Below are 63,431 nucleotides of genomic sequence, written 5' to 3' on the forward strand. Positions count from 1 at the left end.
TTTATGTCCAATTAGCTACTTTGGTTAGCGCGTGACGAAATGTCCAAAAGTTCCATAACAGTCAGTAGAAACATGTCAAACGATGTACTGAATCAATCTTTAGAATGTTGTTAACATACATCTTGAATAACGTTCCAACCGGAGAATTAGATTGACTTCAGATGAGCGGTGGAACGGAGGTCCTTCTCATGTGAATGCACATGTGAAAGCATGGTCAGCTCGTGGCAGTGATTACTCATTCCTGTCTCCTTCGACCCCCCTTCACATTAGAGTCACCAGACAAAGTTCTATTGACTGTTGACATCTAGTGGAAGCCGTAGGAAGTCATCAAACTCATCAATATCTCGCTGTAATTTCAATGAGAGCTTGGTTGAAAATCTGCCACCACCAAATTCAAACAGGGAGTGGAACTTCTCAGGTTTTTGCCTGCCATATGAGTTCTGTTATACTCACAGACATAATTCAAACAGTTTTAGAAACTTCAGAGTGTTTTCTATCCAATACTAATAATAATATGCATATATTAGCAACTATGACTGAGGAGCAGGCCGTTTACTCTGGGCACCTCTGTGCACCCTTCATCCAAGCTACTCAATACTGCCCCTGCAGCCACAAGAAGTTAATGTTTTAGGGACTCCTGAGAAAACCAGCAAACCAGGCTGTCGTCTTGTGAAACACTGGATGTAAAGAGTCTAGCTAGCTAAAGCATTTACTGCAAATTGAATGTACAATTGTGTTGGCATGCCTTGCTTACATTTGCCATGCAATGCAGCTGAAGTAACATAGCTAGCTAACTATTTATTTGCTTATTGTGTAGTGGAGAATAAAAAATAACTGTATGCCTATGGATGTGTAGCTAGCTACAGTATGTAGCCGATCTGTGTATGGACCCTAAAAATGTTGGTATGAATATTAGTTCAGAACCTATCTATGAACCTCAGCTATCATAGTTGCTGTATCAACTTCAAGTCTGAATGGCATTAATGAAGCCTATGGATAGAGTAGAATTTAAACTTTATTGTTCCAAGGATGCAAGTCCTATATACACGTACTGTAGTTATTACCACACATGAAATCCCCACATTGTAGCCTGTACATTTAATATATTCACTGATCATGTACTCTTCCTTGGTAAATAAAGGTGCGGTTCAGGTATGAATCTCTGAGACATTATTTTTCAGTCATATCAAACTCCATTATTTGAATGATGCCGTGTCTGCATGTATGTATTACAATTATACACTTCAACAGTGTTTACCACTCCTGCTCTTGGAACATCAATGATTACACATTGTAACTATGCAATATACTAGAAACATGATTGACTTGTAATTCATATATACAGAAAAAAACTATGGATATCTAACTCCCTTCATCTGCATTAATCTGAGGACACAGGATAGTATTTCAATGAGATACTTAATTTCAACCAGTGGAGAATGTGAAACGCTTTATTGAAAGAAGTTCATTATCCAGGTGTTATAAATACATAAATGCAGTATAATTATGATAATTGTAATATTATAAATACAAGTTCAATATGTACTTCAATGCACATATGGTGGGCATTATAAAACGAGGAAGAAAGACGAGGTGGGGAGAGAGGTGTAAGAAGAGGTAAGAACAGCGGCAGACAGCATATGATTCATGAAATACAGTGCTACCCAAATATTCTCTCAGTTCATCACAATTGCTATGTCTCCTAACTGGGCCCCCAGTTGGTACTTTCAATGTATTCAAATGCAGACAAAACCCAGAAAAAATAACATTGATATTAACTCATGCTGAAATCTCAGACCATCATTGCAAACCATTCCTACACTTCTCACTCTCCCTTCAGGTTTTGAGATATTTCCCCCAAGAAAGTGCTATAATATTACATATGACAGATTCTCCAGACAGCACTTCCACCTGCTAGTTTAACTTTCAGGTAACTCCCATATAAACCTGCACTGTATCTTCTATTTGCCTCAGGTTTTGGTCACTGGTCACGATAACAACACCCACCCGTAGCACTCGTTCCAGCAGGTATATCTCACTGGTCATCCCCAAAGCCAACACCTACTTTGGCCGCCTTTCCTTCCAGTTCTCTGCTGCCAATGACTGGAACGAATTGCAAAAATCGTTGAAGCTGGAGAATATCACTCACTAACTTTAAACATCAGCTATCCGAGCAGCTAACCGATCGCTGCAGCTGTACATATCCCATCTGTAAATAGCCCATCCAATCTACCTACCTCATCCCCATATTGTTTTATTTACTTTTCTGCTCTTTTGCACACCAGTATTTCTACTTGCACATCATCATCTGTACATCTATCACTCCAGTGTTAATTTGCTAAATTGTAATATTGCCTTACCTCCTCACGCCATTTGCACACACTGTATATAGACTTTCTTTTTCCTATTGTGTTATTGACGTTTGTACGCTTGTTTATTCCATATGTAACTCTGTGTTGTTTTTGTTGCACTGCTTTGCTTTATCTTGGCCAGGTCGCAGTTGTAAATGAGAACTTGTTCTCAACTAGCTTACCTGGTTAAATAAAGGTCATAAATGTACCTTGGCCTTTCTGCATTTTATATTACATATTTAGTATTTTCAACAAATACAAAATATGACGCAGCGACTACAATCGAAGATCCAGTTTATCATGGTGATATGAGCATTTATTTTATATTTCACAGTATCCAACATTGGTGCACCAGTTTACCTACTGTAAGATTGCTGCCAGCAATCAATTGTTATTTGTTGTGAATGGCGGCACTGGATGTCCCAATACATTGAATGAAGTGAGTCAAATCTGACTTGAACATTTCCCCAAAATTTTATCAAATGTGTTCATTGTTGGATTCTATCAATAATTTGCAGACCTCACCTTGCGGTCATGCTCATTCAGAGCAATATAATGTTGACCTCAGAGGCGTCATGCTTTCTTTGAATAAGGAAGCACTGCCCAAGTCTGACACATGATGGCACCGCAACCACAAGAGGTATAACAGGTACCCTAAAATAAGTAGAGAGAAGATTACTTTTATTGTCCAATTAATTGTACATAAGGTCCAACAGAAATTCCCCTTTGGCCTTTAAAAGCAGGAGTCTTCAAAAATTATTATGCTTCAATTCTTTTTTTGAGTTGTACAACAAGTAACATATGACAAGTAACCAACGACTTATCTACACAAATAAAAGATACCTGTCAGTGCCCTCTGTCATTACTGAACCTCGATATGTCGAGAACAGAATACTGCTAAGAGCACATCTCCCAAATATGGACAAGATATAGTTGGAGACTGAGAGGGTGGTAAGACTTTTGATGGGAGCCTGTGACTCAAAGGTGTGTTGACCTGATGATTAGCAGTGATTTATAGTCCATCCATTACAGTGGCAGATGGTGGCAAATGAAGGAGAGGCTCATGGGAGGTGGCATGTTTCTGTGCATGCTGGGACATTAGACTGGAGCAGACGGTTGAGGACCACAGGGTCACTGCACAGATTTACTAAGCGTTTGCACCAATAGGGGATAAAACAAGGCTATCGTTCACACCTACATTTTAATGTCTTATTCTTCCTCTTAACCTTTAGTTTAGTCTTTTATTCTGTCCTTAATGTTTAATTCCGTTTTGAAAAACAGGTGTAAATTTTGCACACGCCCTCCTTTCAGTCCCTGACTGGATAGATGACAGACAGGCGTGTGGTTGGTCCTCCTGGGAACCCTCTCACATGAAGGTCTCCCTGGTCATGGAGGTCTGCAGACACCTGCTCAATATGGATGTGATCATGACCAATGATGTGAATATGTATGTCTATGGTCATCCTGACTGAGGTATCCATCATACGCAGGAGATTGAGAGCTGTCAGAATAATATTATAATGATGAAAGGTGTGTCTGTGAATGACATGTACTTTCTAGTAGGCTTTGTGAGTCTTAACCTGAGGTAGAGGTGATTTGAGAGTTCCTCCAGATGTAATGACAATCTAAATAGTTTGGGATTTGTAAATGTTTATTTAATTGACTAAAAAATTGTAATCTGATTTTCAAGCAGCATGATTCCTGAGATTGTGACAGACTGTTGGGTCCTGACATTCGTTTTAGGGTCTAAAACAAATATGTCCGGCAGCTGCATCTTACAATATCTGCCACTGAAAAGTACCTATCACAGCAACTCCAAAGCATTCCAGAGATTCTCCAGCTCCTCTTGCACCAACATAACTCACAGAACATCTTCATCTGACACAGTTTAGGCTGAGCTATGCAACTTGCACCAACATAACTCACAGAAGATCTTCATCTGACACAGTTTAGGCTGAGCTATGCATCTTGCACCAACATAACTCACAGAAGATCTTCATCTGACACAGTTTAGGCTGAGCTATGCATCTGGTGAGGCCTGGTAAATCTCAGTACTTAGCATGAATGCCCTAGCATTTTAGTTACCCAGAGTTCATGTTCTAGGTTTCAGAGGCCGGGGTGAGATGCCAAGCTGAATGGAATCCGCATCAGGTCATGGGCAGGTAGTCATGAGGTCAGAGATGGGGGGGGGGGGGGGGGGGGGTGAATCTACTGGAGCTGGGTGGAGATTGGGATGTGAGGGATAGATAGCATGGTTCCGCTCAATGCTTGGGATGGAGCCATTGTTGGGTGCCAAGGTTGAAAAGAGACTCCGCAGTCCAATCAATGCATTTTATGCTCCCATGTGATTAATTTAACAACGTTTCGACCACTCAGGTCTTCATCAGGTCCAAGGGTCACATAACTCCATGTAGGGCCATAGAGTGGGACATTATGCCCCCTGTCCAGTGCATCTTTCTGTCAGTCACTGTGGGCCTGGAGATGGGGGCCGGAGGAATGTGAGAATAGTATGTGCAGAGAGTAATTTCTTATCTTATCCTTTGAAATGTTTGATTGGATGTTCTATATGGCATGTTTAGAGATACTTGTTGTCTATATCTGTTCTTTGGAACTCATGGGTTGTATCTGTAAGCTGCTTGAACAAAACCTCATTCTGCTTTGTCCTCCAGTTTCACTTAGAAAGGAACCATTCTACTCCTTCACCACTAGAGGGCATACCAGAGCTTCTCTATGGTGAAGTACCCTGGCTGTCTAGCTGGCACACAAACGAGCACTCAAATTGGCATAAATTGTTGAGTGAAATTAAACCATTTTCCCCTCTTCACACTCTCTCATCCTTTGTTTGTTTTTGCGCAAAAAAATGTTACCTGCAGAATTTAAAGGTGCGTGTGTTCTCTCAAGGGCCAAGCCATAAAAATGACCCTGAATGTTTTGCACCATTTCCGCCATAAACTGCAGCTGTCCGCTCAGTGTTAAGACATCTCTGTATGGCTGCCTGGCTGAAGGACTGAATATTTATGTTGTAAAGTTTGTTTGTAATATGTAGGGGAGAGTGGGGTATTTTTAGGCATTTTTTAAATTCAGAATCACTACGTCAAGGGAAATATAGTATTCTTTCTAACAAAGACCGATATATACACTGCTCAAAAAAATAAAGGGAACACTAAAATAACACATTCTAGATCTGAATGAATGAAATATTGTTATTAAATACTTTTTTCTTTACATAGTTGAATGTGCTGACAACAAAATCACACAAAAATGATCAATGGAAATCAAATTTATCAACCCATGGAGGTCTGGATTTGGAGTCACACTCAAAATTAAAGTGGAAAACCACACTACAGGCTGATCCAACTTTGATGTAATGTCCTTAAAACAAGTCAAAATGAGGCTCAGTAGTGTGTGTGGCCTCCACGTGCCTGTATGACCTCCCTACAACGCCTGGGCATGCTCCTGATGAGGTGGCGGATGGTCTCCTGAGGGATCTCCTCGCAGACCTGGACTAAAGCATCCGCCAAATCCTGGACAGTCTGTGGTGCAACGTGGCGTTGGTGGATGGAGCGAGACATGATGTCCCAGATGTGCTCAATTGGATTCAGGTCTGGGGAACGGGCGGGCCAGTCCATAGCATCAATGCCTTCCTCTTGCAAGAACTACTGACACACTCCAGCCACATGAGGTCTAGCATTGTCTTGCATTAGGAGGAACCCAGGGCCAACCGCACCAGCATATGGTCTCACAAGGGGTCTGAGGATCTCATCTCGGTACCTAATGGCAGTCAGGCTACCTCTGGCGAGCAATGGAGGGCTGTGCGGCCCCCCAAAGAAATGCCACCCCACACCATGACTGACCCACCACCAAACCGGTCATGCTGGAGGATGTTGCAGGCAGCAGAACGTTCTCCACGGCGTCTCCAGACTCTGTCACGTCTGTCACGTGCTCAGTGTGAACCTGCTTTCATCTGTGAAGAGCACAGGGCACCAGTGGCGAATTTGCCAATCTTGGTGTTCTCTGGCAAATGCCAAACGTCCTGCACGGTGTTGGGCTGTAAGCACAACCCCCACCTGTGGACGTCAGGTCCTCATACCACCCTCATGGAGTCTGTTTCTGACCGTTTGAGCAGACACATGCACATTTGTTGCCTGCTGGAGGTCATTTTGCAGGGCTCTGGCAGTACTCCTCCTTGCACAAAGGCGGAGGTAGCGGTCCTGCTGCTGGGTTGTTGCCCTCCTACGGCCTCCTCCACGTCTCCTGATGTACTGGCCTGTCTCCTGGTAGCGCCTCCATGCTCTGGACACTACGCTGACAGACACAGCAAACCTTCTTGCCACAGCTCGCATTGATGTGCCATCCTGGATGAGCTGCACTACCTGAGCCACTTGTGTGGGTTGTAGACTCCGTCTCATGCTACCACTAGAGTGAGAGCACCGCCAGCATTCAAAAGTGACCAAAACATCAGCCAGGAAGCATAGGAACTGAGAAGTGGTCTGTGGTCACCACCTGCAGAATCACTCCTTTATTGGGGGTGTATTGCTAATTGCCTATAATTTCCACCTTTTGTCTATTCCATTTGCACAACAGCATGTGAAATTTATTGTCAATCAGTGTTGCTTCCTAAGTGGACAGTTTGATTTCACAGAAGTGTGATTGACTTGGAGTTACATTGTGTTGTTTAAGTGTTCCCTTTATTTTTTTGAGCAGTGTATTTCGGGATGTTGTTTATCCCTGGAAATAATCAGAATTCATGTCATCATTACAGTTTTGAAAACAGCTTGTACAAGAAAAGTGGTCTCTTGGCACAACTTACCCTGGGCAGTGGCAATTTTAGCATGTAAATCTTAGTACGGACAAAAAAATAAAAAGGGGAATGCATGCCAGCAAAGCCACTACACAACACAACACTAAACAATACATTAATTGCACTATAACGGTGACAAACGGTGCACACAAACTGTTAGGGCCTAAATAAAGCTGTCCCAAAAGCAGTCCCAACATCTTAACACTGCTACATCTGGCTATCAGCGGAGCCTTGTCTGGCAGCGAAACAGTTCATTCAGCCTCATTTACTGCCTTTAAAAAAGACATAGCTGATATTGGCGCTGGACAAGCCGGTTGGGGAGTAGAAGCCGATGAGGCGTGAGAGCCTGATGGCCCAGCTGAAGCATGACGTGGGGTGGGCTCCTGCCGAGCCCACCTGGGCAAGAAAAACCTCTCGAGCCAACTAGGACGTGGAAGCCCGACGAGCTAGGTGAGGCACCTCTGGGTTCCATCGACAACGGCACGACGTCACCAACAAAAACCCAGGCCTCCCTGATGCTTCCAATTTTGGTGTCAGCATTCTGTAAGGATCAACGCTGGAGACAGGAAGCAGGTACAGGGAGAACATTTAATGAATAACGGACATAAAACAAGACAGGACAGGGGACAAATAAATGGCATCAATGCTGACACGGGGATGAAACAGAGGAAACAGACAGATAAAGTGGAGGCAATCAAATAATGATGGAGTTCAGGTGGGTCCAATGAGGCGCAGGTGCGTGTAACGAAGGTGACAGGTGTGCGTAATGATAGGCAGTCTGGAGCTCAAGGGAGAACGGGAGCAGGCGTGACAATGCCAGCAATAATGCCTTGCATTACGCCTGGGAAGAAAACACTTAAATTGTGGCCTTGTAGCTAATAATGGCGCCGGAGGGGATGACTACCATTTTACGGGCTCCTAACCAACTGAGCTATTTTATTGTTTTTTTTCCACTGTAACTCATTTTGTACATAATGTTGCTGCTACCGTCTCTTACGACCTAAAAGAGCTTCTGGACATCAGAACATCCAGAACAATTACTCACCTCAATCGTTTTCTTTAATGAGTGCAACATGAAGGATATATGTAACGCCCGTCTGAAGAAGTGGACCAAGGTGCAGCGTGGTACGTGTTCATGATACTTTATTTACTCAGAACACCCAAACCAAACAACAAAAGAATAACGAACGTCACGTTCTGAAGGCTTCTCAGAGCTAACAAAAAACAATATCCTACAACCTAAGGTGGCAAAACAGGCTGCCTAAGTATGATTTAACTAGGCAAGTCAGTTAAGAACAAATTCTTATTTTCAATGACGGCCTAAGAACAATGGGTAAACTGCCTTGTTCGGGGGCATAACGACAGATTTTTATCCTTGTCAGCTGTCTATTTACCACCACAAACCGATGCTGGCACTAAGACCGCACTCAACTAACTGTATAAGGCCATAAAAAAACTGCTTATCCAGAAGCGACGCTCCTAGTGGCCGGGGACTTTAATGCAGGCAAACTTAATTCCGTTTTACCTCATTTCTACCAGCATGTCACGTTCAACCAGAGGGAAAAAACTCTAGACTACCTTTACTCCACACACTCCACTCGCCTTCCATTTGGCAAATCTGACCACAATTTATTTTTTATTTTCTATTTAACCTTTATTTAACTAGGCAAGTCAGTTAAGAACAAATTCTTATTTACAATGACGGCCTTCCAGAAGGTAAAAGGCCTAAAAAATATAGTACAAAACACACATGACGACAAGAGACACCACTACACTACACGAAGAGAGACCTAAGACGACAAAATAGCATGACAACAACATATGAAAACACAGCATGGTACCAACACAACATGACAACAACATGGTAGCAACAGAACATGGCAGCAGCACAACATGGTAGCAGCACAAAACATGGTACAAATATTATTTGGCACAGACAACTGGGCAAGAAGGTAAAGACAACCATACATCATGCGAAGCCGCCACAACTGTCAGTAAGAGTCTCCGTGATTGAGTCTTTGAATGAAGAGATGGAGATAAATTGATCCAGTCATACCCAAGAAGACTCGAGGCTGTACTTTGCTTCAACAATGTCCTGAGTAAAAGGTCTGAATACTGATGTAAATGTGATATTTCAGTGTTTTATTTTTGATAAATTAGCAAAACATTCTAAAAACCTGTTTTCGCTTTGCATTATGGGGTATTGTGTGTATATTGATGAGGGGGAAAAAATATTTTATCAATTTTAGAATAACGTAACAAAATGTGGAAAAAGTCAAGGGGTCTGAATACTTTCCGAAGGCACTTTATCACCATTATAATATGTTAATAATGTAGGTATTCATCGGTTATAACATGTTAACACTACACTACTAAACTGCCTTCATATACCAGTTATAATATGTTAATAATGTAGGTATTCATCAGTTATAACATGTTAACACTACACTTCTAAACTGCCTTCATATACCAGTTATAATATGCTAATGTAGGTATTCATCAGTTATAACATGTTAACACTACACTACTAAACTGCCTTCGTATACCTGTTATAATATGTTAATAATGTAGGTATTCATCAGTTATAACATAAATTCTATCCTCCACGATAATTCTATCCTCCTGATTCCTGTTTACAAGCAAAAACTAAAGCAGGAAGTACCAGTGACTCACTCACTCAATACGAAAGTGGTCAGATGACTCGGATGCTACGCCACAGGACTGTTTTGCGAGCACAGACTGGAATATGTTTTGGGATTCCTCCAATGGCATTGAGGAGTATACCACCTCAGTCACTGGCTTCATCAATAAGTGCATCGACGACGTCATCCCCACAGTGACCTTACGTACATATCCCAAACAGAAGCCATGGATTACAAGCAACATCCTCACCGAGCTAAAGGCTAGAGCTGCCGCTTTGAAGGTGCGGGACACTAATCTGGACGCTTATAAGAAATTCAGCTATGCCCTCAGACGAACCATCAAACAGGTAAAGCGTCAATACAGGAATAAGATTGAATCCTACTACACCGGCTCTGACGCTCGTCGGATGTGGCAGGGCTTGAAAACTATTACGGACTACAAAGGGAAACCCAGCCATGAACTGCCCAGCGACGCAAGCCTACCAGACGAGCTAAATGCCTTTTATGCTCGCTTCGAAGCAAGCAACACTGAAGTATGCATGAGAGCACAAGCTGTTCCGGACAACTGTGTGATCACGCTCTCCGTAGCCGATGTGAGCAAGACCTTTAAACAGGTCAATATTCACAAAGCCGCAGGGCCAGATGTATGTCATTAGGTGAATGCACCAATTTGTAAGTCGCTCTGGATAAGAGCGTCTGCTAAATGACTTAAATGTAAATGTAAATGTATTACCAGGACGTTTACTCAAAGCATGTGCGGACCAACTGGCAAGTGTCTTCACTGACATTTTCAACCTCTCCCTGACTGAGTCTGTAATACCTACACATTTCAAACAGACCACCATAGTCCCTGTGCCAAAGAAAGCAAAGGTAACCTGCCTAAATGATTACCGCCCTGTATCACTCACGTTGGTAGCCATGAAGTGCTTTGAAAGGATGGTCATGGCTCACATCAACACCATCATGCCAGAAACCCTAGACCCACTCCAATTCACATACCGCCCCAACAGATCCACAGATAATGCAATCTCAATCGCACTCCACACTTCCCTTTCCCACCTGGACAAAAGGAACACCTATGTGAGAATGCTGTTCATTGACTACAGCTCAGCGTTCAACACCATAGTACCCACAAAGCTCATCACTAAGCTATGGACCCTGGGACTAAACATCTTCCTCTGCAACTGGATCCTGGACTTCCTGACGGGCCTCCCACAGGTGGTAAGGGTAGGCAACAACACATTTGCCACGCTGATCCTTAACACGGGGCCCCTCAGGGGTACGTGCTTAGTCCCCTCCTGTACTCCCTGTTCACCCACGACTGCATGGACAAGCACGACGCTAACACCATCAATAAGTTTGCTGACGGCATAACAGTGGTAGGCCTGGTCACCGACAACGATGAGACAGCCTACAGGGAGGAGGTCAGAGACCTGGCAGTGTGGTGCCAGGATAACAACCTCTCCCTCAATGTAAGCAAGACAAAGGAGCTGATCGTGGACTATAAGAAAAGGAAGGCCAAACGGGCCCCCGTTAACATCGACGGGGCTGTAGTGGAGAACATCGACGGGGCTGTAGTGGAGCGGGTCGAGAGATTCAAGTTCCTTGGTGTCCACATCACCAACGAACTATCATGGTCCAAACCCAGGATATCACTGGGGCCAAGCTTCCTTACATCCAGGACCTATACACCAGTCGGTTTCAGAGCCCAACAATTTTTCAAAGACTCCTGTCACCCAAGTCATAGACTGTTCTCTCTACTTCCGCACAGCAAGCGGTACCGGAGTGTCAAGTCTAGGACCAAAAGGCTCCTTAACAGCTTCTACACCCAAGTCATAAGACTGCTGAAAAATTTATCAAATGGCCACCCGGACTACATACATTGACACCCCCCCTTCCTTCACAGACTCCATAAAATGACAACCTCTTCCTAAATATTTGGTAACTTTGTGTATGGTTACCTAGAAACAAGGGGTGGCTCAACTAATCATTTGGCACGACTTACCCGACTCCCCCATAGCATTTGTATAGTAATTACTCACATTGCATTTTCCAAATCATGCTGTTTCCACCATTACCAAGTCCACTGTTCTCTCAGTTGTAAATCCCAATAAGGTCCAGGCCAGTTTCCCACAACCCTTCAGTCAGCCAGCACCACAACGCTCCTCAAATGCGCCTAAAATACATTACCTCATTGACCCTTCCCTCTCACCCTCCAATCCATTGTCCCCTCTTTGAATTATAACCTCTGGGTTACACATGGTGCTAGGTTCCCTGGCCCTGGCCCTGGCTGTAGCACAATGTGAGGCTTGTGATTTAATTCTAATGGTAAACTTAAAGATGGCTTCTTCTGAGAGAGAAGGGAGCTGAGCTGGGTGGATTTATGGGCCTTGTCCTGGCCGCCGGCCTCACTCTGATCTGCTTTTACTCCAACAACCCCTGACCCCCAGGGTCATTAGAATGCTCTCTGAATGGTCCCATTGGCCCACAGCCCATCTGACACTCACTACTTGTTTGTCAAATTAAATTACTATATTTAACAGGGACACGAGCCGCTTGGCTGGGCCAAGTCCAACCAAACACACATCTGTTTGAAATTGTGACTTGCAATTATTTCATTTCATGAGCAAGTTTTTTTGGTCCCCCCCTCTCTTTTGTTTGTTGTTGTTTATTTTTCAGTAAATGTCTCTCTGTCTCTGGATCGCTAATGGCTAAAACAAGTGGGGACTCTGGCTCCTGGAACTGTGCTTTCAAAAAGGCTTGTGGTATGGCTAGATGGAGAAAAATAGAAAACCACAGTGGGGTGTTTAATTCTGATACACAAAGGAGGCTTTTTTATATTCTATTCAGAGTGAGAGAGCAGGTTTTTCAGACAGTCAGTAAGTAAGTCCACAAAGCCTCTCAGAGCAGGAGTGCTGATCTAGGATCAGTTTAGCCTTTTATATCATGACGGATAAGTTTAAATGGAAAGATTTTAGATCAGCACTTCTACTCTGAGACTGTCGATACGGGCTCTGGTATGTATCGCTGCCAGATCACATAATCACTTCATCTTGTATCTCATATTTGTTGGCTGATTCAAACTATAGTATTAAGCCATAAGTGTGCATGTGTGTGCTGTGTACAGTACATGCTCTCTCTCTCTAACGGAACATTCCTCACATTCTTTCTGCCACACAGTTGGACCACGTCTGTAGGACAATCCTCCCAGTTAAGTTCTACCCCCATTTATTCCGCTTACAGCTGGCTCTAGAACAGAAACCGTTGCGTCCTCTGAGACCTTGTTCAAACAGTGTACTTAGGGAACAGATCAAGCCAGCCCAACTCTCTCCCAAGATCCTCTGGTTATCCAGTGATAAAGATGTCTTCCGCAGATCTCTTTAGCCAATGGTGGATATGGCAGAGGAGTGTGGTGGGTGGAGACATGTAATAAGACTAAGACATATGATATGTGCACATGGCTGGTAGATGAAGCGTCCAAGTATGTTAGACACAAGCACTAATGTAGAAATGTGGTGCAGCTTGCTGGGAGTCTATATTCTATTCTTGACACCCATAGATTAGGAAACATTTATTGAATCTTCCCCAGAATCAAACCAAGCTTCTTAGCCCTATAAACTATGACTGGCCTAATCTCTGGCCCTTGGAATCACGTTCCCTCTGCAACAACTGGCCTGACCATCAAACTGGCCTATGATTAGCGGATGAAATGCGTAGTATTAACAATCATGAGGGATTTATATATTTTTTTAAATATTGGTTGGTTGAAAATGTTCAGTTCATGTGTTTGATAACAAACTTATTCATATGCACAACATGATAAATATAAACTCAGCAAAAAAAGAAACGTCCCTTTTTCAGGACCCTGTCTTTCAAAGATAATTCGTAAAAATCCAAATAACTTCACAGATCTTCATTGTAAAGGGTTTAAACACTGTTTCCCATGCTTGTTCAATGAACCATAAACAATTAATGAACATGCACCCGTGGAACGGTCGTTAAGACACTAACAGCTTACAGACGGTAGGAAATTAAGGTCACAGTTATGAAACCACTAAAGGACACTAAAGAGGCCTTTCTACTGACGCTGAAAAACACAAAAAAAGATGCCCAGGGTCCCTGCTCATCTGCGTGAACGTGCCTCAGGCATGCTGCAAGGAGGCATGAGGACTGCAGATGTGGCCAGGGCAATAAATTGCAATGCCCGTACTGTAAGACGCCTAAGACAGCGCTACAGGGAGACAGGACGGACAGCTGATCACCCTCGCAGTGGCAGACCACCTGTAAGTGCTCTTCACTGACGAGTCGCGGTTTTGTCTCACCAGGGGTGATGGTCGAATTCGCGTTTATCGTCAAAGGAATGAGCGTTACACCGAGGCCTGTACTCTGGAGCGGGATTGATTTGGAGGTGGAGGGGCCGTCATGGTCTGGGGCGGTATCACAGCATCATCGGACTGAGCTTGTTGTCATTGCAGGCAATCTCAACGCTGTGCGTTACAGTGAAGACATCCACCTCCCTCATGTGGTACCCTTCCTGCAGGCTCATCCTGACATGACCCTCCAGCATGACAGTGCCACCAGCCATTCTGCTCGTTCTGTGCGTGATTTCCTGCAAGACAGGAATGTCAGTGTTCTGCCATGGCCAGCGAAGAGTCCGTATCGCAATACCATTGAGCACGTCTGGAACATGTTGGATAGGACGGGTCAAGGCTAGGGCCATTCCCCCAGAAATGTCCGGGAACTTGCAGGTGCCTTGGTGGAAGAGTGGGGTAACATCTCACAGCAAGAACTGGCAAATCTGGTGCAGTCCATGAGGTGGAGATGCATTACAGTACTTAATGCAGCTGGTGGCCACACCATATATTGACTGTTACTTTATATTTTGACCCCCCTCCCCTTTGTTCAGGGACACATTATTCAATTTATGTTAGTCACATGTCTGTGGAACTTGTTCAGTTTATGTCTCAGTTGTTGAATATTGTTATGTTCATACAAATATTTACACATGCTAAGTTTGCTGAAAATAAACACAGTTGACAGTGAGAGGACATTTCTTTTTTTGCTGAGTTTATGTTTTTTAAGAGGAGAATCAGTGAGGAAAGCTACACTGTTAGCCGCTTTTGTAATTTTATCAGTAACTTACTGTATTAATTAACAGTATAATACTGTATACAGTTGATTACCGTAAAATGCACAGTAAAATTCTGTACATTTGTTATACATCACACTGTAAGTCCTTTCTGTAATTTCATAGGTAAAACACTGTAGAATGCAAAGTAAAACACCGTAACTGTGTTTTACAGTATTAATAATGGTGCATTGTGGGAAAATGTTGTGGGCAGTGAAAGAGTCTCTGGATAATTTACATATTTTAATGTGTGCCTTGTAAGAGGCTATATTTGTTGCACCCCTGAGTGAGAATGCTGTACGCACACGGAATAAGGTAATATACTGTAATTTAAGCATTTTGCAAACCTTGTCCTGAAAGTCTACAGTAGTTTACTGGCCAATTGCTGCCCGTAATTTACTGTTATTCAGAATACAGGACCATACTGCGTTTTTGGAGCTCCAAAAACAATTTGAGGACTACTGTAGTGTGTGTATGGTGGTGTTCTCACTCATTAACATATTTAGAGGCATGTTTTGCAAGAGGCTTAATTTGTAAGAGCCTCTATTTGTTGCACCTGTTAGTGAGAGTGCTGTAACAATTTAAGTTATATGTGGTAGTAATTCCCTAACCATTTAATGTATATAGGGAACAGATCATGGTGGTTGTGGGTCTTAAACCTTTTAATGGTTGAATATTTACCCATGTCCATTTGATCTGTTTTGCCCTGTAATCACGGCCAGTTTGGAAGCCTTTGTTTAGGCCTCTAGAAGTGAAAGTGATATAAAATACCTAGTATTCATTAATATGCTGTAATATGTAAATACCTACAGCCAACCAACTTGCTCTAATCACTTGGAATTGCAGAGGTTAATAGCTGTGAAATCGGTGAGCGGCTGCTCATGTGGTTGTCACGAAGCTACACCCCTCCCACTCGTGTTAGAAGTTCAGAATGAGAAAGTGTGAGTAGGCTGGAATAGTCTATCGAAATAATGACACTCATGTTTAAAATCATTAAACTAAATAATTAGGATTTATGTCAGCCTAATTGAGGTGTAGAAGCTGTATGGGATTATTACTAATGTGACCCGGTCCATCCAATGGCAGTGTCCGCAATAGCCTACCGTACAGGGCTGCTTGTGCACTTGACAGTTCTAATGCAGTTCCACCTCCGACAGACATGCCAAAACAACCGCTTTGCTGATGTCGGCTACAGCTGATCTGATTGAATTGGGCCCTTACTCTATGGTACTGTGTTTCATTGTTCTGCCATCAAATTACATTATCTCAGTATTGTATTGGCACTAACAAGAGAGTCAGAGATACACTATATATACAAAAGTATGTGGACTCCCCAAATTAGTGGATTCGGCTATTTAAGCCACACCGTTGCTGACAGGTGTATAATATCGAGCACACATCCATGCAATCTCAATAGACAAACATTGGCAGTAGAATGTCCTCGGTTGCCACCTTTCAAACAAGTCAGTTTGTCAAATTTATGCCCTGCTAGAGCTTTTTTATTTTCATCACTCTTTGTTGCTGAGAATCTTCCTGCACAACAGGAAATGCAAACTTGTAGTGCGTTCAAGGTGTAAGTTTTAATGTCACGGGCACAAGTACAGTGAAATGCGTTTCAAAAGGCTTACGGCTTCTAAAGTTTGTGATTTCCACTTTAAAATGTCAGACTTGATTTGCCCTAATGAAAAATGAATCAACCCCCTACAAAGAAATGTCCATTAATTATAATCCACGTAATTCACATTTTCTGTTAGTGCAGGATTATTTTCATGCTGTAGCAAACTGGCTCAAATTAAGATCTTACATCTATCTGTACAACACTTTCAGTAACGGTTACAGAAACTTTTTACTTGCTTATGCAGTTTTTTTTTTAACAATCTTGGTTGAAGGCGCTGAATGCTAAGGACAAGCTAAAATACTAAATGACCAAAAATGTAAAAATGAAAACTTGCAAAGAACACTGGGTAATATGTTGCTGCATGGGCAATTCCAGTAATGCACTGTAAATCTTTTCAGTAACATTTATGATACCGTAAAATGGATAACTGTAAAATGGATTACCTTAGCTGTACTGTAAAATAAATTACAGTAACTTACTGGCTAACTGCTACCAATAAATTACTGTACATTTTACAGGAAATATTTTACAGTGTACTGTATAGCAGCTCACCTAATCTCCAGTAACAAGGATGTCTATCCAGGGGAATGAGCAGCCCCAGCCACAATGAGGGACAGAACTTCTACTAGTGATAATGCCAGTGTCAGTCCAGCTGTTTCTGCCTTGCACCCCCACCCAGGTTGATGTGATGTGTGAGAATGCTTTCCCACCTAAAATGGAGGGTTTTGACACACTGCTGGTGCTAAAAGCACAGATATTGGTGTGGGGTTTAGCACTGTTCTTAAATTACTCTAAAAAGGGCTAGTAAGTGTCTCCTCTTTCCATCCCTATGGGGAGAATGACTGAGGTGATTGTACATGTTTGTAATTTTGGGTTGGGGGGGGTCATTGGTCAGACACACGGTCTCTTCTAACCTTCTCTACAGCTCACTGAGCTCAAACTGATGGGTCCTCTCTGCTTTCACATGGAGCCTGCATGAACAGCAATAGACATGACGCATTAAGCAGCACAAGTCACCATTTAGATGCAATACTTATACTTATACCGTAGAAGGAAAATACCTCAAGAAATAAAAGAACCACAAAGAACAAATATTGCCTTGCTAATGCAGATGCAATTAATTAATTAATTAGTTATTACAGTGTTATTTCAGTGTCTTGGACATATGCTAAATAATATATTAAATAGTGATCAGTTTCAGTAATGCGTATTCATCAAAGCTTGTTTTATGTCTTTATGTCTTAATAAACTCCAAGTGCAGCAGAGTCACTTAGACAGATGGAGGGTTATTGAACAACAGATGCTGATTTGCATAGGAGCATATTGTGAATATTTACAGGTGGATAATACTGTGACACCTATGGTCCGGGTGCCACAGGGGCAGACCTCTTTAGCTTCAGTGAAAATGCGTGTGAGTAAAAATGTACTAATTAAAAAAAGATTTCTTTACATCATACAGCTGTTGAATATGTTTCTCCTTGCTCCCGAGTGGCACAGCGGTCTAAGGCACTGCATCTCAGTGCAAGAGGCGTCACTACAGTCCCTGGTTCAAATCCAGGCTGTATCACATCCGGCCGTGATTGGGAGTCCCATAGGGCGGTGCACAACTGGCCCAGCGTTGTCCGGTTTTGGCCGGGGTAGGCCGTCATTGTAAATAGAATTTGTCCTTAACTGACTTGGCTGGTTAAATGAAAACTCTCCAGTCACATCCTTTAATAACCCTCTAGAGTCAATTGACGCACCGGTGCGTCAATCTAAATTATATAACTAACTCAAAATCCATCAGTTTAAGCTAGAGATATCAGATTATTTTGCATTGTATGCCACCGCATCCGCCAGTGTCACACTTCCACATCTACAAGAGCTTGAGCTATGTTTGTCAGGCCATGAGACATCCAGAAAACCGGTCTTCTAACAAAAATGTCTTTAGTGTCCGAACGGATCGACCTACACAATGGTGTTCTGGGCAAATTATTCTCTGCCTGGTATAGCAACTGCTCGGCCCCAACCGCAAGGCACTACAGAGGGTAGTTCGAACGGCCCTGTACATCACTGGGGCCAAGCTTCCTGCAATCCAGGACCTCTATACCGGGCGGTGTCAGAGGAAGGCCCTAAACATTTTCAAAGACTCCAGCCACCCTAATCATAGACTGTTCTCTCTGCTACCGCATGGCAAGTGGTACCGGAGCGTCAAGTCTAGGTCCAAGAGGCTTCTAAACAGCTTCTACCCCCAAGCCATAAGAGTCCTGAACATCTAATCAAATGGCTACCCAGACTATTTGCATTGCCCCCCCATCTCCCCCTCTTTACACCACTGCTACTCTCTGTTGTTGTCATCTATGCATAGTCACTTCAATAACTCTACCTACATGTACATACTACCTTAACTAACTGGTGCCCCTGCACATTGATGCTGTACCGGTACCCCCCTGTATATAGTCTCGCTATTGTTGTTTTAGAGCTGCTCTTTAATTACTTGTTACTTTTATCTATTATTCTTGTCCGTATTTTTGAAACTGCATTATTGGTTGAGGGCTCGTAAGTAAGCGTTTCACTGTAAGGTCTACACCTGTTGTATGTGAATAATAACAATTGATTTGATTTGTCCTCCGTTTTGCTCTACGACCCCCACAAGGGTCAAGGGACTCGTCTGAAGGTAACCGGTACCAGAATAAAATAGAATGGAAGTACGAAGGTAGTGTTGTCTACCCCAAAAAAGTGGATTAAATATGTGTCAAAATATTTTTTTTTCTCCAGATGTTCATTTTATATCTCCTAGATTTAGAACAGACACTTCAAAACCTTTCTTATTATTTATTTTTTGACTGCACTTTTTGCCATTTATTAATGTGTTATTCAATGCGTTTCTATGGGCTTTAGTAGTAAAGACCAAAATCAATATTTTATCAAATAATTTTTTGAAATATATTTTTGGGATACCTAAATTCTAAATAAAATAGCTAAATGATCCATAGTGTGACCCCCCCCCCACAACGTTTTAGACTAAAGATATAAGGTACAGTATAATGAAAAGAAAAACATGAAACAGCAGTGGAATCTTTTGCCTAAGCTACAGAAGGTACTAGGCACCTCATCAGACAAATAACGAAAAAGGGCCTTCCTTGAGTTCCCTGTAAAATTATTGGTTGTGAGATGTTAGCATGGCTTACTCAGGAGGTGCTAAATGGTCCTGCTGGGGCTGGTTGTTGTTGGTACAGAGGCAGGTTTCCTGTGTGAGAAGGGGCAAGCAAAGCGAGAGGGCAGGCGGTGTAACGGCTTTCCTCCTCCTCTTCATCCGAAGAGGAGGAGCAGGGATTGAACCAAGATGCAACGTTGTGTGATGACATAATTTATTTACACAAGACGAAAAACGAACGATACTTGAATAATTAACAAAACAAATAAACGATGTAGACAGACCTGGACGACGAACTTACATGAAACACGAAGAACGCAATAACAGGAAAACTGACTACATAAAACGAACGAACAAACAAAACCGAAAACAGTCCCGTGTGGCGTAACATACAGACACTGACACAGGAGACAACCACCCACAAACAAACACTGTGAAACTACCTACCTTAATATGATTCTCAATCAGAGGAGATGAAAACCACCTGCCTCTAATTGAGAACCATATTAGGTACCCAAACCAACATAGAAACAGAAAACATAGACTGCCCACCCAAACTCACGTCCTGACCAACTAACACATACAAAACGAACAGAAAACAGGTCAGGAACGTGACAGGCGGGTGCTTTGTTGGACGGTTAAGCTAGTCAGCACTGCCAGGGTGCATCGCACCAGTTCTGGGTTCACATACTATTTACAATCATTGTGTGTGTGTGTGGTTGGTTTTAAAAAAACAAGGTGGGGGACATTTCGCTGGACCCCACAAGGATCAAGGCTATTTTAGGCTTAGGGGTTAGGTTTAGGGTTACGGTTGCAATCAGGGTTAGAGTTAGAATTAGGCTCAGGGGTTAGGTTTAGGTTTACAATTTGGGTTAGGGTTAGAATTAGGGTTTGGGTTAGAATTAAGGTTAGGAGTTACGGTTAAATTTAATCTTAGGGTTCGGGGTTAGGGAAAATAGGATTTTAATGCGACATTTTTTGGGGGTCCCCACAAGGATAGTAGAACAAACTTGTGTGTGTGTGTTAGAGCGAGTGCAAGTGGTTTGAAAGAAGGAGCCTCCAAGTGGTTTGAAAGAAGAAGCCTCCAAGTGGTTTGAATGAAGGAGCCTCCAAGTGGTTTGAAAGAAGAAGCCTCCAAGTGGTTTGAAAGAAGGAGCCTCTAAGTGGTTTGAAAGAAGAAGCCTCCAAGTGGTTTGAAAGAAGGAGCCTCTAAGTGGTTTGACAGAAGGAGCCTCCAAGTGGTTTGAAAGAAGGAGCCTCCAAGTGGTTTGAAAGAAGGAGCCTCCAAGTGGTTTGAAAGAAGGAGCCTCCAAGTGGTTTGAAAGAAGGAGCCTCCTAACTTTCACAAAAATAATACTCATCTATAAATCTGAAGAAAAAACCCACAAGGCCATGTAAAAATGGGGTTATGTTTGAGCTGTTTTGACTAGCAGTTCGCAAGATCCTCAGCTTTTCTTTTCTGTGGTGTCTTAGTTGTCTGCACATTTAGCTTGTTAAAGGGAATATCAATAGAAACATCTCAAGGCACCTCCGGCAATCGCAATCTAAAATGCCCTCGGAACAAACCCCCAGGCATCAAAGCCTCAGCTAGCTCAGCTATCTCTCTGACACGCAGTACAATTTTAATTACGTATAAGATTTCCACTCTGTACTACTAGGGCCTCTCCTAGAGGGGGGGGGGGGGGGGGGGTCAGTTTACAGATGTAGGATCTTAATGTGATCACCCTATATTGCAGCAGAACTTTAAAAATATTATTTCCACTTATCCCTTACGAAACATTTATTAACCCCTACAAAAATGTTCATGAATTATAATCATCATAATAATTCACATTTCTTGTTGTCTAAGGGGTTCTGTGTCATACTGTATATAACAAGTAACCACTTTTATTTCTCCAAGTACTTAAATTATATGATATACAGTATGTGCAGACTTTTTAAAATTGTCTGAATAGTTAGACACCACAAAAGCAAACTGGTCACACCAGATCTTGAGGTAGAAATCTAAAAAGAAAAGGATTCACAATGAAAGACAAAAATATCTCCAAATATACCCTACAGCCTTCATGTAATGGAGCTGTTTCCAGGAAATATACATTGGTTCATTCGCAACAATGTCACTGTGGTTCCAGACCACTTCCCCCAGTCAGTCTCTGTGTTAAAGGAGTTAAAGGAGACCCATTAATGATTTGCCTGGTGGACTATTGTGCCATTGTATAGACTATAGAGGGCTGTGTTTTGTTTAGGCTGGTTTATGCTGCATCATGACCTCTTCCTGTTTCCTGTACCATGCGACAGACAGGGAGATTCTGTGGGAATATATGATACCTGTGAGATGCTGGGGTCCCTTACTAAAATCAAATCAAATTTTATTTGTCACATGTGCCAAATACAACCTTACAGTGAAATGCTTACTTACAAGCCCTTAACCAATGCAGTTTTAAGAAAAAATAAGTGTTAAGAAAGTATTTACTAAATAAACTGAAGTAAACAATAAATACATTTTAAAAAATGTATAAAAAAAGAACATTGAAAAATAAAAAATAATTAAAGAGCAAAAATAAAATGACGAACGAGGCTATATACAGGGGTACCGGTACAGAGCCAATGTGCGGGGGCACTGGTTAGTTGAGGTAATTGAGGTAATATGTACATGTAGGTAGAGGTAAAGTGACTATGCATTGATAATAAACAGAGAGTAGCAGCAGTGTAAAAATGGGGGTGGGGGGGGGCCCATGAGGATCAGCGTGGCAGATGTGTTGTAACCTACCCTTACCACCTGGGGGCGGCCCGTCAGAAAGTCCAGGATCCAGTTGCAGAGGGAGGTGTTTAGTCCCAGGGTCCTTAGCTTAGTGATGAGCTTTGAGGGCATTATGGTGTTGAACGCTGAGCTGTAGTCAGTGAATAGCATTCTCACGTAGGTGTTCCATTTGTCCAGGTGGGAAAGGGCAGTGTGGAGTGCAATAGAGATTGCATCCTCTGTGGATCTGTTGGGGCGGTATGCAAATTGGAGTGGGTCTAGGGTTTCTGGGATATTGGGTTTGTGTTGAACCATGTCATACCTTTCAAAGCACTCCATGGCTACAGACGTGAATGCTACGGGTCTGTAGTCATTTAGGCAGGTTACCTTGGTGTTCTTGGGCAAAGGGACTATGGTGGTCTGCTTGAAACATGTTGGTATTACAGACTCGGTCAGGGACAGGTTGAAAATGTCAGTGAAGAGTACACGTCCTGGTAATTCGTCTGGCCATACGCCCTTGTGAATGTTGATCTGTTTAAAGGTCTTTCTCAGATCGGCTATGGAGAGCGTGATCACACAGTCGTCCGGAACAGCTGATGCTCTCATGCATGCTTCAGTGTTGCTTGCCTCGAAGCGTGCAAAGCAGTCATTTAGCTCGTCTGGTAGGCTCGTGTCACTGGGCAGCTCGCTGTTGTGCTTCCCTTTAAAGGCCGTAATAGTTTGCAAGCCCTGCCACATCCGACGAGCGTCGGAGCCTGTGTAGTAGGATACTATGGAACGCCGTTTGGGACGTTGTGTGTCAAAAAAGATACACGTCAAATAACACTATCTGACATGTCAAATAAGCTTGTTGACCAATCAGGAACTGAATGTGACTGCACGTCACATAATGATTTAACGCGTTCATACATTTTTTGCGTAGTTATTACACATTGATTACACTTGTATTTCATATGTCACAACGATTCATCGATACGTATGCTATGATGCTGGTAAAGTTGTCTCGCGCACCTACAGTGCTCGTCATAAAAAAAGCCAGCTAGCTGGTTGATGTAAACAATGTTGTTCCTCAAAAACATAGCAAAACGACATAATCTGTTTCAGTAGCTATAGTTAGCTAGCTAACTATATAGCTAGGTGTCATCATCTAAAATAACCTTCATTTATAAAACAGTTCTTATTTGATTAATGGTGGTTGGACCCATCTATGTGAAGCTAGCCACAATAAGGATTAGGCACAATACTGGACTTTGCGGTTAGCCTTCAAAATAAAAGTATGTAATTGACAGTGATACAAATTAATACAAATAGTAGAATTATCCCATAATTGAATAGGTCATTAGCGTTGTAGCTCTTATTGCGGGACTCTGAAACAACTGAATTGTGCCACATTTATTGTCAACCTACTATACTTCCTTTGGCCGCCTTTCCTTCCAGATCTCTGCTGCCAATGACTGGAACGAATTGCAAAAATCACTGAAGCTGAAGACTTATATCTCCCTCTCTAACTTTAAGCATCAGTTGTCAGAGCAGCTTACCGATCACTGTATCTGTACACAGCCAATCTGTAAATAGCACACCCAACTACCTCATCCCCATATCGTTATCTATTTTTTTGCTCTTTTGCACCCCAGTATCTCTACTTGCACATCTATCACTCCAGTGTTAATGCTAAATTGTAATTATTTCACCTCTATGGCCTATTTATTGCCTTACCTCCCTAATCTTCTACATTTGCACACACTGTACATCGATTTTTCTATTGTGTTATTGACTGTACGTTTGTTAATGTGTAACTCTGTGTTGTTGTTTTTGTCGCACTGCTTTGCTTTATCTTGGTCACGTCGCAGTTGTAAATGAGAACTTGTTCTCAACTGGCCTACCTGGTTAAATAAAGGTGAAAAAAAATGTGTATTGACCATAAAAAACAATACTGCGTGGATATTGGAAAAACAATACTGCGTGGATGTTTTGGAGTCTGATAACCCTGAGGAGGGCATTGGTAAAATATATATTGGGTATTGAGTAGACTGATACCCCATGTCATTGATCCCCAATCCTTAGGTAAAGCTGTACAGTGCAATATGAATGTCAATACACACAATAGGCTGACTGGGGAGGTGATTTCACACAGTCACAGTCCCGCAATAAGAGCTACAATGCTAATATTTGCATGAACTCTTCACAGTTGTTTTCTGCGGGTGTCACCGAGTAGACTGATGCCCCATTTCATTGCTTCACATTCCAACCTTGTTTAACATTATCTCGTCTAAATATGGCATGATTCCACCAATTGTAACCTTCTGCATCACTTTCAAAGAAGTACTTTTATTTTGAAGGCAAACCGAAAATTCCTCTATTGTGCCTAATCCTTATTGTGGCTAGCTTCACAACACATAACCCGATCCGGTCGAGCATCATTAGCCAGATGAAGCTAGCTGCCTGCTTATAACGTTAGCTTGTGGCAACAGGGTTAAGTAGTTGGCTAGCTATTTATTTTCATGAACTGAAGTTCAATTTCAATAGGTGAACAACCTGTGGCTACCTAGCAAATACTCACTCACAAGGATTCCTAAATAATTGCTAAGAATAATGAAAATGACTGCAGTTTATTCTGGTCATTGTTTTCAGGCTGGTTGTATTGGTACTAGCTAGGTACCAAGCTAAAGCTAGCTAGCTAGCTACCCCAGGTACCTAGCTAAAGCTAGCTAGCTACCCCAGAAGTAGAAGTCAAACAAATGTCTTATTACCAACGTGGTATTGTAAACACATTGTTCGTGGCCGGTGTGTGCTTAATTGCAGACTTTTTTGTACAGCTTTGACAGTGCTACTGATAGTAGTGGTGAAGCTTGGCAAGCACGTGCAAATTCAGCACACACAACATTCTATAATTGAATTGTGTTACTTGGCGTGTAAAATTAAAAGCTGATTTAACACGTCAAATTGTGTCATTTGACGCGTCAAATTGTGTTATTTGACGTGTATCTTTTTTGACACGCTAAGACCCAAACGGCGTTCCTTAGGATTCAATCTTAGTCCTGTATTGACGCTTTGCCTGTTTGATGGTTTGTCGGAGGGCATAGTGGGTTTTCCTATAAGTGTCCGGGTTAGAGTCCCACTCATTGAAATCGGCAGCTCTACCCTTTAGCTCAGTGCGGATGTTGCCTGTAATCCATGGCTTCTGGTTGGGGTATGTACGTACGGTCACTGTGGGGATGACGTCATCGATGCACTTATTGATAAAGCCAGTGACTGATGTGGTGTACTCCTCAATGCCATCAGAAGAATCCCGGAACATATTCCAGTCTGTGCTCGCAAAACAGTCCTGTACCTTAGCATGTGCGTCATCTGACCACTTCTGTATTGAGCGAGTCACTGGTACTTCCTGCTTTAGTTTTTGCTTGTAAGCAGGAATCAGGAGGATAGAGTTATGGTCAGATTTGCTAAATGGAGGACGAGGGAGTGCATTGTACGCATCTCTGTGTGTGGAGTAAAGGTGGTCTAGAGTTGTTTTTCCTCTGGATGCACATGTAACATGCTGGTAGAAATTAGGTCAAATGGATTTAAGTTTCCCTGCATTAAAGTCCCCAGGCCACTAGGAGCACCGCCTCTGGATGAGCATTTTCTGGTTTGCTTATGGCCTTATACAGCTCGTTGAGTACAGTCTTAGTGCCAACATCAGTTTGTGGTAAATAGACAGCCTAGAAAAATAAAGATAAATAGTGTGGTCTACAGATTATCATGAGATACTCTACCTCAGGCGAGCAAAATCTCGAGAATTCATTAATATTAGATTTCGTGCACCAGCTGTTATTGGCAAATAGACACAGACCACCACCACTAGTCTTTCCGGAGGCAGCTGCATCTTGCCGATGCACGGAAAACCCATCCAGCTGTATGTTATCCATGTCGTCTTTCAGCCATGATATTACAGTTTCTAATGTCCCGTTGGTAGGATAGTCTTGATCGGAGCTTATCCAGTTTATTATTTAATGATTGCACATTGGCTAATAGGACTGGTATTGTCACGACTTCCGCCGAGGTCGGTCCCTCTCCTTGTTCGGGCGGTGTTTGGCGGTCGACGTCACCGGTCTTCTAGCCATCGCCGATCCACCTTTCATTTTCCATTTGTTTGGTCTTGTCTTCCCACACACCTGGTTTCAACTCCATCATTACATGTTGTGTATTTAACCCTCTGTTCCCCCCATGTCCTTGTCCGGTATTGTTTATTTGTAGTGCTTGTGCATGTTATGCTGTTGTGTACCGGGTTTTGTTTACCCATTGATTTATTGTTCTGTTTACGGTGGTTTTGTTTATTAAACTGCGCCGTTGTAAATCAGTTTTTGCTCTCCTGCGCCTGACTTCACTGCCGCAAGTACGTACCCCCTATAGGTATAGGAGGGTTACCCACTCAACATCTGATTCTTACAAGGCACCCCAACCTACGACCCCTATATCTCCGTCTCCTCTTCACGCGAATGACGGGGATTTGGGCCTTGTCCGTTGTCTGAAGTAAATCCTTTGCGTCAGACTCGTTAAAGAAAGAATCTTTATCCAGTACGAGGTGAGTAATCGCTGTTCTGATATCCAGAAGCTTTTTTAGGTCATAAGAGATGGTGGCAGAAACAATATGTACAAAATAAGTTACAAATAATGTGAGAAAATACACACAATAGCACAATTGGTTAGGAGCCCGTAAAACAGCAGCCATCTCCTCCGGCGCCATTCGTAAGCCTGTGTTCAGCTGTTCAAACTGTAGTTTCAGTCTGTATTTGTAGGGCATAATTACAATGGTGAAGTTGTGAAAATAGGCACACAGCACAGCACAGCAGAAGTTTCCATCCCCGACAGAGAGGCCCAGTCCAATAAATTGCTTTATTACGATGATCTGCCCACTTGGGTCAAATGTCAAGATGTGACACTCTGTTGTTTATTAAAATAGCATAATATTATTTCACCCATTCACTCTCTCTCACAATGATTGAACAGCATCTTTTGATCTCCTGTCTTTTTCTGTGTACCATATAATTGTAATGTTAATGGGTGTGTGAAATTGCATGATTAGTGGTCTTGTGTAGATAGATATATAGATATATAGTCAACAGATCAGTAATTGATCATCATTCTCTTTCAACAACATGCAGTTTTTCTTGTGGTGGATTTATCTCTGTTATGTGTAGGTTATTTTCTGATGCCTTCACACAAACAATGATTCATTGTTTACAGCCGACTGGGTTTAGTTTAGCTGCTTGATTCCCCAATACCATTAGAAAGTGGAAGGATTTCGAGCGGATAAAAATGACTTACTACTAAATCAGTGGATGTTGAGTTGTCAGTGGATGAGGATAGGAAGAGATGTTTATTTAGTGGAAAGAACTTGGAAAGAAGAATCCTTTTGGATCAAATTTGTAAGGCCTCTGAGCCTAGCGTGAGTTGTGTCTGGTGGCATTGTTTTATCGTGCTACCTTCCCTTCTCTAAGCAGCTAACAGCTGCCTTGCCCTGCCCTCCCTCCCCTCTCTTGCTCCATCTCTCTCTCTCCAGCGGCCTAGTGTCAGCCATCTAGGCGACAGCTAAGTGGCGAGGGGGATGGATAGAGAGAGAGCAGGAGGGAGCACGAGTGAAACAGAGAGAGAGAGGGACAGAGAGAGTGAAAGCTCTCTCCCCTGAGACCTATTCTTATAAAACTGCATCTCAGTCTGGAACCACTGGAACCATGGGACCAAGCAGCATGGAGAACACACTGTGTAGATTCTAGAATGTGATGTCCTCGCTCTTTCTCCTTTCATTCTCTCTTTCTCTGAGCTTTGAGACGGGGCATGCAAAGCTAAGCCCAGCCCAGACTATCTCTGTGGACTCTCTCTTTGTCTCTCTATGGTAGTGTTTTGAGTCTTACATCTCACCTCGTTTGTGTTCTTGTCTAATTAGCTAGTGCCTTGTCCGTTAGTGATCATCTTGCCTCCCGTCCTAACCTCTTGTTCTCTTAACTCCCTTATTACCCCAGGCTATTTTTCTTCCATCCTCTCTCTGAGAGAATAAGGAATTCAAGTGGCAGATGAAATCAGTGGCAAACACATCAAAAGGATCCTCAGCAGAGTTCCGTTGCCTGTCAGAGTAAAATCATTTGTTCCCCTCTTTTTTACACTTTCTCCACGCGTCATCCTTTTTACAACCATTGTTCTTCCGCTCTCCTTATCTCTGTCTTCCTCTCTGCCCCTATTTCTCTCTCTTCCTTTCTTTCTTTGTTTCTCTTCCTCTTTCTCTCTCTCCACTGGTGTGTTTAATGTCTTTCCTGAAAACCATTTCCTCAGAGCCTGCCTGCCACTGTTCATTTTGGACAATATGCCTAACTTTAGAAACTGCTATGTATGCATTTTGTTTTTCTGGAAGAATCATTTTTAGCCTGGGTTTTCAGGTTGAATTTTATGCCTTTACCGACATTGTTAAAAAAAACTGAAAGAGCAACACAACTAAGAAGATTCACATTTAAAGATGTCTTCATTTGTTAAAGTAAATATGTATTGTGAAGTAATGGATGAAAGAGAAAAAGAAGGGATAAAAGATTTAAAAAAGTTTGCCCCATAGAGATCCTAAAACATGTTCTAATTCCTAATTCTATGATTTTCCCTAGATTATTTAATACAGATATAGGATCTTAATTTGAGCCAGTTTGCTGCAACAGGAAAATAATCCTGCAGCAACAGGAATTGTGAATTATTATGTAGGTTATAGTTAATGGACATCTTTGTAAGGGTTGATACATTTTTCATAAGGGAAAATCAAGTATGAAATTTCAAAGTGGAAATTACAAACCTCAGAAGCCTTTTCGAACTTTAAGAAGTGGAAAGTTGTCCTGCAACAGGGTGATCAAAATAAGATCCTACATCTGTAGTAACCTGTTATGTTCTTTTCTTCTATTCCTATTTTTCTAACCACCTCAACTTAATCTATGATAAAATCACCCCCCAAAACAAAAGGCATCCTTTGCAGCTAAACATCAAATATACTGTAGGTAGATGTTATTTTGCTAGCTGCAATTATGTATTTACAGTACCAGTCAAAAGTTTGGACACACCTACTCATTCAAGGGTTTTTCTTTATTTGTACTATTTTCGACATTGTAGAATAATAGTGAGGACATCAAAACTATGAAATAACACATATGGAATCATGTAGTAACCAAAAAAGTGTTAAACAAATCAAGATATATTTTATATTTTAGATCCTTCAAAGTAGCCACCCTTTGCCTTGATGACAGCTTTGCATACTCTTGGCATTCTCTCAACCAGATTCACCTGGAATGTTTTTCCAACAGTTTTGAAGGAGTTCCCACATATGCTGAGCACTTGTTGGCTGCTTTTCCTTCACTCTGTGGTTGAACTCATCCCAAACCACCTCAATTGGGTTGAAGTAGGGTGATTGTGGAGGCCAGGTCATCTGATGCAGCACTCCATCACTCTCCTTGGTCAAATAGCCCTTACACAGCCTGGAGGTGTGTTGGGTCATTGTCCTGTTGAAAAACAAATGATAGTCCCACTAAGCGCAAACCAGATGGAATGGCGTATCGCTGCAGAATGCTGTGGTAGCCATGTTGGTTAAGTATGCCTTGAATTCTAAATAAATCACAGACAGTGTCACCAGCAAAGCACCCCCACAACATCGCAGCTCCTCCTCCATGGTTCACCACACATGCGGAGATCATCCTTTCACTTACCCTCCGTCTCACAAAGACACGCCAGTGTCATCAGACCAAAGAACGTATTTCCACCGGTCTAATGTCCATTGCTCGTGTTTCTTGGCACAAGCAAGTCTCTTCTTCTTATTGGTGTTCTTTAGTAGTGGTTTCTTTGCAGCAATTCGACCATGAAGGAGTGAGTCATGCAGTCTCCTCTGAACAGTTGATGTTGAGATGTGTCTGTTGCTTGAACTCTGTGAAGCATTTATTTGGGCTGCATTTTCTGAGGCTGGTAACTCTAATGAATTTATCCTCTGCAGCAGAGGTAAGTCTGGGTCTTCTTTTCCTGTGGCGGTCCTCATGAGAGCCAGTTTTATCATAGCCCTGGATGGTTTTTGCAACTGCACTTGAAGAACATTTCAAAGTTCTTGAATAAATAAAGAAAGAAAATAAATAAAGAAAAAACATTGAATGAGTAGGTGTATCCAAACTTTTGACTGGTACTGTATATCAATCTGTATTGCTAAAGTATCGCGTAAGATCCGCAATAAAATGTCACGTTAATTTCCAGTTGAGCCGACGTCTCCGCAACAGCGGGAACATTGCCTCGCTCTATAGTTATTTGACATGAGGATGGTTTTCATGGTGTGTAGAATTCATTAGGGTGGGTGCTGAAGAGTTTAGATAACGACACTTTGCTTTCATGTGTCCCAGAGGGACGAGACCATGTGATTTCAAAGGAGACACAAAACAGAACTTTGGTTAAAAAAGAAAAAACGTGGATACTGTATTTGAAATGTACAAAAGCTATATACAACACACACACACACTCACTCTGAGCATAGCCAAATGAATGAGCAGTATACCTATACATACTATAAGGCTACTTTAACTCCAGGAAACAAACTAAATAAAAACTTAGGAGTTGCGGTTTATCATTGTCTTTGATATGATTCGTAATCAAAGTAATACGTTCCTTATTTGAATCTCCATATAGTCCATGTCTAGCTCAGAACTCAGGGAAGAGGGAGGGTAATGAATCCACTAATTAGTGTGTGATCATGTCCACAGAGAACACATGGAGTACTTGCATATTCCTTTAGAGATCTGATTCCTCCTAGACATTGTGAGGCATGGGGATCCGTGTGTGTCTTCACAGACTGACTGACACTGAGGCAGATCTCTGTCCTTTTCAATCATACAGTCAGTCTCACAAGGAGGAGGGTCCATAGAGGGTTAGACATTTTTTGGAGGGCACTTGGAGGATATTTTATACAGTATGACTGAAAGGGGCCATCTCCTGCTGTACGCTAGGGTTTGGTTTCCCGGATACAGATTAAGCCTAGTCCTGGACTAAAAATCATTTTCAATGGATAATCTCCACTGAGCATGGGTTTTAGTCCAGCACTAGGCTTAATCTTCGTCCGGGAAACCGGCCCTAAGAGCTTGGCAACGGAACCTCTTCCACTGCAAGCTCCTCTAGTATTTGATACACTGACAATTTTGCAGGTTTTCCTACTTACAAAGCATGTAGAGGTCTGTAATTTTTATCATAGGTACACTTCAACTGTGAGAGACGGAATCTAAAACAAAAATCCAGAAAATCACATTGTATGATTTTTAAGTAATTAATTTGCATTTTATTGCATGACATAAGTATTTGATACATCAGAAAAGCAGAACTGAATATTTGGTACAGAAACCTTAGTTTGCAATTACAGAGATCATACGTTTCCTGTAGTTCTTGACCAGGTTTGCACACACTGCAGCAGGGATTTTGGCCCACTCCTCCATACAGACCTTCTCCAGATCCTTCAGGTTTCGGGGCTGTCGCTGGGCAATACGGACTTTCGGCTCCCTCCAAAGATTTTCTATTGGGTTCAGGTCTGGAGACTGGCTAGGCCACTCCAGGACCTTGAGATGCTTCTTACGGAGCCACTCCTTAGTTGCCCTGGCTGTGTGTTTCAGGTCGTTGTCATGCTGGAAGACCCAGCCACGACCCATCTTCAATGCTCTTACTGAGGGAAGGAGGTTGTTGGTCAAGATCTCGCGATACATGGCCCCATCCATCCTCCCCTCAATACGGTGCAGTCGTCCTGTCCCCTTTGCAGAAAAGCATCCCCAAAGAATGATGTTTCCACCTCCATGCTTCACGGTTGGGATGGTGTTCTTGGGGTTGTACTCATCCTTCTATTCCTCCAAACACGGCGAGTGGAGTTTAGAGCAAAAAGCTCTATTTTTGTCTCATCAGACCACATGACCTTCTCCCATTCCTCCTCTGGATCATCCAGATGGTCATTGGCAAACTTCAGACGGGCCTGGACATGCGCTGGCTTGAGCAGGGGGACCTTGCGTGCGCTGCAGGATTTTAATCCATGACGGCGTAGTGTGTTACTAATGGTTTTCTTTGAGACTGTGGTCCCAGCTCTCTTCAGGTCATTGACCAGGTCCTGCCGTGTAGTTCTGGGCTGATCCCTCACATTCCTCATGATCATTGATGCCCCACGAGGTGAGATCTTGCATGGAGCCCCAGACCGAGGGTGATTGACCGTCATCTTGAACTTCTTCCATTTTCTAATAATTGTGCCAACAGTTGTTGCCTTCTCACCAAGCTGCTTGGCTATTGTCCTGTAGCCCATCCCAGCCTTGTACAGGTCTACAATTTATCCCTGATGTCCTTACACAGCTCTCTGGTCTTGGCCATTGTGGAGAGGTTGGAGTCTGTTTGATTGAGTGTGTGGACAGGTGTCTTTTATACAGGTAACGAGTTCAAACAGGTGCAGTTAATACAGGTAATGAGTGGAGAACAGGAGGGCTTCTTAAAGAAAAACTAACAGGTCTGTGAGAGCCGGAATTCTTACTGGTTGGTAGGTGATCAAATACTTATGTCATGCAATAAAATGCAAATTAATTACTTAAAAATCATACAATGTGATTTTCTGGATTTTTGTTTTAGATTCCGTCTCTCACAGTTGAAGTGTACCTATGATAAAAATGACAGACCTCTACATGCTTTGTAAGTAGGAAAACCTGCAAAATCGGCAGTGTATCAAATACTTGTTCTCCCCACTGTATGTACGTTTTATGAGTTCACATATTATTCAAACTTGATCTTTTTATCAAGGCACTTGGTGAACTGCTTTCAGTGCACTGCTTTTTAAAAGGTAACAAACATCAACAAATACTGAGCAATGGACACATTTGCCAATGTATTTTTATACCCTTGTCTATTTTTATTCGTAGATACAAAGTATGGCTTTTTAAAACAGTGATACAAATACCCCTAATGTCTTTACTACACTTACTTTATCTAACATAAACATTACTTAAAATGTACTTGAGCAAATATTACATATAACTGGATAAGCAAAGTCTCTATACAGGCCGGTGGAGATCGACATTCTCCTGATAAGTAACAATTTCCATAAGGTATTGTTACATATAATCAGAGCTTTTATAGTACATTTTTCCTGATGCTTTCTTGAAAGGGTCTGAATATACAAGGGGGCCGTCCCAATAATCTCTCCTTCCTCCTGAAGTGTGGACTACTCCCCACAAATTTAAAAGCATTGGAATGGTGTAGGCATGGGCCAGAGGGAGTTTCCATTCACCAATCATTTCCTTTGAAATTCATGAAAGGAAGTGAACACGTGAACACTTTGGGAGAAAAACTATTGGGATGCAGCCAAGGCATTAGCTCATCATGTTGAGGAACTTACTCTCCTCAGCCAGGGCGGTCAACATGGAGTTCATATCGCCGATGGCCATGTTACCGATCCCTGCTGGCACGGAGGCCAGGGTCACAGAGCTACGGGGGGTGGTGAGCCTGGAGGAGTTCTGGGACAGACTTGTGAGGAGCCCGGGGCTGAGGGTCCCCGACATCAGGCTGGAGTGGTCGCCATCATCCAACATGGCATCAAAGTCAATCTGGGCGTGCTCCACACCAGAGGAGTCCACGGTGCTGGTGACCTGGTTGACCCCTGAAGATGCCATGAAAACGGCAGTGCCTACCGGTGCCTGGGGTGTGCAGGGGGACATGGGGGAGTCGAAACTCAGGTTGTTGTTGGACTCGAACATGTGTATCTGGCCAGTGTATAACATTGGAGCGTTTGAGTTGGAGTTTCCCTTTTGTCCGACGTTATGTGCTGCGGTGCGGCCTGGCTTCTTTGGACTGGCCTCAGAGGTGTTGTGATTGAAGTCAGACTGAAGGAAACGGTTCTGCATCGTACTGCTGGATCTTACATGTTGTCTGGACATAGACTTGGTCTCCATGGGAAGCCTGGGCTGCATCCCATCTCTGGTCCCAGTATGGACGGCTTGCTGCTGAGGCGTACTACTGTAGTTCAGCTGCTCAACCTGATTCATGTGAGGGGGATAGCTTTCAACCTGAGTCCTTGATCTGTAGTTTTGAATATCTGGATTATGTGTTGCCATTACTCTGCCATTGGGCAGTGCCATGCCGTTGTAGTTGGGTCGTAGGCTGCCATTCCCAGATCCAGAGTTAGGGATGGGGACAATGTCTTGGCCGTATCCCTGCTGGGGACTCATCTGCTCAGTATAATTCATGCTGCATGGCTGCCTCTGTTGCTGTTGGACAGAGTTGATCCTTTGGGCGTTGCTTCTCTGGGTGTAGCCTTGTAGCTCCATGTTCTGGCTCATAGGCATCACCTGCTGGTTACTGTTACTACCCATACTACCCTGGAAAGGCCCACAGTTTTGTCTCTGCTGAACCACTGCCAGGTTGTTGTTTCTGAGGAGGTTCTGCTTGGTGACTCTTGAGGTGCCTGTGGCATCCACAGTCCCTGAGCTGACCTCATTCCACTGCACTGGCATGTTGTTTTTGTTGTTCATACTGGGTGAGGTTGGGTACTGCTGTTGCTGTGATCCAGAACCAGGGCTCATCTTGTAGGGCGTTAGGGGGGCCTGGCCTGACTCAGACAGGGGCATGTTGGTATCCACCATGGCCATCCTCCTTTGCCCATAGAACTGCTGCTGGGGCTGCTGGGAGGAGGTCATATTCCCTTGGTCCTGGAAGCCGTGTGATTGGCTGTTGGTGTAGTCGGCGGGGCCTGCTGATTGGTCGGCGCCAGTGTTCTGAGACCTGAGATACTGTACGACATCATCAGGCAGCACCATGTCCTCGTCCCCTGCATGGTCCAGCCCGTCCACAGCCATGGTCTCCATCACCACATTCTCTGAGATGCTGGGGGGCCGCGGGGCGAAAGAGTGGCGGTGCAGACTTCCGTCGGACCGTGTGTAGCCATGCATGGCCAGGCCCCGGCGATCAGTAGAGGGAGGAGGCATCATGGAGTTGGGGTTCATACTGTTCATGCTGTTGTAGCGCTGGACCCTCGGCAGGGACAGTGGGTCCAAGGTGGGTCTGCGGACGGGATCGCTGGCTCGCCGTGGCAGGTTCCCAGGGACCTCGTGGGGCATCATACTATGGTTACTGTAGCCAATGTCGCTGCAGCGTCTGGGCACTGCTCCAGCAGGGGGCTGGAACAGGTTGGAATGGGAGGAGCTCTCCCTCTCCTGGGAGTGGTCCCCGTACAGGGCCATCCTGGTCCTGAGGCTCATGCGCTCCATGTTGGGCAGAGGTGTGGGTGGAGCTCCCCCAGTTGCGGCAGCATACTTGGCCTTAAGATGGTAGTGCTGAGCCGGGGTGAGGCTGAGCAAACTAGGGATGTTTCCACCACCCCCTCCACACTGGCTGGCCTCGCTGGATCTCCGGGACAGGTCTGTGGAGATGGGGTCGTAGGAGTCGGCTGAGCTGATGTTGTTGTGGCGGTTGCTGAACTGCGAAGCTTCGGAAGACCGGCGGCTGGAGTAGCAGGGGGAGATGCCCGAGGAGCGGCGGCTGGTGTAGGCTGAACTGGCAGTGCTGGTGTTGCTGTACCGGCGGCCCTGCTCATTCAGCTGGTTTAGCATGGTCACCTCGCATGATGACAGGTCACCAAGACGCTGACTAGGGTAGGGCCCGGGTGGAGCGATCATATTGGAGTTCTCCAGAAGGGAACCTGAGGAACCAACAAGAGGAACCACATTAGAACATATAGAGCAAAACACCTTTCTTGGTTTCTGAGGCTGCTTCACAAATTCCTCCCAACTCCATCTCTCCGATTGTGGATGAACGCAAAAAAAAAAGTTTGTTATTTGGTAATTTGTACCCCTTTTTCTCCCCAATTTCGTGTTATCCAATTGGTAGTTACGGTCTTGTCAAATCAAATTGTCCCATTGCTGCAACTCCCATACGGACTTGGGAGAGGCGAAGGTCGAGAGCCATGCGTCCTCTGAAACACGCACTGCTTCTTGACACACTGCTCACTTAAGCCGGAAGCCAGTCGCACCAATGTGTCGGAGGAACCACCGTACAACTGGCGACCGTGTCAGCGTGCATGCGCCCGGCCCGCCACAGGAGTCACTAGAGCGCGATGGGACAAGGACATCCCTACCGGCCAAACCCTCACCTAACCCCGACAACCCTGTGCCAATTGTGTGCTGCCTCATGGCTCTCCTAGTCATGGCCGGCTGCGACACAGCCCAGGATCGATTCCGGATCTGTAGTGATGCCTCAAGCACTGTGATGCAGTGCTTTAGACCGCTGTGCCACTCGGGAGGCCCTAGCGAGTATTTGTAATAAGATAATATTTTTCTTCCTTGTCATCGTTTATTAAACTTTCAGCATTATGACAGTTTTTAACAACAGTTGTTATCAAAAACTCTATATAAAACTCTTACCAACAGCAGGAATAGGAGGCAGCTTGGTGTTGGTGTTCCGGATCTGTGGACCAGAGTTGGTCCAGGGACACGAGTCTCTCACATTCTTCAGCCTCTCCTTCTTGATGTTCTCCAGCTTGATGGTGACTCCTCCCCCTTTACGGAGCCCAAGCCCCACCCCTGCTGAGTTGCTGTGGGAGAGGGTGGAGGAGTCTACCATGGGAGGGTCATCCAGTGCACTCAGCTCCCCAAAGCTGCCCCCGCTGTGCAGGGCTATCTCTACTCCACTGTCATTGTTGTGGGCACTGCCAAGTGGCGATGGCTCACTGCTACATGACGAGTGACCGCCAGGGCTGGATTGATACGTCTGGAGAGGGGGACAGGATATATGGTTTATGTTAGACACCAGATCAAGCCTATCAAGGGCTTTTCATATTACTAAGTTGAACCAAGCTCTACTGAGTGGTTTTGTTCAGGTTGGCATGGTAGTGTGAAAAGGGTACCACAGTCAGACCAATTGCTCTTTACTAAGAACCTATTTTTGTTTCTTTTTGACCATTTTAATTTAAAAGGATCACAGTAAGGTACTTAATTCAGGGCATGGTCATTGTAAAAATATGCTTAAAGTATGTACAAGCTGGATGTAGAAGCCTAAGTGTTATTGTTTCTTAGTTTACTCCAATTAGGGGAGGGGTGGTAGGGTTTGCGGGAAATAATAAAGGAAATATAATTAAAAAAGATATGTATATATATATATATATATATATATATATGTGTATTTATGTGTATATATTTATATATATGTGGGTATGTATGTGTATGTATGTATATAAATATATTTACAAAAAAAATATGGGGGATTGGAAATGATGTAGACAATTACATTGATGGAAGCTACAATCTATCTGCAATATCTAAATATAATATAAAAATATATCAAAATAATAATAATAATATATATGCTTAAAGGCCTAGTGCAGTCAAAAACGGGATTGTTCTGTGTTTTCTATATATTTTCACACTATGAGTTTAGAATAATACTGTGAAATTGTGAAAAATATGTTAATGCACTTTTAGTGTAAGGCCTGAAATTTCAGCCTGATTTGGTGGGATTGAATTTTGGCTTGCCTGGTGACATCACCAGGCAGTCCATTTGTTATCAGACCAATAAGAAAGAGTTCCAAACCTCTCTGCCAATAACAGCTAGTTTTCAGTTTCCCCTCCCCACTCAGACCACTCCCAGACGGTCCTAGCAAAATTCTTGCTTGAGAAATTGCTCTTTGCTAAGAACCTATTTTTGTTTCTTTTTGACCATTTTAATTGAAAAGGATCACAGTAAGGTACTTACTTGTTACCCAGAAATGATTTGATATTGAGAAAAAAACAGCTGTATTGGTTAAAATATTAAATACTGGAATACAGTTGCACAATTCTGATTAATCAAGTATGTAAACTCTTTGCAAAACCACAAATTAAATAAATGATGTAGCCTAGCTATAGTTTCATAATCTTATTTATCATAGATGTGTTGGATTCATTTACAAAGGAAACAAGTATATTGTGGAGCGATGGAGGGATACTGTGAGTCTAATCCCAGTAAAGTGTTGATAGTGATGAATTCTGACACAGACTGAACTAGAAAGAGTCTTGATCACAGCTTGATTGCTGACACTATTTGTTCCACACACATGCTGAACAGTCCCATTCTTTGAATATTAATTTGATAATGACTTTTATCATGGCCCGACAGACATTACTGTCAGATCACGTAGGCCACAGAGGAATATAACTGAATAAACTGAATAAACTGTAGACAGTACAGTATAGACTTTTAAAACCAGAAGCGCTTGGAAAGTGCTTGGTGTAATCCTCTATTCTTTCATACATAAAGGAACAGAGTAGTGCAATTTGTACAGATGCAAAATTGACATGCAGTTAGAAAGCATTGAAATGAAAGAGAAAAAGTGGTGGTGCTTACCTCAGAGATGCCTGTCCGTTGGGGAAAGTGTTAAAGAAAGAGAAGCACATTCAAGTAGTGACCAGAGAGGTGAGATGGATTAGGAGAAGGGTAGACCATCAGCAGGTCAATTGTCCATCACAGTTAGCGTGAAAGGTGATGGGATAGATGGTGAAATGCCTGCATTTGAGTCACAAGACTCAAATATCATAGAATATGTATGAATGGTACTGATAGGATTTGCATTGATAGTTTTAAGTAGTTAGTAGTTGAGAGGATTTTGACAATAGTCAAAGTCAATGCTTTGTTAAACAATTAGTGGTGATGACACATTGGAATGTCACACCCAGTCTTACCATCGAGTTCTCGGTCTTGATTGACTTGACCTGCAGGCAGTCCTCCACTCCTCTAGTAATGCTGTTGGCCTCCATCTTTCCATCTATCCCTCTATCACTCTGTTTGGCATTTGCCTCGTTCTCTCCATTTCCCTTGGGAGGACCCCTGGGAGGCACATCGCCACGTTGTTTCTTGGTGACGTGGGCCTCTGGTCCGTGAACCGTCTTCACATGCTTCCTGAGAGAGCTGGGGTCTGTGTAGCGTTTAGTGCACCCAGGGATTTTACAGATGTAGGGTTTCTGGGAAAAATAATTAAAAATTATGTCTTATTACCTCATGCTTATGATTACTGATTTCATTGCCTTCTGAAAATGCAATATATAAAAACAAAATAAATGTTTATGCGCATTAGTTGATTTAAATAATGGCAGTGGGTAAATACTGTATGTAGATGTAGCTCAAAGTATGTCTTTGAGGTGATTGTCTATAAGAGCCGTACCTCATTGGAGTGTGTGCGGTTCTGGTGCTTGGCTCTGTCTGAGGCGTTGGAGAAGGCTTTGTTGCAGCCCTCATGTTCACAGACGTACGGCTTCTCCCCTGTGTGGGACCTCAGGTGGGTCTTCAGGTTCTCCAGGCGAGAGTAGGCCTTACAGCATCCTTCAAACTAGAGAGAGGGAGGCAAAGGTCAGTTAGACATAGCCGCAGAGACTCTTACATGTATCACACAAAAGTATTTGCTCTTAGAGAAAAATTACTATTACAAGTATTTAAGCTAAGTAAGAGACCATGGAGAGCTTTGTTGAAACAAAGCATCAAAGCTGTTCTGTGTTTAGCTTTGGTATGCTACAATAGGCTATGCATTGATTTGGTATTCCTTCAGAGCGGCATACTGTGCTGTGCACTGTGGGTAATTGACAGTTTGTGTGAGATGGGATCAAACTATATTCGCTCAAAAGTGGACATAAAAGACCTAAGATCCTCCCTTCAAAAACACAAGACTTGTTAGAGAGGGAGATAGCTGGGGGTGAATGAGATGCATGTGGGATTTAAAACTAAACTCTTTACACTTTAATAACTAATATCCTCCCCTCCTGTCAATCAGCCTTGTGAAGTCTCTAGTCAGAAGTATTTTAATGGACTGGACTCACAAGGCCTCATCAATGAGCTTTGAAGCTGAGGAAACTACACTCTGAATGTGATCATCATGAGTGGACTGCATGCTACAGATGAGGCCTTTAGGAATTCCCGGAAAACTCATCTAGATGGAGAGGAAGGATCACTACTGGTAAGAAATAGGCTCGGAGTGAAGAAATACAGTAAAGTTACGGTCAATAGTTATTACAGGGTGCAAAGCATAACCCTATCTAAAGGTAGGACTTGTGTAGAAATGTGTTTAATACAAGGAGAGATAGTTATGTGAGTAGCTTATCCATGACCTATAATAGAAGGCTCTGGACTTATTGAAATAATGTGTACATGCCCAGGTGCTAGTTGGGAGTTGGAGTTCTTACTGTGCATTTGTGTGGCTTCTCCCCAGTGTGTCTCCTCATGTGGACCACCAGCATGTACTGAGCTTTGAAGGGCTTCTGTTCTCTCGAGCACTCATCCCAACGGCACACAAACTCTTTCTTCTCACCATGGATGTGGTCGTTGTTGATGTGCTGAAGAGAGAACAGGGGAACATGGGGTTACATGGGAGTAAAACACAGCCGACACATCCATGTATCTCAACTTGTTTCAGGATATGATCTTCTCAATCAACTGTCAGACTGTCTTTAAAGCTGTCCCTTTCCTGCTCATTCGAGGTGGGATGGTGTGTGTGTGTGTGTGTGTGTGTGTGTGTGTGTGTGTGTGTGTGTGTGTGTGTGTGTGTGTGTGTGTGTGTGTGTGTGTGTGTGTGTGTGTGTGTGTGTGTGTGTGGAGAAGTGAGACGTTTAGTCAGCAAAGAGCTTGTGAGAGCAGGCCTCCCAAACATCCCTCTCTGAGATCCCGTCCTTTCCCCAAGCCAGACCACGAGTGACAACGCCAGCCATCATGGCTGACAGTTTGTCTACAATGTGAGTTGTAGACAAAGGGTTGTGAGTGTTTTGTCAGGTCCTGTGTCTCACACACACACAATGTTTTCTCAGGCCCTATATGCGTCAGAGGGAGGGGACTTCCTTTACTAACCGGAAGAGGAATTAGGATCAAGAATAATCCTGAGTTGTCTGACAGTCACACCTGAGATTTACACACATCTCCTCCTCTCTCTCCCTCAGATGCACATGCTTCAACAGCTGATTATGTTCTTTGAGGAACACGTTGCACCCCCCCCAAAGAATACGTTGCACCCCCCCACCCTCATTTTGCCCTCAGAATAACCTCAATTCGTCGGGTCATGGACTCTACAAAGTGTCGAAAGCGTTCTACAGGGACACTGGATCATGTTGACTCCAATGCCTCCCACAGTTGTCAAGTTCGCTGGATGTCCTTTAGGTGGTGGACCATTCTTGATACACACGGGAAACTGCTAAGTGTGAAAAACCCAGCAGCGTTGCAGTTCTCGACACAAACCGCTGCGCCTGGCACCTACTACCATACCCCGTTCAAAGGTACTTCAATATTTTGTCTTGCCCATTTACTCTCTGAATGGCTCTCACACACAATCCATGTCTCAATTATCTCAAGGCTTAAAAATCCTTGTTTAACCTGTCTCCTCCCCTTCATCTACACCAGGCCTGGGCAAAGGCCGGCCCGGGGGCCGTATTTGGCCCGCGAACCTGATTCAATACGGCCCGCGGAATCATGCTCAGATCACATAAAGAATTTACGATAGTAAAGTTTTGAAAAACATATTTGTCATTCAAATGAAAAGCCCAATGAATGCCTTTGTGTAATGATTCAACTCCCACCACTTGTGGGACATTTATTTTGAAGGCCGTATAAATAACAACTGCACGAGGACAGACAGTGACTGACAGGCTGACACACACGTCACAGTTACAGATAGTAGCTAGCTAGAAAATGCACAAAAATTAGTTTTTCAAAGATTTCAAAGAAAAGGAAAGTATACAATGAATGTAGTGTGTTCCAGCAAGAGTGGACATTGAAATATTTCTTTATTGAGGTATCAGGGAAAGCTGTGTGCTTAGTGTGCAAAGAGAGCATCACTGTCTTGAAAGACTACAACTTGTCCCAACACTTCCAGACGAAGCATGCAGAGAAATATAGGAATATGTCTTCTGAGTGCATCGAAAGAGTTGCTTTCTCAGTTGCAAAAGCAGCATGGACTTTTCACAAAACCGCATTCAGCAAACGACAGAATTGCGAGAGCTAGATATGTACTGTCCCACAAGATTGCTAAACAGAGCAAGCAATTCGCTGAGGGCAAATTCATTAAAGAATGTTTACATGACTCTGCAGCAATACTTTGCCCCGACAAGAAAGAGCTGTTTGAAAATGTTTCCCTGTCAAGACAATCAGTGACACGGCGTGTTGTGGACATTGCAGAGAATATGGAACAACAGTTGAAAGACAAGGTAAAGGATTTCACCTATTTCTCCTTGTACCTGGATGAGAGCAGTGATGCACGTGACATGGCACAGTTGTTGATGTTCTGACGAGGCATAACCTCAGACTTTGAAATTACAGAGGAGCTTGCTTCAGTGCAGTCAATGAAGAGCACAACCATAGGGAAAGATTTATTGGAGGAGGTTAATAAGTGTGAAGCAAAGCTGGGACTGAGTTTTGAAAAGTTATCCAGTGTGACCACCGATGGGTGCCCAAACTTGACAGGAAAAAACGTTGACCTTTTGAAAAGGACACAAGATCAAGTAGCTGAGCTGAGCCCAGATCAGAAATTATTTTCCTGCATTGCATTATTCATCAGGAGGTGCTCTGTAAATGTGTTTTGAAAATGAACCATGGTGTGGATACACCATGGTTCATTTTTATCACTAAAGTGGTAAACCTCATAAGAGCAAAATCTTTAAACCACAGGCAGTTTGTCTCACTGTTGGAAGAGACAGAGTTGGGTCATGCAGATCTCCCCTACCACACAAACGTGAGATGGCTGAGTTTGGGGAAGGTGCTTAAAAGGGTGTGGGGCCTGAAGTCGGAGATTGCTGAGTTTTTGCAAATGAAAGGAAAATGTGGATTTCACCTCAACTGCAAGAAAAAGAATGGTTGGCTGATTTTGACTTCACAGTGGACATCATGGCCCTCATGAATGAACTGAATTCCAAACTACGAGGAAGGGCCTTTTTGCACATCAGATGTACAGCCTTGTCAAAATTACTCCTCCTGACCCGCCAAGTAGAAGCCAACAATCTCACCCACCTTCCGACACTACTAGTCTGTTCCCTATCAGATGACCAGCGGGAGAAGTATACATCGCTGCTGCGTGCTTTGAACAGTGAGTTTTCTCATCGTTTTGAGGATTTCAAAGTGTTGGAAAATAACATGCTGTTGGTTTCCGCTCCTTTCACCTTCAATGTAGATAACGCTCCCACTGACCTGCAACTTGAGCTTATCGATCTTCAGTCTGATGCAGTGATTGGATAACTATTCAAAACAATGTCACTGACGAGGTTCTATGCATCTCTCGACGACAAAACTTTCCAAAGATTAGGAGTCATGCTCAGAAGATGTTTGCACTGTTTGGGTCAACCAATGTATGTGAACAGACATTTTCAGTGATGAAATATAACAAGTCAAGAAACACATCATCATCTCTTACTGACTCTCACCTCTCAGCAATCCTGCCCATAGTGACGTCAGAAACTATACCTGACTTCACTGCTCTAGTCAATGCCCATCAGAGACTTCACTCCTCACACTGATTGAGTAGTTTAAATGTAATGTTGAGCTCTCTCTTTCTTGTGTTTTTGTGCATACCCGTTAACAAGAGTTCTGTCCATGGTGCTGAATGCTGTCACGTTCTGACCATAGTTCTTTTGTGTTTTCGTTGTTTTAGTGTTGGTCAGGACGTGAGCTGAGTGGGCATTCTATGTTGTCTGTTTCTATGTGGGGTTTCTTGTTTGGCCTGATATGGTTCTCAATCAGAGACAGGTGTTTTGCGTTGTCTCTGATTGGGAACCATATTTAGGTAGCCTGTTTTGTGTTGGGGTTTTGTGGGTGGTTGTCTTCTGTCTTTGTGTCTATGCACCAGATAGGACTGTTTCGGTTTTTCACATTTGTTGTTTTGTAATTTTGTAGTGTTCACGTTTATCGTCTTTATTAAAACATGTTGAACACTAACCGCGCTGCGCTTTGGTCCTCTCCTTCGTCCACAGAAGAAAGTCGTTACAAATGCACAGTGTACTTTTCCCTCCGTGTAGTTCATTGCATGTTTAATAATGAAAATACCTTCCAAAAGGAGAACATGGATGTGGTTTATTTCTGTGCATGTTAAAAAAGTAAAATAAGTAGCATATCTGGACGTGATTTACAGTAGATATATCTGTCAAAACAGTCATACACATGATGTATAATCCTGTAATATGATTCTGGCCCGCAATAGCAAAAATATATTCTAATGTGACCCTCCATGGAAAATAATTGCCCAGGCCTGATCTACACTGATTGAAGTGGATTTAACAAGTGACATCAATAAGGGATCATAGCCTTCACCTCGATTCACCTGGTCAGTCTATGTCATGGAAAGAGCAGTTGTTCCTAATATTTTGTACACTGTGTATATGCATACGTTCTTTACTTGAGGATTTCAAAAACATGACAGTGATTGAACATAAATGTCTAGAGTTACATTCTATTGAGCTACAGAAAACTAACTAACAATGAAAAACACTGATTTCTTGTTTCGAGGGAACTGCCTGTCTTTCATAGAAGTGTGTGGTCAGGAGGTCAGGAATAGTCACTCTGTCATTCTGATGTATTGTCTAGGCACGCAATGCCACTTGGTAGGATTACCCTGTCTGGTGCCCCTCCATTTCGACTAAGCCCTTAATTACAGTATATCCTGTCCTTTAGGCCCAGACAACCCGAATACTCATGTTACACACACACACACACACACACACACACACACACACACACACACACACACACACACACACACACACACACACACACACACACACACACACACACACACACACACACACACACACACACACACACACACACACACACACACACACACACACACACACACACACACACACAACCACATGGAAAATATTCACATCCCCAGGTAAACCACTTCATTTCCTCTGAAGCCTGTACTATACCTTACTTATGTGGCCACTGTCACAAGCAAGAAGCAAATGGAGCAAGACTCCATCCCCTCTTCAAGTCGGTTACATCCCATATGCCACCCTATTCCATAAATAGTGCACTACTTTTGACCAGAGCCCTATAGGGAATAGAGTGCCATTTGGGATGCAGATGTATACCCACTGACTCGGTTAGCGGTTGAGGATCATTCCTACCCAGTTCTTTTTTAGAGAAGGAGGAGTGGATAAAGAAGTGTGTGGCCTGCAGAAGGATTACATTTTCAGCCATGTACTCTTCATTCCCGTTACATCTGCTCCTGCCACGCCCTCTACTTCTCATCCTGTGTCTCCCTAACCTGCCGCTACTCCCCCAGTGCTCTCTCCCTCTCTCTCTCTGTGTGGGTGTATCTGATTGTGTGTGTGGAGAAAGGTGTGCTGGAGTCAGAGCAGATCCCCACCAGCTGCAACCTGTTCCATAATCAAAACCTCTACAAATACTCAGCCCTGCCACTTCCACGTTGCCAGATCGTAGCCTTTGCTCAGTCAGTCTGCATTTCAAGCCGTTTGTTCCTGCATTGATCTTGTTATCCTGTGGTGCCTGTTTTCCCTAGCCTGACACTGCTCTTATCTCCGCTACAGTTCCGTCCGCTCTGACTCTGGTCCCTGTCTCCAGTCCCTCGTCTCATCAGTCCTGCTTCCCTGCCCTGGACCCCTGCTCTACTGCTTCCTTGGATTCCGCTCCGGACCTGCTTACCCTGCCCCTACTTCCCTTGCCTCAGCCGCAGCCTCAGTTCCTGGTTCCCTGCTACCCGCCAGAGCTCCCCCTGGCCTGCACCCCATCTCCCCCCGGTTTTCAATAAATACCTTGGTTACCTTATCCCTGTCTCTTCGTTTGAATCTGCACTTGGGTTCACCTGCTCCACCCCACGTAACAATACCATAGTGAAACCATAATATGAGGCTACAAAGGAAGGATTAGTTTGGGTAAATAGAACCTAGAAGCGCTATGCCATAATTTAGTATTTTTTCAAGGTGTGTGATTTCACTGGTGAGAACATTGTGTGAAACCTTGGATCTACAATACAGGGGCATGTGTACAGTAATGTAGATGAAGATATAAAGTCCTATCAAACTCTTAGCAGCAGACTCTCAGCTATTACATCTAAACCTACCGAGATATATAATTAGAAGTTACTGTAACAAGAGACTCATTCATAAATACATTATTTTATAACACTGTATTTACAATTGACATATACTGTTAGTATTTTCCTTCCTGGCTGCCTAACCCTTGTTCCAGAGAGTTGTGGTATGTTCTTTGCTTCACCTTGTCCATCCACACCCCACGCCCTACAATCTACACCCTACAATCCACACCCCACGCCCTACAATATACACCCTACAATCCACACCCCACGCCCTACAATCTACAATCCACACCCCACGCCCTACAATCTACACCCTACAATCCACACCCCATGCCCTACAATCTACACCCTACAATCCACACCCCACGCCCTACAATCCAGACCCCACGCCCTACAATCTACACCCCCCCGCCCTATAATCCACAACCCACGCCCTACAATCTACACCCCACACCCTACAATCCACACCCTACAATCCACACCGCACGTCCTACAATCTACACCCCCACGCCCTACAATCCACGCTCTACAATCCACACCCTACAATCCACACCCCACGCCCTACAATCCACAACCCACGCCCTACAATCCACACCCCACACCCTACAATCCACACCCTAGAATCCACACCCCACACCCTACAATCCACACCAGCAGGTCCTATCTCTGTTTTCTGTTCCCCTCAGCCCCTGACAGAGCAGCAGAGTAGGGGGATGGATGCTGGAACTAACTTGGTCTGGACTAGCCCTCTGTCAGGACAGAATGGGGTCGAGGGGCTGGGTGGAAGGAGGAGGGGGAGAAGTGAGAGGGTGGAGGAGGAGAGGTGGGTGAAAGGGGGAAAGATGGGGTAAAAGGGGTTCTTAGTTGGCTCTCCTCCTTGACTTGCCTTGTCAGAACAGTCTGGGACCAGGGTGCTGAGAGTGGAGGGAGAGGGTGGAAAGGGGGGAGAAAGGGGCTCCAAGGTGAATCCACTCCTGACCCGTAACACTGGGAGTTAGAGACTCCAGACCATTGCAGACTCAACTCAGAGACTCCCAGTCTGGGTACTGGGCTGACACATGCCCCTTGCCACCTGTCTGTCAGGTTGGGGAAACCCAATTGTTAATCACAGCCTATGGGAGTGGAGCAGCAGAAAAGGCTGCGTCGGGAGTTTAGTGGAGAAGAAAGGAATAACAGAGTTCAAAGGTCAGAGGTTAGAGCCAGGGGTTCGGGGTTACAGCTGCAGGGCCATTAGTGTACCTATGTCTCCTCAGTCACAATCAACAGGCTTCATTAACCCTGTGCGTGTCCACCACAGGAAAGGATCAACAGCTGTGACCCCCAACCCCTGGCTCTGACCTGGCACTGACTGGTTAAATCTTAAACTTGACGCACTGACTCTAACCCTGCACACTTCAAGGATGAGCAGAAGAGGCCGTTTTGAACTTTATTTTATTTTTTATTTTTTTAATTCAAGGTCTTTTGGACTTTTTCCTGTATCTGTATGCCTCTCTCTCTGTGCCTCTGTCTGTGTGACTCTCTCTGTGTGACTCTCTCTCTCTCTCTCTCTCTCTCTCTCTCTCAAAACATGGTTTCCATGGTTTCCATGTGTTTGATACCATTCTGTTCACTCCATTCCAGCCATTATCCTCCTCTCACCAGCCTCCTCTGATTGGCATCCCATGTCATTGTAATAGCGGAGAAGAGTTCATTTCTTGAAGAGTGTTGTCATACATACCTTAAGCTAGATGAAACAGTACTGAGAGTCAGAGGCATAATGCCCTCGAAGCCAGTGCTTGGAGGATATACTGGCACGGGTGTTGATAGGCCCGAGATGAAGTCGAGGGCTGGCAAACTGTGCCAATACATCCCCCAAACACCGGCTTCGAGGGCATTATCACTTTTATATTATCATTAAAAACATTATTTTGATGAATTTATTCATACTATTTCATCCTTGCACAAGATATAGTCCTTTTTTGCTAGCTAGCCGACTACGGCTAACTTACAGTCACGTTAAACAGTGCAGCCAGAATAATAGCAAAGTAGCTGCATTTGCGTTTGTTTAAGCTACTTTCTAGTGACATTTATTTGGATATATCCATATCGATGAGCTAATGATGCGCGATTTCACTTGGCATAGAAAATGCGCTCTCTCGTTAGGACACTGTTGTTCGGTGGAGCTAGCCAACAACACAGCTAACACAATCACTTCAAACTGAACCTGGAAAGACTGCAAACTTGCTGCACTTTGTTTCGTTTTGCCTGTTTTCTACTGACATTTATTTGTATACACTGTATATCCATAAAAATTATGTTGATCCATGATTTCGACTGGCTGAGAAAAGCTGCCTGCCTGTCTGTCTCATCCCAACTCCTGACCCCTACATGTTCATTACTATAGTACAGCTAGAGATCGAATACTGCAACATTGTTTCAATACTGAAACAATGTTGCAAATGATGGAGAGACAGACAGCAAGGTTAATACAAATCTCCACCGTTGAAAACGAAATGTTAGTCTAAAAGAAATGGGAGTTAATGTCTAGATGCTTTTTACAGTGGAGATCAAGTTTATAAATTGTCTGGCTGGATGGATTGCCAGGGAGATGGAACAGAGTAAATAGGCATTTCAACCTCATAGCTTTAGCCGGTGGTAACCTGTGGAATAGACACCGGCTGCAATGTGGTTTTAACCAATCAGCATCCACGATTAGACAGACCTGTTGTATAATTTCTAATAACTCACGTGAACGAGCTGGTCCTGGGTGTCGTACTCCTTGGTGCAGCCGTCCCAGTGACAGTTGGTCTCGTAGACAGCCTCTGGCTCCTGCTTCCACTCATCTTTATCCCGCTCCTCACTCAGGTCCAGGACATGCTCCTGTGGACCAGAGGACTCAGTCAGAGAGGGGTTCATGACTGTGTCTGACGTGCATGCATGCACACAGTATGTGTGTGTGTGTGTTGACAATAGCATATCGCTACCAACTATACTGTACTATTCTGCAATTGCTTATCTGCTTCTTGATGATCTAAGATTGCTTTTACACAACTCGCTGTAAAGATAAGAAAAAGCAACAACACAGTTCGTCTTATTGATCTAGTGTAAAAGGACCCGGTATATTATATTTCTGTATGCCATTTATAAAGATCAATTAAGTGAGAGGTCGTGGGGTCCCAAACCTGAGAGCACGGTGATATGGACCGGGGTCCCTCTGCTTCTATCTTGACCTTGTGCCTCTTGGTGATCATGGGCTTGACTGTGCTGCTCACCGCCGGGTCGCCACCAGCATTCTGCAGGAGAGAGAAGGAGTTAGACGTTAGAGAGACACAGGCTATACCAGCCTTCTGAAGGACATACTGAAGAGCGAGAGGTAGAGTTCAGATAGAGTGGTCCTTTGTGGCTCAGTTGGTAAGAGTGTCGAGTTCAATTCACACAGGGATTACATACAAAATGTCTGCTAAGTGGCCAAATAGAAGAAGGAGTCAGAGAGTTACGGTGCTCTGGTGCGAAGAGATGGAGGCAGCGTGAAGATAACCCAGAGTGGCTCTGGCTGACTGGCTCTGTTCTATGGCAACATGATGATGTGAGGGTTGGTTGGTTCCAGAGACAACCTGAGCCAGCCAAGCACCAGGCTCAGGGCACATAACTCGTATAGCGACCCACCACAGAGAAACAGTTTAGACTGCTTTATGAGAGTCAGCCAGGGGAAAAATGAAAAGAAATGATTACCCACACTGCAACGCTCAGAGCTTTGATCCTCCAACCAACTCTTAACACGACAGACAGACAGGCCTTTTAAAGCCTCAGTCACAGGCTCTGAGGAGGAGACACTCAGTGTGTGTGTGTGTGTGTGTTTAAGCATCATAAGAAAATATATGAAGGGAGGGTTCGGAGTCAGTGAGGAGGGGTCTCTCTAATCTCCAAATCTCACCCAGCAACTACACTACAGTACAGTACAGTACAGTACAGCGCTGACTGTGCTTCTGGGATCTCACTAACACTGACTTTTTTGGCTGGAAACCAGGGGAAATGTGGTTCTGTTCACTGTCAAGCTGAGGGGGAATTCAGCTCTCTCTGCCTGTGTGTGAGTGTGTGTGTGTGTGTGTGTGTGCGCATGTGTGTGTGCGCGCACATTAGTGTACTAAAATAGACATAGTGATGGAATATATGGGTGTCTGTGTGTGTCTGAGGGGGAGATGGTAAATGAGGGGGAAGTTTACATTCATAGGGACCATATTGTATACAATAAGTTGATAAAGGAGACAGAGGAAACACTTCTAAGAACTGAGACAGATAAAAACAGCTGCTAGTGGGAGGGAGTCATCCTCCAGCTGAAACATCTCTCACCAAAAACACTTGACAGTTTATGAGAATCTTGGGTTGGATTAATTTAGCATGACATCATTTTACCAATAACATAACTTGTACACAATGTACATATAATTCATGTTAGAGAGCTCTGGGTGTTCGTTAGGGCATCTTCACTTCATTTCAGTACATCTTGTGTTTTGTGTCAACTGAACATGACCCCAGATTCTGTGAGATGACAGATGTAGACTATTATTATATTACCCCTGTCTGTCTGTTTAGCAGGGATACAAACTTGTCACCTTTCAGTGAAATTCGCCGTTTTGAGTGTGTGTGTGTGTGTGCGGGGGGCTTTGGATCACTACTGGCTGTAAGCGAACGAGCGATGCGCGTTTGGAGCAGTACTGTCTGTATCCAAGGCTCAGCCAATCGTTTACATAACAACAGAAATCAGAGCAACAAGCGACTGAAGAGACAACCATCAGCGCGCGCTCTGGAAAGGCAGCTTGCCAGCTACAGCAGCGCGTCTCTGAACGATAACGAAGAGGTAACGTTAGATGAGAAGCCTGACCACGGTTATGAAGCGTACTTAATGAGCTGTAACCGAAAAACAACTGGCATTTGGAAAGTTTGAGGTGAGGGAGAAAGTGGTGGAACAAGTATTTGCATTGTTAAATATCTTGTTAGCTGGATTGAATTATCCGTAGCTAGCCAGAGAAATGTTTGAGCAATATTAGCCAACATATCTGATCAAATAATTGAGTTATGGTGTGAAAATTAGCTTGCTAATAAAGTCAGACAGCTAACGTTACAACATCAGATGAGCTAACATTAGTAACCTAACCAATTCTCTATAGTATTGTAGCGACCCGCACAGACAGCTGTGTGTTATGTGTTAGGCTATTAGTTGGTTGTGTTGTATTTCCCAGTATCCAGTGTTCGCGGGGTTCGAAATGCCAATCAACCTGCTATCTGCCAATCCCGGGAATGCCTGGAATGTTCTGATTCCGGGCATCCTGATGGTTGGCGGAGTGGCGTGGAGTGGGGTTGGGCAGGGGGATGGAGCATTGGAAGTTAATTAAGACCAGGTTTAGCCTTTGTTCTTTCTCTTACGTCTGGCCTTCACAAGAGAAGGTCACGGTTGTTTTATAGGGTATCCTTCATTTATTTGGCGTGGGCTACGGCCAAACAGTAGCCTGTGTGAAGTTGGGTTAATAAACCGTAAATTCGTAAACTCAATCCTCTGTCTGGACAATTGTTCCTTTATGATCCAGTTAGGTCATTACAGTATTAACTGGTAACGTATACGACTCCTTGCCGTTCCTCAAGTTATAACGCGTTAGTTGCTTACTGGACCCTGACATTCTGTGTGAAATGTTAACTAGTTAACTAGCTAACTAACTATGAGGCATTGCTTGTTAAACAAGTGGATTCAGGGATCAAGTGTAGCTGGAGCTGTGCCTGGTTTAAGCTGGATGCCACCATAGAGGTGAAAGGAACACCACACACTTTCCTGCTTTCACACTTTTGCTGGGACATTGTAGAACAGATGTCCACAGACAGAAAGTGTACAATGTAGTAATGTGCAGTGTAGCCCAAAGATATTGTTTTTGTTGTTTTGAATTTGACAGTAACACGTGTGAGTGAGGGGAGATTATAATTTGTTTTACTCAGTGAACGTTATTTTTGCACACAGTTTTGAATTTGACAGTAACACATGTGAGTGAGGGGAGATTATAATTTTTACTCAGTGAATGTTATTTTTGCACACATGCAGCCTTGTGCACTTGATCGATGTCAACTATAGTGGCCACTATAATAGAGCAAAAATGGAATGCCTGTTTCTTTCATTCTATTTCTACTTTAAGATGTTTTTTCCCCAAATGCAATATTTAGATGTGTGTGGTCACAAGCGTTCTATTATAAAGGCTGTCATGGCTAACTGCATTATTAGTGTATTGTTCTTTCTCAAGAGTGTAATTTGCCGTAGAGTCTAGGCAACAAATAACATTGGATTGCTTTTTATTTTAATTTTTTTTATAAATCTGTGAGTTAGGTTCACATTTACCACTTTTTATTTTACACACAGAGACTGATCATGTAGATCATATTCTTTGTTGTTTAATTAGTTAAAACCTGCATTCCCCCTAGCAGGGATTTTTTGCATGTTTCAGTACAACAACAAAAAAAGTCACCTTTTTGGGCCCTCAGCAGTTTGCATCCCTGGATTAGGAGACTCACCTGGTTGGACTCAGAGCTGGAGGTGTTGTGGGTTGTGTTGAGTGCGGAGGCTGCAATGGCGTGGGCATGCTGGCGGGCAGCGAAGGAGGGCGAGGGCTGGATGAGGGGAGGGGTATGGCCGAACGCACTCAGGCCTCTCTGTTGGTTGAACAGCTGCTGGTATGCCATGGGGTTGATGGAGTGGGGGAAGGTGAACGACGGACTGGGAGAGGAAAGGGAAGGACAGTTATTAGCGGATCCACTCCATTTACAATAGCAAGAGACAGACATAACTCCGCTATAGGCCTGGACATAAGGTTGAATGCTGTGGCGATTGAGTGAACGAGTGACTAGTGTATGTGGAGCCCTTCAATAGATGTATAGATATGTGAAAGTAATAAATACTCTAACATTTAAAGATGAGAAAAGTTAGAATACCTTGTAAGTTTTCTTTGAGTGAGTGACTGGTGTAATGCCTTGTGTGTGTGTGTGTGTGTGTGTGTGTGTGTGTGTGTGTGTGTGTGTGTGTGTGTGTGTGTGTGTGTGTGTGTGTGTGTGTGTGTGTGTGTGTGTGTGTGTGTGTGTGTGTGTGTGTGTGTGTGTGTGTGTGTGTGTGTGTGTGTGTGTGTGTGTGTGTGTGTGTGTGTGTGTGTGTGTGTGCGTGCGTATGTATGTATGTACAGTATGTGTGTGAATGCATGTGTGTATGTCCTGCACCTGATGCCGCTGACTGACAGGTGTCCGTAGGAGCTGCTGGCTGCAGAGCTGGAGCGTGAGTTGTTGATGTAAGCCACCAGAGAGTTGGGCGAGGTACGGATCATGGTCTGCAGGTCGATGCTGGCGTCTGAGAGAGGGGAGATGGACAGGGCTCGCTTCCTGTTCAGCCTGGGGGTCAGTCTGGGGCTGGAGAACCTGGACACTGCAGAGAATGAACACAATCAATCAATCAAATGTATTTGATAACTGTTTAACTGTTGTCACTAGTCATCATCTGTTTTTAGATGAAAGCAGCACAAATATTTTCTCCAGAGGCGTTCTAGTAGAGGTCATTGTGCTGCTAGTCTGGTCTAGACTACAGTACAGTCCCCCCTCAGTCTGTTAATGTCTGTGCTCCAAATGGCACCCTATTCCCTATATAGTGCACTGCTTTTGACTGGGCTCTGGCATAGGGCTCTGGTCAAAAGTGGTGCACTGTATAGGGAATAAGGTGCCATTTGGGACGCGGACTATCTCTCTCCAGCATCTCTCTCATACAACCCTCCTTCTCCCCTTAAAGTTCACATCCTCTTATGCATAATTAATCACTTGCAATCATTTTCTGTAATTATCGTGATAAGAATCTCACCGAGTCAGTTGCATTTCAGCAAGTTAAATAGAGGCAATTTAAACACATTTATTTGAGAATACCATTAAAAGAATGAGGCATAGCTACAAAGGGCAGAAGTCAACCTAGAGAGTTGTGGAGGGCTTTTCCTAAGCTGTTTTTGGAGCATGAACATTACAGTAAAATAAAACACGTTTTGCCCATGAACTGTTGTTTTGTACTTTGTGGTAACTTTAACCCTTTTATCACTAATTCCCTCAGGTGGTGTTTGATACTAACCCTTATTCTCTATAAGAATGCATGTAGACATACTAAAACCACGTAGTTCTGTGTACGTCATTTTGACTCCTGTGTTCCAGTGGCAATGGGTGACAGCTACTGTAGGGAGAGATGGAAAGAGACAGAGGAGGTGATAGGGGGGAGTGGCTAAGGAATACAGGGTAAGGGTAGAGGGGAGTGGCTACCGGGAATACAGGGTAAGGGTAGAGGGGAGTGGCTAACTGAATACAGGGTAAGGGTAGAGGGGAGTGGCTAACGGAATACAGAGTAAGGGTAGAGGGGAGTGGCTAACGGAATACAGGGTAAGGGTAGAGGGGAGTGGCTAACGGGAATACAGGGTAAGGGTAGAGGGGAGTGGCTAACGGAATACAGAGTAAGGGTAGAGGGGAGTGGCTAACGGAATACAGGGTAAGGGTAGAGGGGAGTGGCTAACGGGAATACAGGGTAAGGGTAGAGGGGAGTGGCTAACGGAATACAGGGTAAGGGTAGAGGGGAGTGGCTAACGGAATACAGGGTAAGGGTAGAGGGGAGTGGCTAACGGAATACAGGGTAAGGGTAGAGGGGAGTGGCTAACGGAATACAGGGTAAGGGTAGAGGGGAGTGGCTAACGGAATACAGGGTAAGGGTAGAGGGGAGTGGCTAACGGAATACAGGGTAAGGGTAGAGGGGAGTGTTGGCCAGCTGCTGTGGGTCAACAGGTGCTGAGCATTAGCCCTGGTGTGAGGGGACAGGACACAGACCAGGGCAGAGGACTGAGGGTAGTACTCATCTGGAGGGTTATTAGGCCTAACAGGGGGCATCATCAGAGGTGCTGGCAACAGGAAGTTCTTAATAGCTCTCATCCCACCTCGCCAAAACACGTGCCCCGTCACACACAGACACGTACACACACACCAGCCGCCAACATGTCAAACACACCACTGTCAACCTGCTTTATTGGGTAAATTAGTGATCCTTCCTGTATGGATGGCCGTATGGATCCAGAGACCACTATACTATTCCAAACCTACGGCCATAAAAACTGTAGTCTTATACATGGTGTGTTTGTGTGTAAAAACTTAAGTCTTACGTTTTCAAACTATTACGTTATAAAAGGCATATGTGAATAAAGAGCTGCAGGATAGAAGGACTCTGGCTGCTCTATGAAAACTAACTGTAGAGATGTAAGAGATATTTATGAAAGAGTTGGCAAAAACAACAAACGGTCCATAGGAATGTTCCTCTATGAAGCTAATAAATAAATGTGTCATGTATCATTAGGCGTGTTGAGAAAGAGGGGGGTTTGTCTCAGGGGAGAGGGGGAAGAGAGGGAGTAGAGGGGAGAGGGTTGATACCCGAATACAGCGGCGGGTTTATAGTTCTCTAGAAAAGTTTGGGGTGGATTTACATTGAGTCTAATGGCTCTTTCTCTCTGCCTGGGACTGGGCTGGCCCATTGTGGAGCCGCTTGTGTGTGTGTGCGTGTGTGCGCGCGCGGTGCAGCGGTCCTATTAATCTCTGCTTACCACAGAACTGAACCTCAGGGGAGATGCTTATTAATGTGCCACTTAATAAATCAGGAAACCAAACAGGGTACAACTCGCAGCCTGGCAAGGCTGGCGCCTGCCTCACCCCCTTGGCACCTATCCCAAAAGACTGCCTCATACCTCCTACCCTCCAACCCCCATTACCCAGACATGGTCTCACCCCCTTTCCAAAAGACATACCTACAACCTCCCCCAAACCCCACCCCTATGCCCCTAAACAAACTGTAGTCATAAGCCCCAAACCCAAACCCACCACCACACACCCCTACCCTCAGACAGGATCTCAAACCCTCTCATACCTTATACCTCCAACCCCAAAATCCCCCTCCGTATCCACCCCTAGACAAACTAGTCTCTCCCTATGCAATTCAATACAACTTCATTTTCCCCTTAAGAGTCCCTAGCTAATGTGTTAGTCAACAGTGTGTGCATGGGAGCAGTGTTCGCTCCTCTAGCCTGGATCTGGCACACTAAGGATACACTCCTCCTGGGCCTCCGTGTTAGAGACACAGCGTACAAGGTCATTGCTGCGTCTGCTCTGCTAGAGGTCACTCAGGCAACACTCACACGGCGATGGAGTGTTTTATAGGTGGCAGGGCTCTAATTTAGGGATACGCCAGGTTCCGGTAGCGGAGAGTGAGAAACCAGATGTTCTATGAGGCGGGATACGCCGCGGGGAGGTGGCAAAGCGCTGGCGGAGAGATATGTCCTGTTCTTTAGGTCTAGGACTCTCTGTGGGAGCAGAGGAGAGCAGAGTACGGGGAGGGTTGGCTATAATTGGGGGATCTGGGCTCATAATTACAGGCACTTCAGTGCACATTCACCAAAAAACGAAAAGGGGGCAGAGTGATTATTTTAAGCATCTGCCTTGCTGTTTTAATTGAAATGGCTTTGTGGAAAATCAGAAAACTCTAATTGGAGGGTAGTTATCCTTTACCCCCCGTCCCTCCCCACCAACCCCAGTACAGCCCTAAACCAAAGCCCTCCGAATGAGAGTTGGCACAGGTTCCACACACAGCACGGCACACAAAGGTAGTCTCCCTTTGTTCAGTGTAACAGTTTGTATGGGATCAGGAGAGCCAGTGGAGCCCTGTGGAGGGCCTGGCTTTGTTGGGTCATTAGTTAGGAGTGTTGATTCACTACATCCGCTGCTTTCTGGCTCTCTCTCTGGTCTCTCTTTCTCTGGACTCTCTCTCTCTCTGGTCTCTCTTTCTCTGGTCTCTTTTTCTCTGGTCTCTCTTTCTCTGGTCTCTCTCTCTCTCTGGTCTCTCTTTCTCTGATATCTCTTACGCTGGTCTCTCTCTTTCTCTGGTCTCTCTCTTTCTCTGGTCTCTCCCTCTGGTCTCTCTCTCACTGGTCTCTGATATTTCTTTCTCTGGTCTCTCTCCCTCTCTCTGGTCTCTCTCTCTCTGGTCTATCTGGTCTCTCTCACTGATTATAATATTTTTTGCATGATTTCGGGTTTTGATGATTTTTGAAACATTAAAGTCACTATGCATTATGTGGGTTGAATGCTGTAACAACACAGAATAAAACAATTAAGTCCCATAATGGTAGTGACGGACCATGTGTGAATAACCATCAGTTATTCACAGTACTTTACTTTAATCAAATATGTCAGTTGTTGTGTATATTACATTTGTTTTATTTGATGACTTTATTATTTCATTCCAAGTCATCATCTCATCTCTATAGAGCTGCTTCCTATGCTGTTGGACAAAAATCCCAACTTTAGTAGTTCTTCAAAGTAAATAAGGCATACTTTTATGTCTGCTGAATAACAATACCTTGCGAAGCAACTGCTCTGTATCCCCTCTTGATCGCGCATTCTTCTTTCTCTTACATAGCAGGCATAAAATAAACACAGACTGGACAAGTAGCTGCTGCGCTATGGATTATGGTCATTGCAGTTAAAAATCACGTTTTCTGCGCTAAACTATGTATAACATTGGCCTGTTGGAAACTACAACTCCCTACTACATTGCACAGTTCGGGCATGATCTGATTTATCTCTAGAGAAACAGCAGCTCAAAAAACTGAACAAAATGGAATCCAATAAAATGTAACAGACATCAGTCAATTAGTTTTCTAAAAACCAAAAAATAACCAACATTTTGGTTTAATCGCTCAGAACTACTCTCTGGACTCTCTTTCTCTAGTATAGTTGCTATACAGTGGTTCCATTACATCCACTGCTGCCTCTCTCAGGTGACCCTAGACTGAGGTGAAGCATGCAGGCCCAGGCGTTGATCCTGCGAGGCGAGGGAGAGGCCCAGCGCGATGCCCAATCGCCTCCCTGAACTACACCCCAGCCTGGGTACCAGCCAGCCAAGAGCCCCAGCCCAGCCACCCCAGCTCCGCTCTGCTCTCCTCCGAGTGGTGAGGAATGTTTATTTTCCCTGGTAAATCTCTCTAATACCATCACTGCACATTTTATTAGAGGAGGCTCGCTGCGATGATTCCCCTATGAGCCCCTAGTGGCCTGCTAAAGCCAGACGTGTGTGTGTGAGCACATGTCTGCTGGGTGTTCATACAGTAAGTGTTTGTGTATGTAGTCAAACCAGGGGGACAAGATCCCCCTCCTTCTCTGTCCCTCCCTCACACCCCCCCCCTCATCCCCAGATGTATTTTTCCTCTGACTAGATGGAAGATATTTACTTTGGCAGCAGCTATTGTCATAGGACCTTCAGTTTATTTTCCCGCCAGCAGGTTCCTCTACGGTTAGTTCTCTACGACCTGTCCCCCCCCCCACCCCCCCATTATCAAGACTGTGCATCATGCACTGTAATCTGTAGGACTTTTTTTTTTAAATACACTGAAACACATTTGCTTTGTGTCAAATGTTTAAAGAACCTAGTCAGTTCTTTCAGATCAGTGCAATAAAGGAGAAGTGAGGAGACAGATTGTTTAGACAACTGAAAAAGCTTACCCTCGACCCTTAGTTTGGTGATGTACTGTATGTGTTCTGCTGGGTGCTGCAAGTTTGGCCCACCATCAGGCTGTGTAACAGCATAATATCCCCCCTTGGTTTGGCCCACCATCAGGATGTGTAACAGCCTAATATCCCCCCTTGGTTTGGTCCACCATCAGGATGTGTAACAGCCTAATATCCCCCCTTGGTTTGGTCCACCATCAGGCTGTGTAACAGCATAATATCCCCCCTTGGTTTGGTCCACCATCAGGATGTGTAACAGCATAATATTCCCCCTTGGTTTGGCCCACCATCAGGCTGTGTAACAGCATATTATCCCCCCTTGGTTTGGCCCACCATCAGGCTGTGTAACAGCATATTATCCCCCCTTGGTTTGGCCCACTATCACGCTGTGTAACAGCATATTATCCCACCTTGGTTTGGCCCACCATCAGGCTGTGTAACAGCATAATATCCCCCCTTGGTTTGGCCCACTATCAGACTGTGTAACAGCATATTATCCCAGTGATACGCTGTGTGCTGTGTTTGCATTAGGCTGTGTTGTCGAAGCCTGCGGTTAGTTACTGACAGATGTACTGACAGATGTATTTATTTGCGTGTTCATCCACCCAGGGGCCCATCTCTTCCCCTTTATCTATCAGAGATCACTCATAACATAACATGTCACGTGCAATAGATTTACTTTAGGTTTACAAGGGGCTTTAGGGAACAAGGCCCAACTGGCCTCTGCCTGGTCTGCTGGAAGTGTCTGCTACTAGAGGGGGAAATTGGTCTTTGTTGTTTTAGCGGAGACTGTTCTTTCAGCCTGCGTGTCGGCCCGCCCGTCACATGAACGTGTCAGAGCACGCCATTGGCATGGACACGCATTTGGCACGGCAGTGAAGGAGAGCGTTTCGGCACGGCCCACACTAACCGGCCGACCGACGGCAGGCAGGATCTGCTGGTGTTTGTTTGTAGGCCTGTCAAAGCAGACTGCATGTAGACTACATGGCACCCATGTCTCAGTCAGTCACACAGTAGGCGGAGGAGAGGAGCAGAAAGCTACTGTCTGCGTCCCAAATGGCTCCCCAATACTGTATAGTGCACTACTTTTGACCAGGGCCCATAATGTGTTCTTAGAGAAAGCATTACTACTTACTTAGCTACTCCCCTTCACCCTTAACAAAGGGACCCAAAAATGTTAAAGGATGCTCACACAGATTATTGTTCAGATTATTGACTGTTATTATCAATTGTTGTACACAGTATACAATTGCCAACGTATAGAATACAGTACCATGCATGGAGACAGGGTTGCATGGTCTTTCCTGAGCAGTTAGCTCTGGTAGACTGGACTGGACAGCATCAGGGTGACATGTTTAGTGTAATTTAACCATGTTCCTGAGAAAAAGACAGAGAGAGTGTCTGGTTTATAGGTCTGCTTAATGGCAAGCTGTACAATTGACAGTAAATCCATACATTTAGCCCTATGGCGATACGAGGATACCAGACTGTCTTAAACTCTACTCACCGGCACGGCAGAATTTTCCATAAACACATTTCTCTCTTTTATTAACAACGATCACTATTTTATAGTTCAACCTTAAACCTCTAAGCCCACTCTCTCATGTCTGCAGCACTAATAGGAATAACTGGTAGGGAAAATAACCAGCCATACTTTTACTTTGGGTTCACTGAGGACTCTGCCCTTGTGGTAGGTCCAATGGGTTTATTAGAGCATAAACTGATTTTGAAATAAGCATATAAATTTTATTTTATTTTATCAGAGCAAAGCTTCCAAAACAAACGTTGGGGTCTCGATGCATATGTATCGCCCTCTCTGCTGATAAATGAGTCTCTTTATTCGCCAGGCTGTCTACTGAGCCCCTGAGCCATTAGATGGCTGGCTGGGTCAATACAGAGGCTGTGTGTGTGGAGCTGCTAGCCTCGCTAACCGCACTAACAGAGAGCCCCAGGCCCAAGAGTGCCCGGACGTTGACCACATCAAACCCGGCGAGGAGAAGGAGAAGGCCCAGTGCTGTGCTGTGTGAGTCGGTGTCTGTGGGTGTCTGAGAAAACAGCCTCCCCAAACAACTGTGGGCAGCCAGCAGCAGTGACGGTCACACCGGGAGAGAGAAGTGGATGGAGGAATGGAGGGACGGAGTAGTGGAAGGGGAAGGCAACAACATCTATGCCCCAAACTAGCCGTCCGTTCTCCACCCTCCCTCCCTCTTCATGTTTGATTATGGGATTTAGGGGTAATTTAAGGTTAATTTCAACGGCGGTCCCGTTTTCCTAGCGTGTGCGTGTGAGGATTGATGCGTAAGCGTCACGCAGGGTGGACCGGGAGCGTGACAGATGAGGTGGAAACACTGTTAGATGGCTCGCTCTCGCTCATTTTCCTTGGGTGGGTTGAGACAGGATGAAAGTGATATGGATACTACACCGGGAGTCTGTGCCTGGCAGGCAGCGTCTCCATTTCTTTGATTGTCGAAAGGCATCGAAAGGCTTACTTTCATGGACAGTTTAGTTTAGTTTTCCACTCAGCACTATATTGCCCTTTCATACAGCTTACTGGAAGGTTCCTGGGTTCATTTAACTTAAGTCGAATCCAAAAGTCTTGGTCCAGGTACTTGCAGCAATGTTAGGCCTTACTTACTATCACTCTGCTCATACAGATGTAGGATATTAATTTGAGTCAGTTTGCTACAGCAGGAAAATAATCCTGCAGAAACAGGAAATGTGAATTATTATGTGGATTATAATTAATAGACATTTTTGTAGGGGTTGATACCTTTTTGTGTAAGGGAAAATCAAGTCTGAAATGTCAAAGTGAAAATTACAAACTTCAGAAACCTTTTAAACCTCAAATACACTATACGTTTTAAATTGAAGGAAAGTTATCCTGCAACAGGGTGATCAAATTAAGATCCTACATCTGTAGTTCTGGGTCCAATAACAATGCAATAACAGGCGAGTGAAACAGACTGGCAGCAAGGTTTAGGTCCCTCACCATATGTCTGACTTCTGTGAAAAGCAGGGTTGTTCGCAACTTCTCTTCTGTCACACTGTCACTGAATGACCCCTGCCTGCATCTAGCCTCTGTCCTTGCCATTAGCTGTAGAGAGCAGAGCATGAACCACAGATTTACAGTATACCTGCCATAACACTGACTGAGAAAGAGAAGAGACAGATATAGAAGCTCTGGCATCTGCTGCTGCCTGCAATATAGTACATCCACTGCCCCCCCCCCCCCTCTCTCTCCATGATTGCCCTTTTAAGGTTACCGCTGTGAATTTACAGGATGTTACTGATAACAGTGTAACACACCTAAAAGACCATATGACTGGCTGTGTGAATAAGAAGCCTGTGCTGGGAGAACAGTAGGGGTTTTTACGAGTCCCCAGCCTCAGGCCTTTCTGTGTTTATATAAGACCCCACGACTATCACTTTGATGTGGGGAAGTCTTACACACAGAAAACCACAAGAAGAAAAGGCATCTATGAAAAGCACAGCACCACATCCACATACCTGGAGATCAGCACAAAGGGCGACAAAGCTGTTTGTATTTAGTAGTGTGGTATATGGATAACTAAGCTGTTAGTATTTAGTAGTGTGGTATATGGATAACTAAGCTGTTAGTATTTAGTAGTGTGGTATATGGATAACTAAGCTGTTTGTATTTAGTAGTGTGGTATATGGATAACTAAGCTGTTTGTATTTAGTAGTGTGGTATATGGATAACTAAGCTGTTAGTATTTAGTAGTGTGGTATATGGATAACTAAGCTGTTAGTATTTAGTAGTGTGGTTTATGGATAACTAAGCTGTTTGTATTTAGTAGTGTGGTATATGGATAACTAAGCTGTTAGTATTTAGTAGTGTGGTATATGGATAACTAAGCTGTTAGTATTTAGTAGTGTGGTATATGGATAACTAAGCTGTTAGTATTTAGTAGTGTGGTATATGGATAACTAAGCTGTTAGTATTTAGTAGTGTGGTATATGGATAACTAAGCTGTTAGTATTTAGTAGTGTGGTATATGGATAACTAAGCTGTTAGTATTTAGTAGTGTGGTATATGGATAACTAAGCTGTTAGTATTTAGTAGTGTGGTATATGGATAACTAAGCTGTTAGTATTTAGTAGTGTGGTATATGGATAACTAAGCTGTTTGTATTTAGTAGTGTGGTATATGGATAACTAAGCTGTTTGTATTTAGTAGTGTGGTATATGGATAACTAAGCTGTTTGTATTTAGTAGTGTGGTATATGGATAACTAAGCTGTTTGTATTTAGTAGTGTGGTATATGGATAACCAAGCTGTTAGTATTTAGTAGTGTGGTATATGGATAACTAAGCTGTTAGTATTTAGTAGTGTGGTATATGGATAACTAAGCTGTTAGTATTTAGTAGTGTGGTAT

The 63,431-nt window shown here is 43.9% G+C and overlaps 1 protein-coding gene across 1 annotated transcript; it reads right to left on the reverse strand.

Moving 5' to 3' along the window:
- Nucleotides 1–32,182: 32,182 nt before the first annotated feature.
- LOC139539114 (zinc finger protein GLI2-like) lies at nucleotides 32,183–60,491 on the reverse strand. Its single transcript, XM_071341899.1, has 10 exons — nucleotides 60,309–60,491; nucleotides 53,690–53,891; nucleotides 52,994–53,195; nucleotides 49,624–49,734; nucleotides 49,190–49,321; nucleotides 40,611–40,760; nucleotides 39,599–39,763; nucleotides 39,120–39,398; nucleotides 36,828–37,173; nucleotides 32,183–36,106 (listed from the first exon to the last, which is right to left on the reverse strand). Exons 1-10 carry the CDS (start codon nucleotides 60,313–60,315, stop codon nucleotides 33,783–33,785), a joined length of 3,918 nt encoding a protein of 1,305 aa, XP_071198000.1. The 5' UTR covers nucleotides 60,316–60,491; the 3' UTR covers nucleotides 32,183–33,782.
- Nucleotides 60,492–63,431: the final 2,940 nt, after the last annotated feature.

Source organism: Salvelinus alpinus, chromosome 14 (genome assembly GCF_045679555.1).
Source record: "Salvelinus alpinus chromosome 14, SLU_Salpinus.1, whole genome shotgun sequence".
In the NCBI taxonomy this organism is placed as follows: Eukaryota; Metazoa; Chordata; class Actinopteri; order Salmoniformes; family Salmonidae; genus Salvelinus; species Salvelinus alpinus.

Bases quoted from the DNA above. Each gene is read 5' to 3' on its own strand.
- LOC139539114 (XM_071341899.1), bottom strand. The intron at 53,196-53,689 runs GTGCAGGACATA...TTCCTCTCCCAG, and splicing joins CTGTCAGTCAGCGGCATCAG to TCCGTCGTTCACCTTCCCCC. The intron at 39,399-39,598 runs GTACGGCTCTTA...TATTTTTCCCAG, and splicing joins ACCGCACACACTCCAATGAG to AAACCCTACATCTGTAAAAT.